This window comes from Hoplias malabaricus, chromosome 18, assembly GCF_029633855.1.
Source record: "Hoplias malabaricus isolate fHopMal1 chromosome 18, fHopMal1.hap1, whole genome shotgun sequence".
NCBI classification, from domain to species: Eukaryota; Metazoa; Chordata; class Actinopteri; order Characiformes; family Erythrinidae; genus Hoplias; species Hoplias malabaricus.
In genome coordinates this window covers 31,662,750-31,734,360 of record NC_089817.1, presented here as the reverse complement: position 1 = coordinate 31,734,360, position 71,611 = coordinate 31,662,750, and the positions used below count along the sequence as shown (strand labels likewise).

Here is a 71,611-nt window from a genome sequence, read left to right as displayed (position 1 = left end):
CGTGTTGACCTCCCGGTAACCATCCGCACAGGACGAACAACATGGACCAACAGCGACCCCAAGTGGACGTTTGCAAAATCACGTCTCGCCTGAGGTCACCTAGATACATAACGGAAATAATCAAATTCTAATAAATATGTGTATGCGATATGTATGAATGTCACTCTTTGTTGTCCTCAGATGAACGTCCACCAACTAATGAAGTGATGTGTATTACTGTTTCAATCATGAAAGAAAGTTTCCGTCTCTAATTAAGAAAACGAATTAATATCTTCTAACATAATATTGTAGTGGGACGTAATCATAAAGTACTCAAGATATACACGTGAGCCTCAGACCCAGGATTCAATCAAAGGAAGGATACCTCCCAGTTGGGCGTGACCGTGCCACCTCTGAAAAGAGTGTGCCCGGACCACGCCGCTCTCTTCCTCTTCCGCTCTTTCTCCGAACTCTACTTTGCGTGCTCTTACGCTCTCTTTCTTATGCTCTCTCTCTCATTTTCAACCTCTCCAAGCGAGACGTTTTTCTCTTCTTTACGCAGACAAAACAAAGACTCTAAAAGGACCTCACTCAGCTTCCCAGGAGACATCTTGCGCCAGCTAGAGTGTGAAAGAAAATTTACCAGTAACGTCCCGTAACTCCGAATAATCCTTTGTTCTTTTTATTGTGTTTATGTTTTATCGCCCAACCTAAGTTTAATCTCACGATTGATCAAAGCAGGTGAAACTTATTTGTGGCCAGAATAAGATATCACCTCTTTAGATTAGTTGATAGCGGATACATTAGCATTATAAGCCGACTTCTGAGGGCACAGCTCCTGGAGACTCGAGTGACGAGCTAACCACTCTGAGACGCCACCGCACTCAGGGGAAAGACCAGCCAGGCTTGCAGTCTTCCGAAAAGGGCAACCCCCGACTGACGTCACCAAGTCTAAGACCAAGAGTGTCTTACTCAACCTGGTAAGAATCCCCTTTCCAGCGAGCCTACCTTCAACGACGCTGGGAGGACAAGAAGCAAAACCTGGAGCACGGAGGTTAAAACGGGACCCAACGGCTTGGTGAAAACGGCAAAAAAGAGTAAGCAAGCAAACTTCATTCACTTTCCAGAAGCTGGTGCCTAATTAAGTCCCTTGATACATTTATACATTAATTAAACCTCAGTTAGCAACACATTAGTCACAAGTCCTAGCGCCTAGCTTATCGTTAAATTCGAATCGGCTTCACCTGCATTGATGCCGTGAGATTTTGAGATTATGCTATGTTAAGCAAATATTATTTTTCTTAATAAATATTTCCATTATTTGAAATCACAGTGTGTGGAGTCTGTTCATTAAAAGTCTGAAGATCCTGAAGAACTCACTTAGGTTGGCCATTATTCATTCTCAAACTAATTGTTAACGTTTTAATTACTTAAGCCAATTATAAAATTTTAATTATTATCATTAGTCAAATATCAGGAATCATAAGAGTTTGAATAAGGTCAACGCTACAAACACAATTTATATATATATCACGGTGTATACACAACATACACTACATGTGTGTGTGTTCACTGCCACAGGTGGGTTAAATGCTGAACACACATTTTGTTGTACATCTTAAAATGAGAAATAATTACACATATCTTTTTTTTTATTGGATGAACAAAAGAAAATACCTAGTTTCAAAGGAGTTTACTACAACATAGGTTCACGAACAAACATTTATAAGAGTCCTGATGTATTCAGACAGCCCATTTATTTATGCCAAAAAGCAACATGAAGATTAAGTTGTTGCCCTCATGAACAAAATGTCAAAGATTCAACATTATGTGCCACCCTCACATATACAATCCAATTGAACGTATTCGGTTTAGAACCATGGTTCTAATTTAATTGATGATTTGCTGGACTCTGAAGAAAACACCAGGGTTGTGCCCATCTATATTTATACACAGAAAACTTTAAAAAAAAATGTTATGTAAATGTACCAGATCATCTGATTGTTAACTGTACAGGTACAGGGAGACAAAAGCATGAACAAGGATACATAATGAGATGAGGTCCTGAAACTTGGTGAGTGGAGTGCAGCTGGGTACAACCTGGCACTGAATATCACTCATCCTGGACTTCCGGCGGAACAGGAATACCCCTGCCCCTTTACACATGAACGGTAAACGTGTGGAACAATCTTCACATCTCCGCAGACCTCTCTTGGACAGTCAACACCTCTGCACTGGTTAAGAATGCCCAGCAGTGGCTTCATTTCCGGAGAGTGCTCAGGAATGAGCAACTACACCCGCGCCTGCTGGTGATCTTCTACCGCTCCACCATAGAGAGCCTACTGACCTATGCTGTGTCAGTGTGGCACTCCAGCTGCACAGAGGCTGACCGAAAGAGCCTGCAGAGGGTCACCAATACTGCAGGAAAAATCATTGGCTGCTCTCTGCCTTCTTTCCCAAAAGCCATCACGTTGCTAAATGGGAATCTGCACTAACTGTCATTTTCAGCGTCTCATCTGTTTTGTCTGTCCTATTTGTCTATAGGGTACTTATATGTTGAATTCTTGTCTGTGCACAGTAGCGTTTTTTTTTTTTTTTTTTTTTTTTTCACAGTAGTTATTAGATAGTTCTAACTTTTCTATTTAAATATTGTACTGCGGGCACTTTTTTAAGGAGCAGATTCCAATTTTGTTGTACTATATATACTGTGTATGCTGTGAACAATAAAGGCTTTCTATTCTATTCTATTCTATAATGGGATGGGCACATTGCTGGTCTTCCAACATTTGGTAGTACAGACCACGTCCGTGGGGAGGTGAACTCAGAAGTCTTTGAGGAGGAGTTCCGGGTGGCTTATGAATGTGTATAAAGCCAGAACCCATTGGATAAACTAATACAAGAAAAGGGTGGAGGCAGGGTGGGTGTGGGAGCAAGATTGTCCGACGTGGAAATGACTTGAATTGGTGGGGTTTATATAGGCATGAGAGAAGGAGTTCAGGCGTGGTCCTACTCCCAAAATTATGTTATTACATAACTTCAATTAGAGTAAAACCAAATAAAATTATTCCAGTAAGTGTGATATTCTCTGTATCAATGTGCTGGTTTAACTTTTTTCAAATCTCTCCTCATGGCAGTCTATATTATTTGAGGCTATCATTCAGTACCTAGTTTTACCAGTTAATAAATGATCATTTCAAATAATGTGTGCTGCTGACTAATTTAACAAATACATGCAATCACGGAGAATCTTGACAAAACACTGTTCTTCAAACTCAATCACACCTACTAATTTATAGAAAAAAATGTGTATTTCTTACTACTACATCTCTACTTTTTTTGCTGATAATAACTGATGATAACTGATAATGCACATTAATAAACAATTCTATAAAAATAGATCAGTATAGCTTAGAACATAAAGTATGTCATTAATAAAAAATAAAATAAATTTGGTCCAATTTTAGGAATCCCAGAATTATGGTGAGGTTTTTTTTATTTTAATTACCTAACCAATAGTAGAATTCCTTTGTGCATTTAGGCAGAATAACGCATTTTCTCATCCTGGTTCTTGTGCTTTCAATTAAATGCAGTGAGGGGAAAAGTAGTCCAACTGGAGCAAAATCAAATACAAACAACTCTGAATATATTAATACAGCATAATGAGGTCCATGGTAATACAATAACAACATCTACTACTGCAAAGTATATTGTTATATGTCTATAGCATTAGTGAACATAATCAAAGTTTGATATGAAACAAATCAACTATTGTGAATATATTATTTTTCCACGTTTCATTTCTAATTCCTATCGTATTGATTTGTACTTTAAATGTAAAATTATTTACAATTTAATTTTCAGTGTTGTCACAATCTCCACTGACTGTAAAAGCTCATATATAAGTAAAAAATGAAATGTAATTCTTTTCCAATTTTATAAAAAATATTAAAGATAAAATATAAAAATAATTATATGCACTTCAGAGGAAAGAAACAAAATGAAATAAATTGAAAATTATGAAACATTTATAGAAAGATAATTTTTCTATTTTAAGAGCAGAATGCATAATAAAAATACCATAAAGCATGCTTCTGAATCTTGGCATCTTGGAGTTCCAATGCCCTATTTAAATGTGTGCATTTTTTTTCCTGCTGAGAAACATTCATATCAGGAATGTGTAGCTTAGTGCAGACTCCAGGACCATGGAACTGCTACAAATTATATATATATATATATATATAATGTGTGGAAATATGAGACATAAGAACAATAAATACTAATAATATAAGAAATTACATATCACCCAAAGATTTCTTTGTGACTGATGCATGCTGTGTGGTACTATATTTATGTGATATGGGAGTTTCCTGATATGAGCTCAGTTCTGTTAAGAATGTTCTCTGTACGAATTAAATCTTGAAGAAGATGACTCAAATATTCTGCAAGATACAATATACTTCATTGATGCTCTGAACCAGGAATAATAAACAGAGTAAAGAAGGGGGTTTACAAAGGAGTTGAAATAAAATAACCAGCTACATACAGTCCACAACACTGACAAGTTTCCAGTTTACAGTCAAGCTTTCCAGTGACAAAGAACATAAAGGGCATTCAAATTTTTTTTTTGTCCCCAGCTGTAGTACCTGGACAGGAACAGGAAATTAAAACATCACTGAATCGCACACAAACTGAGTAGAATGATACAGCAATATAAGGCCACCAATCATCTAAAGTAAAGCCCAATGCCTGTCTATAATTCTGCTGATTATCACAATGTCTCTTCACACCCTGTACATACATTTATAAATTTCTAAGTAGTAAAGGCAGTGGAGTGAAAAGGTGCTAGACACTGGACACACATGCGTAATAAGAGCAAATTATCAAAGTTTAATTCCACAAAATAGCAAAGACAATACCTATTACACTGCCACCGATACCGGTTTAAATGTTATAGCTACAAGCTTAAGCCAGCAAGTGTTGAATTGGTTTAAATTAAATGCAAATTATAATGAATCAAAATAATTTTTTGGATTGTATAAACTACTGGTGTTTTAGTGGTTAAATAATTTAGACTAAGTTCCTTTTTTATACCATAAAGTCCATTTTTTTCAGAATCTGGAAAAGTAACTACTATTATGAAATTCTGGAGATATCTGAGATGAAGGCAATGTTTATTAACAATACTTAACAGAAATTGTGACATGGTGAATGCCTGTATACAGGGCTGAGTATTACAATACATATGAATGAGAATTGCTCTGTTATGTTAAGAATGTTCACTATGCAAACTGAATCTTGAAGATGACAATTCAAATATTCTGCAGATAACAATATACTTCACTGATGCTCTGAACCATGAATAAAAAACAGAGTACAGAAGTGGGTTCACAAAAGAGTTAATATATAAAAGCCAGTTAAACACAGTCCACACTGTTGATGCAGTTGTTAAGCTTTCTTCTGACAGTGACCCTAAATTATATGGTATGAAACAAGCGAGATAAACGAAAATAACTGTGCCTAATTTTTTGGCTGCTTTAGTTTGAGAAGAACCTGAAATTTTGGCTCCATTTTTGTAGGAGGTACTATTGATTACAGCCCTTACAGCTTTAGCTTGATGTCTGGCCACTCTAAAAATCAAAGAATACAATACCAGTATAAGACAGCAGGGGGTTATGAAAGAAACCACAAAGTCAACAACTATGCAGGAATGTTTTACAATCAGAATACACTCACCATAGCATGAAGTGTATAGCTGTGCTGGAGTGAGACTGTCATTAAAATACAAAATCATTGAATTATACAAAAGACAAAATGACCAACTTAGAATTACACATATAGACATCTTACTCACAGTGACTCTAGTGTGATAAAGCAGGGGGTCAAACACAGCAATGTATCGATCTACAGCAATTAAAACCAGACTATAGACAGATGCCAGCATTGCAAGAAAACTGATCAATGGAATCACAGAGCATGCTATTTTACCAAGATACCAACAGGAATCCATCAGTTGCATTATATTCACAGGCATAACAATCAATCCCACTAGAAGATCAGCCACAGCCAGAGAGAGGATGAGCAGGTTGGTTGGAGTATGGAGCTGCTTGAAGTGAGAGATGGAGATGATCACCAGCAGGTTCAGAAACACAGTGCACACAGATATACATAAGATAATAATGAACAGAAATATATAAGCAGGGCCTGTTCGGACCTCCTTTCTGCAAGATGCATTGTTGTCAGGAAAGCAGTACTGCACTGTGATGTTTCGTTTGTATTCTGTGTTATCCATCCTAAAGTGACCTAGACCTTCCAGCTGTAACTTTGTTGCTTTCTTTATACCTAAACATGGACCCTCCCACTAACATCTGAATGGCCCATTTGTATCATCTGATAAGTACATTGCATCATAACTTAGAATGAAAGCCAAAACTAAGGAAAGGCTGTGATTGTGTGTTTACAGTAAGTCTTTGTAACTCTGTCATATAACTGATTTTGAACAGTTATGGGGATGTCCTAACCCATGTCTTGAATGGTGGAAACATCTGTGAAGCACCAAAACATGAACCCTCCCACTAACATGTGAATGGCTCATATGAATCATCTGATATTAAACATTACACGACAACTTACAGTGACAGCCAGACATTGGTAAAATGTGTGAATGTGTGTTTACTGTGAATATTTGTAGCTCTTGGGCTCTAACTAATTTTGCCCAAAGAATGCAACACATGTTTCATAGCAAATATAATAGTCCTCAGTAGTGGGATTTGACCAACATAGAGCTGGATACTTTTTGGGTATTTTGGAGTCAAATTTCAAATTTTTTGAGCTAGGAATTGTCTCATCACAGATATGGAGTAGAGACATTGTGATTCTCAATAGAACATTGCAGTTGCCTGATCTAAAGTCATGAGTCAATTAAAAGCAGTAAGGCACTGACTTTCTCACAATGGTAGAGTTGACTGATTTTTAGATACTTTGGTACCTGTAGACAGGACACTGACAGGGCCAGTCATAGGAAAACATATGGCCTGTGCCCAGTCACAGTAAACACTTACTTTATTTTTAAGTACATGAAAAGGCAGGACATAAATTAGTTTGTTATATAGACTTAAACCTTTATGTTTTTATCACACATGTGCTTTACATGAAAATTAAATGGAATCATATTAGTGTGAACATAAATTTGTTCACACTAGTTCAGTCTGTAAATCCCATCATTTTAATTTATTTATTAAATGTAATATGATTTTCACTTATATTTCTGTGTAATGACAGACCCAATAGATGTGAAAGTTGGTTTATTAGCAAAACTCTGCTATTCATTCATTGATTATTCATTCATTATCTGTAACCGATTATCCAATTCAGGGTCACGGTGGGTCCAGAGCCTACCTGGAATAATTGGGCGCAAGGCAGGAATACACCCTGGAGGGGGTGCCAGTCCTTCACAGGGCAACACAGACACACACACATTCACTCACGCACTCACACCTACGGACACTTTTGAGTCGCCAATCCACCTACCAACGTGTGCTTTTGGACTGTGGGAGGAAACTGTAGCACCCGGAAGAAACCCACGTGGACACGGGGAGAACACCCCAACTCCTCACAGCATTCATTGATTAATTTCATGCAAATTATGAGACACAATACCCAATGAGGTGGAATGGTGGCGCAGCAGGTAGTGTCGCAGTCACACAGCTCCAGGGACCTGGAGATTGTTGGTTCGATTCCCGCTCCAGGTGACTGTCTGTGAGGAGTTGGTGTGTTCTCCCCGTGTCCGCGTGGGTTTCCTCCGGGTGCTCCGGTTTCCTCCCACAGTCCAAAAACACACGTTGCAGGTGGATTGAAGACTCGAAAGTGTCCGTAGGTGTGAATGTGTGTGTGTGTGTCTGTGTTGCCTGTGAAGGACTGGCGTCCCCTCCAGGGTGTATTCCTGCCTTGCGCCCAATGATTCCAGGTAGGCTCTGGACCCCCCGCGACCCTAGATTGGAGAAGCGGTTACAGATAATGGATGGATGGATGGAATACCCAATGATTTTAAGAGGAAATTAATGCACAAAGATAGAAAAAATAATCTTTAAAATGACTTAAAGATGAAAAGGCCTACATTAAAATAAAAAGCTCAGGTTTTCAGGACCAGGGAATAGAACTGCCTCTATAATATTTTGAAGGAATATGAGAGGAGAAGAATATTAATTCACATTACACAGCATTAAATGACATCAGCTGATGATAAATTTTAGACTGAAGAAATAATGTTACACTGTAAAAACGGCCTGTCCTAAGTGGTGTACAGTATATTAAATGCTCTCTTATTATGAATGCTCACTATACAAAATTAATCTTGAAGATGAGGATTCAAATATTCTGCAAGTTACAATATACTTCACTGATGCTCTAAACCACACATAGAAAACAGCATACAGTAGTGGGTTTACAGAAGAGTTAATATATAATATCCAAGTAAACACTGGCCACACCATTGATGCAGTTGTCAAGCTTTCAGCTGAAAGAGAATTTATGCTATAAGGTATACAGCATGCAAGATAAACAAAAATGACGGTGCCTAATTTTGTGGCTGCTTTAGTGTGAGAAGTGTTTGCTTTTTTTATATGTGATGCACCATTGATCACAGCGCTAATAGCTTTGGCTTGATGTCTCGCCACATTAAAAATCAAACTATACAACACCAGTATAACAGAGCAAGGAATTACAAATGAAATCACAAAATCAACAACTACCCAAGAATGTTTTACAACAAGAACACATTCACCGTAGCATGTAGTGTGAAGCTGTGCTGGAGTGAGATGATCATTAAAATACAAAATAATAGTATTATATATTAGGCAGGAAAACCAGCCCAGAGTTAGGCATATAGACATTTTACTCACAGTGACTCTAGTGTGATAAAGCAAGGGGTCACACACAGCAATGTATCGATCTACTGCAATTAATACCAGACTAAATATAGATGCCACCATTGCAAGAAAACTGATCAGTGGAATTACAGAGCATGCCATTTTACCAAGATACCAACATGAGTCTATCAGCTGCATTATGTTCACAGGCATAACAAACAGACCCACCAGAAGATCAGCCACAGCCAGAGAGAGGATGAGCAGGTTGGTTGGAGTGTGGAGCTGCTTGAAGTGAGAGATGGAGATGATCACCAGCAGGTTCAGAAACACAGTACAGACAGATATACATGAGAGAATAATGAACAGAAATATATAAGCAGGGCCTGCTTGGACCTCCTTTCTGCAAGATGCATTATTGTCAGGAAAGCAGTACTGGACTGTGATGTTTCGTCTGTATTCTGTGTTTTCCATCCTAAAGTGACCTAGACCTTCCAGTTGGAATTTTGTTGCTGTTTTATACCTAAACATGGACCCTCCCACTAACATCTGAATGGCCCATTTGTATCATCTGATAAGTACATTGCATCATAATTTAGAATGTAAGCCAAAAATAGGGAAAGACTGTGATTGTGTTTACAGTAAGTCTATGTAACTCTGTCATATAACTGATTCTGAACAGTCCATGAAACATCAGATGACACCTGCTCTATACGCAGTTCTAAGAAGTTTTGGAGTTTGACCAAAACACAGCAGGTTACAAATGTAGTAACCCTAAAATTGCTCAGTTCACAGTTGTCTTGGATCAGGGATTATCTGAATGCTCCAAAACATGGGAATTCTCACAATTATTTCATTGTATCATTTTAATCGTTTGAATCATTTGAACCATGATTTCTTTTATTGAAAATATTTAAGCAAAGTTGAGCCAACAAAGGGTTAAATATGAAAATAAATTGGATTATCTTATTACTATTTTATTTGTTTAATAACTTTTAATCCCTACATTTTTCATTTGTTATTAAATATAAAATAATTTACATTCATTGTGTTACTGTGGTTACAGACTGACCCAATGCTAGGAGATTTTAAAAGCAAAATCTCTCTTTAATTTATATAATTGAAGTTATGTAATAACATAATTTTGGGAGTAGGACCACGCCCCCACTCCTCCTCTCAGCCCTATATATATACCCTACAAATTCACGTCATTTCCACATTGGACAAACTTGCTTCATTTAGTTCAGGAGATGGATCTCGACTCGACTGCTTCACTACGTCAGCTCGCTCCTCCGTGCTGAGTCATTCCTGCTGATCCCCATATTCAGAGCTGTGTTTGGCCATTATCAAGCCCACCAAGCCTCTTGTTTTAAACTTGCTCCCACCTCCACCCAGTCTCCACTTTTTTCTCATATTCATTCATCCAGTGGAGGGTCCGGCTTCATATGCATTCATAAGCCACCCTAAACTCCTCCACAAAGACTTGTCAGCCTCTACGGGCATGGTCCTGAAACTGTGGATACTGGAAGCTTGTGCTAGCATTTCTCCTGTGGGGTTGCTATCAGTGTGTGAAGAGTGGGAGAAGATGGTTGCATTGACAATTCAACACAATGAGCAGCACTTTGTACACATTTGATAAGTGGTCAGAAATTTGTTAATAACTCAAGAAAGAATGAAGTTACTTAAAGTTAAAACCAAGCACACCATTGTTTAACTTGTGAAATTCCCAATAGGTTTGATGTGTCACATGACCCACTTCCCATTGAAAAAACAAAAGTTGGATCCATATAAATGGCCCACCCTGTATAAGCAGGGCCTCCATGGACCTCCTTTCTGCAAGAAGCATTGTTGTCAGGAAAGCAGAACTGAACTATGATGTTTTGTCTGTAGTCTGTGTTATCCATTCAAAACTGACACAGATTTCACAGTTGAAAGTGATCCTGCTGGATCGTCCACTAAACCTGAGCTGGGTGATTTGTGTTTTTACCACGTCTGTTTACACCTAAATATGAACCCTCCCACTAACATGTGAATGGCTAGTTTGGATCATGTGATATTAAACTCTACCATGTGATATTTCTATACGAAGTCGTTATGCCAAAAGATGTCCCAAATAGGTTTAAACCTGGACAGAGTAATCAGATGCATAACTAGTTAAATGTGTAGAGAATATTTATTTACTAATCTGTAACTACAAATAGAGATTTTTTAAAATATTTCATAATAATTCTAAAATGATTTTATAGACAATCAAATTGCTATTCGTATGATTCCTTAAATCACAAGCTATGTGCAAGACAAGTTTATTTATACAGCAACCTTCTTAATCATTCAAAATGTTTTACAAATGGGAAAATACAAAAGTAAATGTCCAACTGTTCGATCAGACCATTTATAAACATAATACAAGTTATCAATTGAGAGAGATAATTAATGCAAAGACAGTAAGGTCAAAATACTACACTGAGAGTTATTATGTAGAATGAGATATTCACTACAGCAATGGAGAAGTGGACTTTCTCACACCAGTGTTGGCATTGACTGGCTGTTTTTGGGAAAAATATGGACATCATTGTTTTTGTGCCTAAGATAAATGCAGACCATAAAGACATTTACATGAGAATACCGGCATTTGTGACAGCATGGGGGCATCATTGCACATAGCATGTGTGATACATATATGTGAAAGTACTATTGATGCAGAGGCTTATACTGGTGTTTTGGACGGACATATGCTGCCATCAAAATGTTTTTTTTTTTTTTTCCCAGGAATTACATATATGTTGCAGGAGGACAAACCCAGGCCTGAATGTTCATGCAATACAACAGCATGGGATCATAAAGTTTGAATGCTTAACTGGCCTGCCTGCATGGTACATTATCTATGGTACATTATGTAGAGGAGATTCAGTAAACTCAGCTCAAGTCTTGTACAGAGCAAGACAAGACAAAATTTCTACCTACGTAATTACAAAATTAGGTATCTTCAAATCTCAAACGAATGAAATGAATGAAAATACAATTAAAAATATGTCACTCGGTGGTGAATGTGATGCTTTTGAGTGTGTTGCAGGTTCGTTCATTCATTCATTCATTCATTATCTGTAACCGCATTTCCAGTTCAGGGTCGCGGTGGGTCCAGAGCCTACCTGGAATCATTGGGTGCAAGGCAGGAATACACCCTGGAGGGGCACCAGTTCTTCACAGGGCAACACACACACACAATCACTCACACACTCACACTTTTGAGTCGCCAATCCACCTACCAACGTGTGTTTTTGGACCGTGGGAGGAAACCGGAGCACCAAGAGAAAACCCATGCAGACACGGGGAGAACACAGCAAACTCCTCACAGACTGTCACTGGAAAGGACACTGACCCCCTCCTGCGCCAGCTTCTGGGGAGTCTAGCTTTTTCGCGCTCCGGGAGTTGCGCGTCTTGGAGGGGGCGTCTGTCACATCCTGGCCCAATCTTGTTTGTTTTCCCCCGCCATGTGCTCAGCACATGGCTCTGTCTGTCTGTTATTGTTCATGTCTCCACCTTTGTTCCGCCTCCTTTACACTCGTTATCGGTGTCAGGTGTGTCTCGTCTGTTCGTGTATTTAAGTCCCCTTCCCTCACTTCCTGTTGACGTTCATTTGTTCTTTGTACTCTTTCGTGTATTTGTTCCCTTACTCGTTCGCCTACTCGTTCTCCTTTGGATTATGTCAAGTTGATCGTGTTATCTAGTCTGTCTGTCTGTCTCTGCAGTTTCCCCGTGTCTAGTTTAGCCTGCTTAACCCCCTGTTTGTTTGTTTTGTTAACTTCTCGTAAAATAAAGTCTGTGTTATTAGCGTGTGCGTCCGCCTCCGTTAGTCCGCCCTTCACGTCCCCCTGACACAGTCACTGGAAAGGACACTGACCGGGCCAGTCTTAGGACAACTTATTGGCTGTACCCAGTCACATTAACAATTTCTTTATTTTTAAGTAAATGAAACGGCAGGGCATGAATTATTTTGGTTTGTCTTCATAAAGCTCTTTCAAAGTTTTAGCTGCTTACTAAATTAGCAGATTCTCAAAAGAAGGTAACACCCAGAATATCACAAAATCTCTTTTCTCTTTTCAAAATCTCGCTTTCAGTTTATTTCTATTTAGGAAAAGCAGTGGCGGGGAAGAGGTGTACATGAGGCAAGCACAACTATGAATTAATTATCACAGATTTATTCATTCCTTATTAGAATAGGTTACTATTAAACTTCTAATGACTGTACAGATTGGTTACAGCTATAGGTTTAAACCATTATTATTATTATTATTTAATCATACATGTAGTTTACATCAAACTTAAATGGAATCATATTGGTGTGAACATAAATTTGTAACTTCAGTTTCTAAATCCCACCATTTGTATTTATTTATTAAATGTAATAGGATTTACAGTTATATTTCTGTGTAATGACAGACCCAGTAGATGTAAAAGTGGATTTATTAGCACAAATCTGCCAGGGATACATTGATTCATTTCATGCAAATTATGAGACACAGTACCCAACAATTTTCAAAGGAAAGCACTGCACAAAGATAGATTAAACTTTAAAAATTACTTAAAGAGGAAAAGGCCTACATTAAAATTCAAAGCTCAGGATTTTTTTAGGACCAGGGAACAGAACTGTCTCCATAATGTTTTGAAGGAATATGAGAGAAGAAGAATATTAATTCACATAACACAGCATTAAATGCTGATGATAAATTTTAGACTAATGAAATAATGTTACATTGTAGAAACGGCCTGTCCAAAGTGGTGTATAGTGTAGTTAATGCTCTCTTATTATGAATGCTCACTATACAAAGTGAATCTTGAAGATGAGGATTCAAATATTCTGCAAGTTACAATATACTTCACTGATGCTCTAAACCACACATAGAAAAGAGAATACAGTAGTGGGTTCACAGAGGAGTTAATATATAATATCCAGGTAAACAATGGCCACACCATTGATGCAGTTGTCAAGCTTTCAGTTGAGATAGAATTTAAGCTATATGGTATATAGCAAGCAAGATAAACCAAAATTATGGTGCCTAATTTTTTGGCTGCTTTAGTTTGATGAGAGCCTGAAATGTTTTTTATGTGTGAAGCACCATTGATCACAGCCCTGATAGCTTTGGCTTGATGTCTCGCCACATTGAAAATCAAACTATACAACACCAGTATAACAGAGCAAGGGATTACAAATGAAATCACAACATCAGCAACTAACCAAGGATGTTTTATGACAAGAACACATTCACCGTAGCATGTAGTGTGAAGCTGTGCTGGAGTGAGATGGTTATTAAAATACAAAAAAATAGTGTCATATATTAAGCAGGAAAACCAGCCCAGAGTTAGGCATATAGACATATTACTCACAGTGACTCTAGTGTGATAAAGCAAGGGGTCACACACAGCAATGTATCGATCTACTGCAATTAATACCAGACTAAATATAGATGCCACCATTGCAAGAAAACTGATCAATGGAATCACAGAGCATGCCATTTCACCAAGATACCAACATGAGTCTATCAGCTGCATTATATTCACAGGCATAACAAATAGACCCACCAGAAGATCAGCCGCAGCCAGAGAGCGGATGAGCAGGTTGGTTGGAGTGTGGAGCTGCTTGAAGTGAGAGATAGAGATTATCACCAGCAGATTCAGAAACACAGTGCACACTGATATACATGAGAGAATAATGAACAGAAATATATAAGCAGGGCCTGCTTGGACCTCCTTTCTGCATGATGCATTATTGTCAGGAAAGCAGTACTGGACTGTGATGTTTCGTCTGTATTCTGTGTTTTCCATCCTAAAGTGACCTAGACCTTCCAGTTGGAATTTTGTTGCTGTTTTATACCTAAACATGGACCCTCCCACTAACATCTGAATGGCCCATTTGTATCATCTGATATGTACATTGCATCATAATTTAGAATGTAAGCCAAAAATAGGGAAAGACTGTGATTGTGTTTACAGTAAGTCTTTGTAACTCTGTCATATAACTGATTCTGAACTGTCCATGAAACATCAGATGACACCTGCTCTATACGCAGTTCTAAGAAGTTTTGGAGTTTGACCAAAACACAGCAGGTTACAAATGTAGTAACCCTAAAATTGCTCAGTTCACAGTTGTCTTGGATCAGGGATTATCTGAATGTTCCAAAACAAATCCTCACAATTATTTCATTGTATCATTTTAATCGTTTGAATCATTTGAACCATGATTTCTTTTATTGCAAATATTTAAGCAAAGTTGAGCAAACAGAGGGTTAAATATGAAAATAAATTGGATTATCATATTAATATTTTATTTGTTAAATAACTACTAATCCCTATCTTTTTCATTTGTTATTAAATATAAAATAATTTACATTCATTGTGTTACTGTGGTTACAGACTGACCCAATGCTAAGAGATTTTAAAAGCAAAATCTCTCTTTAATTTATATAATTGAAGTTATGTAATAACATAATTTTGGGAGTAGGACCACGCCCCCACTCCTCCTCTCAGCCCTATATATATACCCTACAAATTCACGTCATTTCCACATTGGACAAACTTGCTTCATTTAGTTCAGGAGATGGATCTCGACTCGACTGCTTCACTACGTCAGCTCGCTCCTCCGTGCTGAGTCATTCCTGCTGATCCCCATATTCAGAGCTGTGTTTGGCCATTATCAAGCCCACCAAGCCTCTTGTTTTAAACTTGCTCCCACCTCCACCCAGTCTCCACTTTTTTCTCATATTCATTCATCCAGTGGAGGGTCCGGCTTCATATGCATTCGTAAGCCACCCTAAAACTCCTCCACAAATACTTCTGAGTGTCAGCCTCTACGGGTGTGGTCCTGAAACTGTGGATACTGGAAGCCTGTGCTAGCATTTCTCCTGTGGGGTTGCTATCAGTGTGTGAAGAGTGGGAGAAGATGGTTGCATTGACAATTCAACACAATGAGCAGCACTTTGAACACATTTGATAAGTGGTCAGAAATTTGTTAATAACTCAAGAAAGAATGAAGTTACTTAAAGTTAAAACCAAGCACACCATTGTTTAACTTGTGAAATTCCCAATAGGTTTGATGTGTCACATGACCCACTTCCCATTGAAAAAACAAAAGTTGGATCCATATAAATGGCCCACCCTGTATAAGCAGGGCCTCCATGGACCTCCTTTCTGCAAGAAGCATTGTTGTCAGGAAAGCAGTACTGAACTATGATGTTTTGTCTGTAGTCTGTGTTATCCATTTAAAACTGACACAGATTTCACAGTTGAAAGTGATCCTGCTGGATCGTCCACTAAACCTGAGCTGGGTGATTTGTGTTTTTACCACGTCTGTTTACACCTAAATATGAACCCTCCCACTAACATGTGAATGGCTAGTTTGGATCATGTGATATTAAACTCTACCATGTGATATTTCTATACGAAGTCGTTATGCCAAAAGATGTCCCAAATAGGTTTAAACCATGACAGAGTAATCAGATTCATAAATAGTTACATGGAGAGAATATTTATTTCCTAATCTGTAACTACAAATAGAGATTTTTAAAAATATTTCATAATAATTCTAAAATGATTTTATAGACAATCAAATTGCTATTCGTATGATTCCTTAAATCACAAGATATGTGCAAGACAAGTTTATTTATACAGCAACCTTCTTAATCATTCAAAATGTTTTACAAATGGGAAAATACAAAGGTAAATGTCCAACTGTCCGATCAGAGCGTTCATAAACATAATACAAGTTATCAATTGAGAGAGATAATTAATGCAAAGACAGTAAGGTCACAATACTACACTGAGAGTTATTTTGTAGAATGAGATATTCACTACAGCAATGGAGAAGTGGACTTTCTCACCTCAGTGTTGGAATTGACTGGCTGTTTTTGGGAAAAATATGGACATCATTGTTTTTGTGCCTAAAATAAAAACAGACCATCAAGACATTTACATGAGAATACCAGCATTTGTGACAGCATGGGGGCATCACTGCACATAGCATGTGTGATACATATATGTGAAAGTACTACTGTTGCAGAGGCTTATACTGGTGTTTTGGACAGACATATGCTGCCATCAAAATGTTTTTTTTTTTCCAGGAATTACATATATGTTGCAGGAGGACAAAGCCTGGCCTGACTGTTCATACAATACAACAGCATGGGATCATAAAGTTTGAATGCTTAACTGGCCTGCCTGCATGGTACATTATCTATGGTACATTATGTAAAGGAGACTCAGTAAACTCAGCTCACGTCTTGTACAGAGCAAGACAAGGCAAAATTTCTACCTACGAAATTGCAAAATTAGGTATCTTCAAATCTCAAAAGAATGAAATGAATGAAAATAAAATTAAAAAGATGTTACTCAGTGGTGAATGTGATGCTTTTGAGTGTGTTTCAGGTGTGTTTATTCATTCATTAATTCATTCATTCATTATCTGTAACTGCATTTCCAGTTCAGGGTCGTGGTGGGTCCAGAGCCTACCTGGAATCATTGGGCGCAAGGCAGGAATAAACTCTGGGGGAGGCGCCAGTTCTTCACAGGGCAACACACACACACACACAATCACTCACACACTCACACTTTTGAGTCGCCAATCCACCTAGCAACGTGTGTTTTTGGACCGTGGGAGGAAACTGGAGCACAGGAGAAAACCAATGCAGACACAGGGAGAACACAGCAAACTCCACACAGACTGTCACTGGAAAGGACACTGACCGGGCTAGTCTTAGGACAACTTATGGCCTGTACCCAGTCACATTAACAATTTCTTTATTTTGAAGTAAATGAAAAGGCAGGGCATGAATTACTTGGTTTGTCTTCATAAAGCTCTTTCAAAGTTTTAGCTGCTTACTAAATTAGCAGATTCTCAAAAAAGGTTACACCCAGAATATCACAAAATCTCTTTTCTCTTTTCAAAATCTCACTTTCAGTTTATTTCTATTTAGGAAAAGCAGTGGCGGAGAAGAGGTTTACATGAGGCAAGCACAATTATGAATGAATTATCAAAGATTTATTCATTCCTTATTAGAATAGGTTACTATTAAACTTCTAATGACTGTACAGATTGGTTACAGCTATAGGTTTAAACCATTATTATTATTATTATTTAATCATACATGTAGTTTACATGAAACTTAAATGGAATCATATTGGTGTGAACATAAATTTGTAACTTCAGTTTCTAAATCCCACCATTTGTATTTATTTATTAAATGTAATAGGATTTACAGCTATATTTCTGTGTAATGACAGACCCAGTAGAGGTAAAAGTGGATTTATTAGCAAAAATCTGTCACGGATTAATTGATTCATTTCATGCAAATTATAAGACACAGTACCCAACAATTTTCAAAGGAAAGCAATGTACAAAGATATATTACACTTTAAAAATTACTTAAAGAGGAAAAGGCCTACATTAAAATTCAAAGCTCAGTGTTTTTTTAGGACCAGGGAACAGAACTGCCTTCATAAAACTTTGAAGGAATATGAGAGGAGAAGAATATTAATTCACATTACACAGCATTAAATGACATCAGCTGATGATAATGTTAGACTGATGAAATAATGTTACATTGTAGAAACGGACTGTCCAAAGTGGTGTATAGTGTAGTTAATGCTCTCTTATTATGAATGCTCACTATACAGAATGAATCTTGAAGATGAGGATTCAAATATTCTGCAAGATACAATATACTTTACTGATGCTCTGAACCACACATAGAAAAGAGAATACAGTAGTGGGTTCACAGAGGAGTTAATATATAATATCCAGGTAAACACTGGCCACACCATTGATGCAGTTGTCAAGCTTTCAGTTGAGAGCAAATTTAAGCTATAAGGTATATAGCAAGCAAGATAAACCAAAATTATGGTGCCTAATTTTTTGGCTGCTTTAGTTTGATGAGAGCCTGAAATGTTTTTTATGTGTGAAGCACCATTGATCACAGCCCTGATAGCTTTGGCTTGATGTCTCGCCACATTGAAAATCAAACTATACAATGCCAGTATAACAGAGCAAGGGATTACAAATGAAATCACAACATCAGCAACTAACCAAGGATGTTTTATGACAAGAACACATTCACCGTAGCATGTAGTATGGAGCTGTGCTGGAGTGAGATGGTCATTAAAATACAAAATAATAGTATTATATATTAGGCAGGAAAACCAGCACAGAGTTAGGCATATAGACATTTTACTCACAGTGACTCTAGTGTGATAAAGCAAGGGGTCACACACAGCAATGTACCGATCTACTGCAATTAATACCAGACTAAGTATAGATGCCCCAATTGCAAGAAAACTGATCAGTGGAATCACAGAACATGCCATTTTACCAAGATACCAACAGGAATCCATCAGTTGCATTATATTTACAGGCATAACAAACATTCCCACTAGAAGATCAGCCACAGCCAGAGAGAGGATGAGCAGGTTGGTTGGAGTGTGGAGCTGCTTGAAGTGAGAGATGGAGATGATCACCAGCATGTTCAGAACCACAGTGCACACAGACATACAGGAGAGAAAAATGAAAATAAATATATAGGTATGGCCTGTCTGGACCTCCTTTCTGCAAGATGAGTTGTTGTCAGGAAAGCAGTACTGAGCTGTGATGTTCTTAATGATTGCGTTATCCATTTGATACAGACACGTCTTCCTAGTAGCAGTGATCTGACTGTTATTCTGGAATACCGGACTGAGAGCTCTGCCTTTTGACATGCCCCTTTATAGAACATAGGACCATCCTAGTGACCAATGAATGACTAGTTTGTATCACATACCTTGATATCTGATATTCAAGAGTAAATAGTTACTTACTGTGTGGGTGATATCAGAATAGTACAGGGTATATTGGATTAGCTTTTAACGGATAGCATACAGTGGATTTTTATGCAAATTTGCAAACATATAAATCTATCCATGGAATCATGGATCTTCATGGAGTTATGAAAATATAGTTATGGGGTTCTTAGTGAACCTAAGACTGTGATTATAAAGTCCCAGTTTGACACAAAGAAAGGGATGCAGGAAGCCGAAGCAACTCCTGACTACTGAATGTATTATTTAGAATCCCAAATTAAACAAGCCCTTCATGGTCCAGTTAGATGCATTAAAGTAAGATGAAGAAGCTGTAATAACTAAAGACCTGAGTGGGAGGGCTGGCTAGTACTTTACATAAGCCACAAACACATTCCTGCAGAATTATGCTAAGCCACTCTCAAAAGAGAAGTGATTATGCATGTTTTATTTCTATTGATTCTTTTGGGCAGCCTTGGCCTAATGTTTAGAGGACCAGGCTTGGTGCTGGAAGTTTGCCGGTTTGATCCCCAGGACCAATAGGAACATCCTTGGCTGAAGTACCATTGAGCAAGGCACTGAACCCCCAAAACGCTCGCTGATCTGGGTGTGTTCACAGTCCCTAGTGCACTAGTGTGTGTGTTTGTGTGTGTGTGTTCACTGCCACAGGTGGGCTAAATGCTGAACACACATTTTGTTTTACATCATAAAATGAGAAATAATTACACATTTATTTTTTTTTATTGGATGAACAAAAGAAAATACCTAGTTTCAAAGGGGTTTACTACAACATAGGTTCACGAACAAACATTTATAAGAGTCCTGATGTATTCAAACAGATCATTTAGTATTTGTGCCAAAAAGCAACATGAAGATTAAGTTGTTGCCCTCATGAACAAAATGTCAAAGATTCAAAATTATGTGCAACCCTCACATATACAAACTAAATGAATGTATTCGGTTTAGAGCCATGGTTCTAATTTAATTGATGATTTGCTGGAAAACTTCAGGGTATTGCCCATCTATTTTTATACACAGAAAACTTTTTTTTTTTTAAATGTTGTGTAAATGTACCAGATCATCTGATTGTTAACTGTACTGGTAAAGGGAGACAAAAGCATGAACAAGGATACATAATGGGATGGGCACATTGCTGGTGTTCCTTCAGCCAACAGGGGGAGTCAACGCATACCGCCCAAGGATGATCAAGCACAATGAACTACACCTGGGCAGAAGGGATATATAATAGCTCAGATGGAAACACACTTTGCTGTGACTTTGTCTTAAGTGGGAGTCAATAGAAATAGCTGGTCATACTGGTAAAAGGTCTGAGAGTTTTTGCACCCCCCTTAATATTGCATTTTCCAGTCTGTGAAGATCTCCCCAGAAGGACTTCTTTATTTTATCAATGACATTTACTGGACATGAGCCTGGCATTCCACTGTCTTGTCTACCTCACATCTCACTCCTAGAACAGCCACTGCAGCACAGAAACCCAGTGAAGCCACTCCACTGATGGCTACAAGTGAAACATCCCAATCACCTCTTTCTACAAGCTTACCCAAGATCAGAACCCGGTTAAAACCAAACAAGCGCATCTAGCATCAGCTCCTCAAGCAACACCTTCATTATGTCCCATCCCAGTTTCAAGCTCTTGGAGTCTTGGAGCTGATTCACAAGCTGACATATTTCTGACACTATTTTCTTTTATTGAGTTGTTTGAGAATCAATGTATCCAAGCCCTGGATCCAAATTCCATTTCATGAGAGAATATATATATATATATATATATATATATATATATATATATATATATATATCTCAGTGGCGGATGCTGGTCTTTCAAGGAGGGGAAGCTCAATTTCAGCCTACATCATAAAATGTGTCGGTTTTTTTATACGTAAATTCTACCCTCCATTCCTTTTCAAGAAAATGATCTGTGGAGCAGCACCTGCTGGACAGAAACTGCGATAGAAGTCAGAAAGAGTGATAGAAGTCAGTCTCCAAACACAAGCAGCTACAAAAAAACCCACTAGAAATAGAAGCTCGATTTGTCACTAGTCGTTTTTAACAAAGAAAATGCCGCTAAGAGGTTCATCTCCGGTTCAACTCAGAACAGAATGAAACTGTAATGCTCGCACGGATCTTTACACCAAAGGATCACTGATTCGCTCAGTACGCTGTCAATCAAAAAGAGATTCAGCCTCAGACAGATCATCCAATCATCATGCAGAAGCTGGGCGTCCGGTCCAGCCGAGGCCAGCTCACTGCCCCATAAACCCCCAGAGACGCTGAGCATCCGATGGGCGGGACAAAGCCCAGCATTTATCCAATGACTCGTCTCGCTTCGCTGCACTTCGCTGCTTCGCTATTGAATTCTGTGGACGCAGCTGATTCTGAACAGAAGTTGATATGATATTTGTCAAAATAGTCATTCAGAAGTAGTGAATTTACATTACTGCTGACGCTACACCGACCCGCCTGTCAATCTCCCACTCCATCTTTCCCTCACTCATGAACAGGACCCCGAGGTATTTGAACTCCTCCACTTGAGGCAGGATCTCACTTCCAACCTGGAGAGAGCACTCCACACTTTTCCGACTGAGTACCATGGACTCAGATTTGGAGGTGCTTATTCTCATCCCTGCCACTTCACACTCGGCTCCAAACTGGTCCAACAAGACCTGGAAGTCCTGGCCTAATGAAGCCAACAAGACCACATCATCCGCAAAAAGCACACATGGAATCCTGAGACCAACACACCAGACACCTTCCGCCACTTGACTACAGTGAGAAATTCTGTGATCCAACTCACCACTAGGTGGTGATCAGTTGACAGCTCAGCACCTCTCTTCACTCAAGTGTCCAGAACATATGGCCAAAGTATAAAGTCTATCATCGAAATATGACCTAGGGTATCCTGATGCCAGGTGTACTTGTGGACACCTTTTGCTCAAACATGGCATTCGTAATGGATAGACGGGCAGAGAAATCCAATAACTGAACACCACTCGGGTTCAGATCAGTGGGGCCGTTCCTCCCAATCATGCCCTCCAGGTCTCACTGTCACGGGAGCATTGAAGTCCCCCAGCAGAACAATGGAGTCCCCAGAATGAGTACTCTCCTACAGCCCCTCTAGGCTCTAGACCAGAAGGCCATGTACTCTGAACTGCTGTTCAGTGCATAAGCACAAAAAACCGTCAGCGACCTTTCCCCAGCCTGAAGGGCCAAGTGAAATTACCCTCTCGTCCACTGGGGTAAATCCCAATGTACAGGCGCTAAGCAGGGGGTCTATGAGTAAGCACACTCCTGCCTTACATCTCTCACCCTGGGCAACTCCAGAGTGAAAGAGCATCCAGCCCCTCTCAAGGAGATTGGTTCCAGAGACTGTACTGTATGTCGAGGTGAGCCCAATTATATCTAGCCGATACCTCTCAAACTCGCGCACCAGCTCAGGCTCCTTTCCCACCAGAGAGGTTACATTCCATATTGAAAGAGCCAGTTTCAGTAACCGAGGATCAGAACACCAGGGTTCCCACCCTCGGCTGCCACCCGATCCACAATGCACCAGACTTGGATTACAATCTCTTCCACAGGTGGTGGACCCATGTTGCTCCAGGGTCTCGCTGAGGAGCCCCTCCCCCAGGCCTGGCTCCAGGGTGGGGCCCCAGTAACCCTACTCTGGGCTATTGTCCCTGACAACATAGCTCCTAGGCTCACGCAGGCATACAAATGCATCCACCATGTTAAGGTGGTGATCCAGGGAGGGGATACAGTTACATAACACAACATTCTAACAGGTGTCCATAGATTGAGATTTTGCATAATATTATTCCTGTCTTAAATATAGAAAGCCTACATTACAATATACAAAATGTCACAATAGACACATCAGTCAAAAGTTGTTTAGTTGATAGTCTTAATGCTGTTTGTTCACAAAGGGTAGAATTTTAATTTTCTGCAGCTACATTAATAGAATATAATTTTACACTTTTAAGAAAACAGAGACTATATATATATAATACACTATGGTGAAAATGCAATGCAAATCTATTTATCAGGTCATTATTTTTTTAAGTAAAAGTAGCTCTGCTAATAAATGTCTCTGCATCTTTATATCATTCAAGCTAAATATCTGAAAATTCTGAGTACTTTTAGGATGACCATCTTTTACAATGTAGACAGGGAATTTTTTTTAATGTTTTTCCTTTGTAATGTATCACATTACGTTGGACATATGTTTAACAATATATGAATTTAATATTGTGTATATATATATATATATAGACAAGCTATGTAGAATTCTTATAGATAGTTCCTATTGAATTTATATGATTGAGATAAACATAAAACTTTAATGGTTTTAGAAATGTTACTCTGTTTACCATCACAACACTGTGGGAAAAGGAGGCAGGAGAAGTTTAGCACTTTATTAACACTCACCATCTTAAACAACAAATACATCTGGTTCTTATTCTTCTCTCTCTCTTCAACTTTCACTCAGACATTTATTTAATAGACAAGTGTTTTTCATTGAGCTTGTGCTATATTTGGGAATAGAACCACTTAAGGAGGTTGTGGCCTTAGTTTATGCTCAGGATAGGGTACTGAGCTGTGTCTCGTGAGTTAAATCCCTGGCATCTTCCATTTTCTTCAACCTTGCTGGGTAAGCGGTGTATTGTCAGCATGTGGGCCACAGTTTAATTATTACAGTTGATCAAATGAAATTGCTTAGTATTTTATAAAATATATCTATTTTACTAAAAAATGCTTAAAGTTTAAGTTATGATGCATCTGTGAAAGGTTTTTCTTTTAACTTGATTTAGGATTTGTGCAAAAATGTATATAAAAAAAATACAAGACCCGTACAATAAGTACTGCTCGGTCAGATGGAATCAGTCAGAGGTTAATGTTTAGGAAACAAATTCAGCCTTGAAGATGATGGTTTAAATATTCTACATGTTACAATATTCTTTGCAGATTCACTGAACCATGAATAGAAAATAGCATATATCAGTGGGTTCACAAAGGAGTTCATATTTAATATCCAGATCAAAACAGTCCACACAGTCAAAGATGTGTGAATTGACACTGAGCTTATATAAAGTGGTATCCAGCAAGCAAGATAAACAAAAACCACAGTGCCTAATTTCTTGACTGCTTTGATTTCAGAAGCCTTTGACATTTTAGCTCCAAGGCTGTTTGAGGGACAGTTATTCACAGCTCTGATAGCTTTGGCTTGATGTATTGCCACTTTAAAAATAACTGAATACAAAACAAATATAAGACAGCAAGGTGCTAGAAAAGCAATTACAAGGTCAAAGATGGCCCAAGAATGATTTACGTACATTACACACTGTCCATAACAGTGGGTGGAGATCTGAGGTTGTAAAAAAATGACATTAAAGTATACATACATTATGGCATAATACAGACAAAAACACCAGGCAACAATTATGGACAGCAAGGTTTTATGAAGTGTGATTTTACTGGAATACTGCAGAGGGGCAGTAATAGCAACGTACCTATCAACTGCTATAAGTATCACACTGTACAGTGAGCCATACTTTGAGAACAAAGCAATTATTTGACGAATGTCACATGAAATTGTTCCAAGATACCAACAGGAATCCATCAGGTCAAATAGATCCAGAGGCATATTAAACAGTCCCACAAGGAAATCAGCCACAGCCAGAGAGAGGATGAGCAGGTTGGTTGGAGTGTGGAGCTGCTTGAAGTGAGAGATGGAGATGATCACCAGCAGGTTCAGAAACACAGTGCACACAGATATACATGAGAGAATGAAGCACATAAGAAAATATCCAGGGTCTTTTATGACCTCTTTTACACAAGACCTATTATTGTCAGGAAAGCAATATTGAATTGTGATGTTTTGCCTGTAGTCTTGTTCGTCCATCTGAAATAGAGACAGGGTTAAGTATCCAGAAATGATTCAGAATGTTAATGTCTCTGTTGTTTTAAACATGAGCATGAACCCTCCTACTAGTGTAACCCTAACATCATCATGACGTACAGCGTAATGACAGTCTAAAGCTAATGCCATACATACACATTTCACACAGTGAACAAAAAACTAGGGGAGGCCAGTATTAATCCTGTACGTTAGAGACTGCCATGGGGTCATAGGTCATGGTGATATAACTGACTTTTTATGTCTTGGATCATACTCAGTAAAGGCCAGAAAGTTTGTGTTGTATATTCTCAGAATGGATGATGTTCTTTAGTCAGTCCAGAAGCAATCTTTACAGCCGTTTTAATAGATTGTTTAAAATGATCTATAGACAAAAAACAAGTGAAAATTAATATAAAAAGCAGGAATGGTTTTGGGCTTTTGTAAATAATATAATTACTACATATAATTGAAAATACTATAAATATAATATTGAAATATATAGATTTATTATTATTATTATCATCATCATCATCATCATCATCATCATCATCATTATTATTATTATTATTATTATGTCCATATGCAATTAAATGCCAGAAAACATTACAACAAATGTGAGACAGGATAACAGAAAAGCTATATTCTAACTAAAATATATAATGCTACAAATTCAATTAACTTCAATAGCAGAGAAAGAACAGAAAAAGAACATCTCAGAGAGCCTTTCAGAAGTAAAAATAGGGAGTTTCACATGGTTACATTGGCATATAACACATTAATTCATTCATTGTCTGTAACCACTTATCCAGTTCGTGGTGGGGCCAGAGCCTACACGGAATCACTGGGCACAAGGCCCTGGAGGGGATGCCAGTCCTTCACAGGGTGACACAGGCTCACATATTCACACACACACTCACACATATGGAAACTTTTGAGTCGCTTATCCACCTACCAGCATGTGGTTTTGGACTGTGGGAGGAAACCAGAGCACCCGAAGGAAACCCACCCGGACACGGGGAGAACACACCAAACTCCTCACAGACAGTCACCCGGAGCAGGACATGAACCCACAACCTTCAGGACCCTGCAGCTGTGTGACGGCAACACTGTCTGCTGCATCACAGTGCTGCCCACATATAATACAACAATTCAAATGTAAAGTCCTTTAACCTAAACAATAATATATAATTCATTCATTCATTATCTGTATAATCCTGGCAGCAAGACAGGAACTCACCCTAAGCTGAGACTAGTTCAGTGTCATAGCAATGTTAAGAAACAGCGAATGACATAGTTACGTATTTTATGCAGTGAGTCAATAGGGGAGGCCAGCATTTATTTTGTACAGTAGAGGCGGCCAATGGGTTATGGTGATATAACTGGCTTTTTATGCCATGGATTATACTCAATAAGATTCTCTTTTACAATCTTATGAGACCCAGGTGCATGCTTTTTTTGCAGGGATTACAAGCCTGTCCCCCTCCCTCCACCGGCCATGCCACCATTTCCCAAGCCCTGCTCTCCAGCTCATTCTTGGGCCATAAGTACAGAGCGGGATTTTGCTGTGAGTAGGCTGATCGCTCTGGTTCCTGCTTTCAGGGGAAATGAGGTGGACGCTTATTTTTTGATTTTTGAACAGACCGCTACCACTCTTATTTAGCCTAAAGGCTTGTGGTCTCTGCTGCTTCAGTGTAAGTTAGTAGGCAATGTTCAGGATGTTTGTCCACTGGAACAGTTGGAGGGCGGCACGGTGGCGCAGCAGGTAGTGGGTTTGATTCCCGCTCCGGGTGACTGTCTGTGAGGAGTTGGTGTGTTCTCCCCGTGTCCGCGTGGGTTTCCTCCGGGTGCTCTGGTTTCCTCCCACAGTCCAAAAAACACACGTTGGTAGGTGGATTGGTGACTCAAAAGTGTTCGTAGGTGTGAATGTGTATCTGTGTGTCTGTGTTGCCCTGTGAAGGACTGGCGCCCCCTCCAGGGTATATTCCTGCCTTGCGGCAAATGATTCCAGGTAGGCTCTGGACCCACCGCAACCCTGAACTGGATAAGCGGTTACAGATAATGAATGAATGAATCAATGAATGGAACAGTTGGAATAAGCCCATTCCAAGGTTGGACTGTGGAACAGCTGTGAGGCACAACAAACTGATCGTGACATTGCACCAGTGCGGAAGTGGTTAAGGGAGAAACAGGAGCAATCATCTTGGAGAGACGTGTCCCCCTGTAGACCGGCCACTAAAGCATACTGGAGTCAGTGGGACAGATTGTACTGCAAGGACAATGTTCTGCTAAGACGTTTCTACTGCATGGAGAATGCTATGTTCTACCCACAAGTCCTGCTGCCATGCATGTATAAGACTGAAGTGAAGAGGCAGATGCATGAAGGGCCCGTTGAGGGCCATTTTGGTGTTAAAAGGACTCTAGCACGTCTTCAGAGTCGATACTATTGGCATGGTATGAGAGAGGATGTCACACTTTGGTGCCGCATTTGCACCAACTGTGCTGCCAAGACCCAACCCTCAAAGACCCAACGAGCACCAATGAGTACAATTCGTGTTGGACTGCCTATAGAGAGAATAGAAATTGACCTCATTGGCCCAATGCATGAGACTGAGAGGTACAACTGCTATATTTGGTTGTTTAAGAATATATTTTCAAAATGGGTAGAGGTGTAGCTGAGATTAAATTGGTTTATTTATTTATTTATTTATTTATTTATAATTATTTTGTTTGTTGTGTTAAATTAATTATGGCTATTGTGAACTTCACCAAAACTTTATTTCTTTTTTTTTGTGTGTCACTATATATGCTTGAAGTGTAATAAGTTCAATTTTCCTAACTGTTTTGGGTTCCCCCTGAACCTGTTCTAACTGGGGTCTTAATTAATGTAACACTCAAAGTAAGCACATGCAGCGGTTTTCCCCCGGATTCGTTAGAAGCATAGTGGATGCTGTATGGGTAAGACCTGCTGCGCTCTTTCATTGAAAAATGTAGTATTAAGCCACTAAATAATGGAATTGTGATTACGTGTAATATAATATCTCAGGAGAAAATGTTTGGAACGTCAGGTTTGTGTCAAATATGAACGATATTTGGCGATGTATAACAAGGTCACATTTCTTTGGCTTTACCAGTGTAGGGTGAGAGAGGGTGTTGATTTGCTGCATGAGCTTATTGTGCCCCATGCTGTTTTATTCAGGTATGTTCATTGTTGTGTGATTGTAATAAGAGTTTATGTGAAATATTGAGATCTGTCGGGCACTAATGTAGTATTTAAACACTATACGATCAAAATATTACATTTTATTCATGTAATTATTTCATTTATATTTTTTTATTATTTTTCTCTTTTCCTCACATGGGTTTTTGAGTTCTGTGTAGAAAGCTCAGCATTATACAGTTCTGTATGGAACTTGTTTGACACTGTTAATGAGTAGATGAGGTGAATTAATGTAATACCGTCATGCATCACAAAATTCCTCATATCTGTGGTCAGATACAAAATAACCCTTATCAATGTATATCATTCTCTTCATATGAAACTGTTTTATATGGTTAGGGATTTTGTTAGAAGCATAGTGGATGCTGTATGGTGTAGGGTGAGAGAGGGTGCTGATTTGCTGCATGAGCTTACTGTGCCCCATGCTGTTTTATTCAGAATAAATCTCCAGATCTCCACTCCCTGGCGTGTGTGTGCCTGCTTCTGTGACCAGCGCCGTTTCAAGTCTGCTACAGAGGCATATCCCTTACCAAATGACCAGGCAGTGACAGTGGCTGATGTGCTTTGTGCTGAGTGGATGTGCCGCTATGGTGTTCTTTATACCTTGCACAGCGACCAAAGCTCTAACTTTGAGTCAGAAGTAACTGATGCTGGGCGATAAAATGATATTGATATGTTTACGTGATTAATTTTCACTCGATAATGATGATAAGCTTTGGGTTGCAGAGCGCAATAAACCTTCATTTCTATTCCTGGTTATCACATGCTATATAGCTCATATACTCATGCTATTACAGTAAATAAACAGGTGTCCGCATGAATGCGAGAAGGTAAACAAGACGATAATAGGTTTAATTCAAGTGCTTGTGTGTATGTATTAAATATTCATTCATTCATTATCTGTAACCGCTTATCCAATTCAGGGTCGTGGTGGGTCCAGAGCCCTGGAGGGGGCGCCAGTCCTTCACAGGGCAACACAGACACACATTCACTCACACCTACGGACACTTTTGAGTCGCCAATCCACCTGCAACATGTGTTTTTGGACCGTGGGAGGAAACTGGAGCACCCGGAGGAAACCCACGCGGACATGGGGAGAACAAACCAACTCCTCACAGACAGTCACCCGGAGCGGGAATCGAACCCTCAACCTCCAGGTCTCTGGAGCTACCTGCTGCGCCACCGTGCCGCCCCTGTATTAAATACATACATTTTTATTAAGTATATTATAATCTCCTGTTTGCTATGGGTTTTGGGGTGAATTTTGTTTGATGTGGTGACACCCTGTCAGAACACAAGCGCAGAAACTTTCCCTGGCGCAAAGGGAGAATCCAGTGGGTTTTTCTTCACTCAAAGTGTACTTTTGGGAAATGTTTTCTGGTTTGCAAGAGCACTGTTTGGTTTTCCTCAAACAAAATTATTTTCTCTGCTCGCGAATTTTAATTAGCTGATGCCATAGATCAGTCTGCTCCTCTTAAATAAAAAAACTCCCGCCTGGGTATGCTCTGGACCCACCGCGTCCCTGAGTTGGATAAGCAATAAAAGGCAGTGAATGAATGAACATGCGAAACTGAAACCATTCTAGCTTTCCCACTGTTACAAAGCACTGTTCTAAGCATTCTAATGGGTTATATTATATTTTATATTTTAATATTTTAGTTGGGAGTGTTTATTTATTTATTATTTTAAGCTCTTCTTAATCTATCTTTTTACTCTTTCTGCTTCTTTAAATGCTTGAGGTGGTAATACCCTACCTTGACCTACCTTGTCATAACACAAGACAAACATATCATTACTTTTATGTAGTAAGGAAATATTATTGTTCTAGTGAAATATTTCCTTGTGAATTTGAGTAATGTGCATACTATATGTGCATATATGTTGTATAGTAATGAACTTTTGCTGTATTCAGTCTATATTTTTTATAAGGATATCCTTTGTTACAGTGTGACAAAATGTTAATATTGTGATAAATATCGAGGTCACTATATAAAACCTTATCGTGAAACACAAATAATGTGTGATCTGCTAGAGATTGAAAAGACGCATACCACACCTTTTAGACCACAGTCAGATGGGCAGGTTGAACATTTCAATGCCACCCTGGAGAAAATATTGCCCACTACAGCCGAACGCTGTCATTGGGAATGGGATATCGTGATTCCATATGCATGGCTTACAGAGCAACAAAACACAGTTCAACTGGCTTTACGCCTAATACGATTCTCTTTGAATGAGAATTTACTGAGCCCATTGACATTGTGGTTGGTCTGCCCTCTGGATATGGGGATGCCAAATAGCTTCCTCAGTATGTCACTGAACTATATAAACTGGGACTGGCTCACCAAATCGCCCGAGATACACTTGAGTTTTCAGTGGAACGTGCTAAGAGGCAATATGACAAAATCATCTGCAAAACTTAATACAAGGTTAGTGATGCTGTGTGGCACCTAATTAAAGGCACCAAGCGGGTGAAGAACAAGGTAAAGAAATTTCTACTAAGGTCCCTATTTTGTCCTTGGCCAGCTTGATGATCTAGTATACCACATTCAAAAGAACCCAAAGACAAAGTGTAAAATAGTCCACCATGATAAACTGAAGACTTACCACTCCTGCACACCACTGGACAATAGATGGGTGTTCAAGCAAGCCCATACTTGGAAACCAGTAGAAGTTTCAACACCCATGCTTGAAGCAGACGCTGATTATGACCTTTCTCCTCTCAGTGCTGAGGAACCAGTGGATCAAGGAAAGGTAGATCCTCCCTCCAACATGTTTCAGTGGTCAATTTTTTCAGCTTCCTGAAAAAAGAAAAGAAGAAAAAAACTTCAGAAACATAAGTGGCATTGCAAATTTATGTTTCGCATTCAATTCAAAACTTAAAATATGATGCTTTTATTTGTGGAGAGCCATTATGTAGTTAGGAAATTACTAAGGGTTCTAAGTGTTGTACCTAGCATATGTTGTATGCTCTTCTAGATTTTGAAGGAGTCATGTTTCTCAAGTTTATCAGGAAACTAAGGGAATTTGAGGACTGTTATGTAGCTACATGGACTTATAAGCTATCCTTGCTGGGAGGATCAATCAAAGAAAGAAAACCCTCACATCCAACATTGCACTACCCACACCTCCTCCTCTTAAAAAAAAAAGTGCATTCTCTAAAACGGAACACAGCGCTGAATACTGTAAGGGAGGAATGTACATGAAGCTGGACCCCTCATGAGGCCTTTTATTCATTTAAATCGTGTAAGACACTAGGACTGAAAGGATGTATGTGATATAGCTGCTGGAGTTCTGGTACATGTTATATACACAACCCAGAGTGGGGGTAGTATTAGGAACAATGGGTTAAGGTTCCTTTAAGAGAGACTGTTGGAAAGGGGCGCTGTGGGTGTGGTTCTTCTTTTGTTTGGTTGTGAAAAGTAGTTAATCAAGGGTGAAGAGGGAATAAGGTGTATAGACAGGTGTTACTGAGGTTTTGTTTGTGACCTGCCTCAACTTAGCATAAGCCTAGTCAACTCACGGCTCTCCACCCATGGCTGTTATATGTTGAGCTGTTTCAGAAACGTAAATAAAACGCTGCAGTGCTTGGAAGTGAACTGGCTGCTCTGTGTTTTGCTGCCGTATGGAATACGCGAGCTTGTGAAGGTGGGTGTTAACCTTGGGCAGTCAGCCCTAGCCCAGAGAACCAAGAAAGAATAAAAAGAGTAACATGTTTCTGTACTGACTTTAGAAAGGTTAATGAAGTCACTAAGCCTGATTCTTTTGCTCTGCCCCACATGGAAGATTGTGTTGATCAAGTTGGTTCTGCAAAATTTGTAACTGATGGGAAAATGCAGATTAACACCAATGAGTAATGGTTAATGATAACTATTGATTTATATTATATACACAATATATTCAGTGAGTAATTGTATTAATTAATCTTGATTAAATCTTACTAGATTATGTAGGCCTTAGTGTGCTTGTGAGTGTCAGACAGCTTTTGAGTCTGTGAAACTGCTGCTTAGTAAAGTCCCTGTGCTTGCAGCACCTGACTTTAATAAGCCTTTTAAATTAGAGGTAGATGCAAGTGATACTGGAGCGGGTGCTGTCCTTTTACAATAAGATGAAGCTCACATTGTCCTTCCAGTTTTCTTCTTTTCTAAGAAGTTTTAAAAACATCAGCTAATGTATAGTACCATAGAGAAAGAGACACTCGCCCTATTATTAGCACTCCAACACTTTGAAGTATACATTGGTAGTAAATCTGTTCCAATCACAGTTTATGCTGACCATAATCCTCTAACTTTCTTTAGCTGTATGTGTAACTTGAACCAGTGATTAATGCGCTGGACTCATACTTCAGGGTTTCTGTTTGTCTATCTGTCACAAGCCGGGTGTAAATAATGTTGTTGCAGATGCCCTGTCTAGGTGTTAATGTCTGTTCCCACTATGGGTTTCTATTTGTGGGAGGGGGTGCTGCGCTGTGTATGTTTTCTGTGTATGTTTTGGTGCTCTGTGCTTTTGTGATTTCGTTGTGAATATTTAATGATTAAATATTTTAATTTTGATTACTGTCGTTAGATTTGTTTTTTGTAAAGGTTTTGTAACACTGTGTGTATGTTTTTCACCAGAGTTGGGTTGGCTGCTGTTTGTTTTGGGAGTGGGTTTTGTGTGTGTTTTTGTGTATACCTAGGGAGTGAGGTAAGGCATTGTCTTTTGTTTCCTTTTTTTTTCCACTTGGGTAAGTTAGAGTTGTCTGTGGCTCAGTTAGGTGCGGCGTTTGTTTGTTATTTTTGCATAAGACCATCCTGAAGTCCACTGCTGTTTGTCTCTTTGTACATATCACATCTACAACATATATATATATATATATATATATTCTATTCATTATCCATTCTGTGTTTCCATTTCTGTCCCTTTTGTCTGCATACTTTTGTCCACATTCTCATCTCTGTTACAGTTAATCATTTTCCCACACATCAATCACAACACACATCTCATTCTGTTACGGCTCAACCCTAGACTGGGTCGTAACAAATGGCATCTGAAATAGCTGGATTTAATTATTACAATGATTCTTCATGATCAGTCATAAATGTTTGCTGTGTATGGACAGGGCCTTTGTATAGACAAAGGTGACTTGATAAATGGTTTATTTATTTGTAATATTGTTGACTGTCAACTCTCAAATATGGACAAAGTGGACCACATTTTGATCACATAACACATTATTATAGATGTTACTCTGTCATCCACAGAAAGTGGGAACTGGAGGCAAGAGCATTGTTTCTGAGCTTGGTTTTACTGCACTATATTAGCACTCACCATCACAATCTTAAACACCAAGCACCTCCAGAATGTTTTTCTTCTCACTCGCCTCAGCCCCTCCTCAGACTAAATATTTGCCAATATTTTTCATTGAGCTTGTAACAGCTGGTACTCAGGGAGGGAACGACGTAATAAGATTCATGTGGCCTTAGTCTATAATGCTCAGGACTTGGTTCTGAGCTGTGCCTCCTGGGTCAAAGCTCTGGCTTATTCCATTTCTCTCAACATTGGTAGAAAATCCGTGCATGGTCAACACTGAGTGTTAACGTCCTTCCATCTAGTTTCTGTTAACTCTAGCCACAGTTTAATAATTACAATTGTTTATATGAAATTGCTTAGATCTTATAATAATAGATTATTAAAATATATTTTTTAGTAGAATATGTAAGTTATGATATCTGTGGGAAAAATTCTAAAAACTGGGTTTAGAGATTTGTGCAAAAATGTATATATAAATAATATATTAGAGAATTAATATATGAAGTGGCCTGTGACAAAAGAAATCAGTCTGAGGTTAATGTTCAGGAAACAAATTCAGCATTCATGATGATGATTCAAATATTCTACATGATACAATATTCTTTGCAGATGCTTTGAACCATGAATAGATAATGGCATATATCAGTGTGTTCACAAAGGAGTTAATGTCTATTAGCCAGGCAAAAGTGGTCCACACAGTCAAAGATGTTGGAACTGTCACAGAGCATATATAATGTGGTATCCAGCAAGCAAGGTACACAAAAACCACTGTGCCCAATGTTTTAGCAGCTTTGATTTCAGAAGACCTTGATATTTTAGCTCCATGGTTTGTTGAGGGCCCATTTTTCACAGCTCCGATAACTGTGGCTTGATGTATTGCCACTTTAAAAATAACTGAATACAAGACAAATATAAAGGAGCAAGGGGCTAGAAATGCAACTACAAGGACAATGATGACCCAAGAGTACAAACCGGATTCCAAAAAAAGTTGGGACACTAAACAAATTGTGAATAAAAACTGAATGCAATGATGTGGAGGTGCCAACATCTAATATTATATTCAGAATAGAACACAAATCACAGATCAAAAGTTTAAACTGAGAGAATGTATCATTTTAAGGGAAAAATATGTTTCAAAATTTCATGGCGTCAACAAATCCCCAAAAAATTGGGACAAAGCCATTTTTTACCACTGTGTGGCATCCCTCCTTCTTACAACACTTCACAGACACCTGGGGACAGAGGAGACCAGTTTCTCAAGTTTAGAAATAGGAATGCTCTCCCATTCATGTCTAATACAGGCCTCTAACTGTTCAATCGTCTTGGGCCTTCTTTATCACACCTTCCTCTATGATGCTCCAAATGTTCTCTATAGGTGAAAGATCTGGACTGCAGGCTGCCATTTCAGTCCCCGGATCCTTCTCCTACGTAGCCATGATGTTGTGATTGCTGCAGAATGTGGTCTGGCATTATCTTGTTGAAAAATGCAGGGTCTTCCCTAAAGGGGTGACTTCTAGATGGGAGCATATGTTGTTCTAGAAACTGAACATAGTTCTCTGCATTAATGGTGCCTTTCCAGACATGCAAGCTGCCCATGCCACAGGTACTCATGCAACCCCATACCATCAGTGATGCAGGCTTCTGAACGGAGCATTGATAACTACTTGGGTTATCTTTGTCCTCTCTGGTCCAGATGACATGGCGTCCCATTGTTCCATAAATAACTTCCAATCGTGACACATCTGACCACAGAACAGTCTTCCATTTTGCCACACTCCATTTTAAAAGACTCCTGGCCCAGTGCAAACATCTGAGCTTGTGGAGCTTGCTTAGAAATGGCTTCCTCTTTGCACTGTAGATTTTCAGCTGGCAACGGCGGATGGCACGGTGGATTGTGTTCACTGACAATGCTTTCTGGAAGTATTCCTCAGCCCATTCTGTTATTTCCTTGACAGTGGCATTCCTGTTTGAGGTGCAGTGATTTTTAAGGGCCCGGAGATCACGAGCATCCAGAAGAGTTTTACGGCCTTGACCCATAAGCACAGCAATTGTTCCAGATTCTCTGAATCTTTTGATGATGTTATGCACGGTTGATGATGATAACTTAAAATTCTTTGCTATTTTACTATTTTAGGGTAACACCAATCTTTCTGCGCAACAATGGTGGAATTGGTGATCCTCTTACCATCTTGACTTCAGAGAGACACTGACACTCTGAGAAGCTCTTTTTATACCTAATCATGTTGTCAATTGACCTAATCAGTGTTAATTGGTCTTCCAGCTGTTCGTTATATGCTCCATTTCCTTTTTCCAGCCACTTATTGCTACTTGTCCCAAGCTTTTGGGGATTTGTTGACACTGTTATTTAGAATCAACATATTTTTCCTTTGAAATGTTACAATTACTCAGATTAAACTTTTGATCTGTCATCTATGTTCTATTACGAATAAAATATTGACATTTGCCATCTCCACATCATTGCATTCAGTTTTTATTCACAATTTGTTTGGTGTCCCAACATTTTTGGAATCCGGTTTGTATTTTACAAACACAACACAGTCTCCATAACAGTGGGTGGAGGGCTGAATTAGTAAAAAAGTGTCATTGAAGTATAAATACATGATGGCATAAAACAGACAAAAAACACCAGCCAAGAATTATGGCCAGCAACAGCTTTATTCATTCCGTAATTAGAATAGGTTACTATTAAACTTCTAATGATTATACAGGGTGGTTAAAACTATAGGCTTAAACCATTATTATTTTTTTTAATCACACATGTAGTTTACATGAAACTTGATGAAACTTACATGAAAATGGAATTATATTGGTGTGAACACAAATTTGTAATTTCAGTTTCTAAATCCCAGCATTTGTATTTATTTATTAAATGTAATAGGATTTACAGTTATATTTCTGTGTAATGACAGACCCAATAGATGTAAAAGTGGCTTTATTAGCAAAAATCTGCCTTGCATTCATTGATTAATTTCAGGCAAATTATGAGACACAGTACACAACAATTTTCAGAGGAAAGCACTGCACAAAGATAGATTAAACTTTAAAAATGACTTAAAGAGGAAAAGGCCTACATTAAAATTCAAAGCTCAGGTTTTTTTAGGACCAGAGAATAGAACTGCCTCTATAATATTTTGAAGGCATATGAGACAAGAAGAATATAAATTCACATTACACAGCATTAAATGACATCAGCTGATAAAGCAAGGGGTCACACACAGCAATGTACCGATCTACTGCAATGAATACCAGACTAAATATAGATGTCACCATTGCAAAAAAACTGATCAGTGGAATCACAGAACATGCCATTTTACCAAGATACCAACATGAGTCTATCAGCTGCATTATATTCACAGGCATAACAATCAGTCCCACTAGAAAATCAGCCACAGCCAGAGAGAGGATGAGCAGGTTGGTTGGAGTGTGGAGCTGCTTGAAGTGACAGATGGAGATGATCACCAGGAGGTTCAGAAACAGGGTGCACACAGATATGCATGAGAGGAAAATTTACAGAAATATGTAAGATGAGTTGTTGTCAGGAAAGCAGTACTTACTGATTAGGACATAGTTGCTGCACACTTATCTGCCTAGGAATTTGAAGTAAAGCCTCCAGTAGGTCACCCATCCTGTCAGAGTGCATAGCCCGTTTCCTGTAAGGCCACCCAGCCTGTATCCATCTCTGCCATTGAGTCTGCTCATGAATTGTATTTTATGAACCCATTTTGAACTACTTTTGAGTATGAATTAAGTTTAAAATGTTTGAATGCAATGAGAAGGATATAACACTCAATATACATTCATCCAATACTTTTGTCTTTTATTATTTAGTTATGAAATAATTTACAATGGCTCCTTTCTAAGCAAAAAGTATTGATTATTTAATGTGAATTGTAAGTCACTTTGCGCAACCATCTTCAGAGAAAAGAAACAATACAGCATATTATAAAACTTGTAGAGTAGTTGTTATATCATTTTCTAGACAAGAATACCTAGATTATACAATACAGGAAGGATTACATTTCAAAGAATTGAATTATATAAATACAAGCTAAAACAGGCAAATGTGGCATGATAGCACTACAGATCACTTAACATTACAAGGTGGGACAAAATAAAAATCAGACAAAGCTTTCAAACAGATCTGTGAGATGAATTTTAGTGAATGCCCGTCTATAGTGTTGTGTAAAGTATACTATATTACATTAAATGTGAATGTACATATGGGAAATGCCTCAAATAGATTCAGGACTATTATGAAAGCTCTCGATACAAATTGAATCTTGAAGATGAGGATTCAAATATTCTACAAGTTACAATATATTTCACTGATACTCTGAACCATGAATAAAATACGGAATACAATAGTGGGTTCACAGAGGAGTTAATATATAAAAGCCAGGTACATACAGTCCATACCATTGACAAAGATGTCAAGCTTTCAACTGACAGAGACATTAAATTATAAGGTATCCATAAAGCAAGATAAACAAAAATGATTGTGCCTACTTTTTTGGCTGCTTTAGTTTGAGAAGAGCTTGAAACATTTGCCCCTTGTTTGTTTGAAGAACCATTTTTCACAGCACTAACAGCTTTAGCCTGATGCCTTGCCACCTTAAAAATCAAACCATACAGGACCACTATAACAGAGCATGAGGTAAGAAATGAAAACACAAGGTCGACAATCACCCAGGAATGTTTCATGACCAAAATACACTCTCCATAACATGCAGCATAGAGCTGTGTTGTAATAAGATGGTCATTAAAATCCATTAATAAAATATCATATATTAGGCAGAAACACCAGCTTATAACTATGCATACACACATTTTACACACAGTGATTATACTTGGATATAGCAGGGGGTCACACACAGCAATGTACTGATCTACAGCAATTAAAACCAGGCTAAATGCAGATGCTAACACTGAAAGAGAACTGACAAAAGGAAAAATAGAACATGCCAATTTTCCAGCAAGAATCAACAATTTGCATTATATTCACAGGCATAACAATCAGTCCCACGAGAAGGTCAGCCACAGCCAGAGAGAGGATGAGCAGGTTGGTTGGAGTGTGGAGCTGCTTGAAGTGAGAGATGGAGATGATCACCAGCAGGTTCAGAAACACAGTACACACAGATATACATGAGAGAACAATGAACAGTAATATATAAGCAGGGCCTGTTCGGACCTCCTTTCTGCAGGATGAATTGTTGTCAGGAAAGCAATACTGGACTGTAATGTTTTCATAAACTATGTTATCCATGTGAAACAGAGAAAAGATCCGCTTGCTGGAAAATATCCAACTTACACATTCAGGAACAGTGAACTGAGAGATCTGTCTATTTGACATGACTTATTAAACATGTGTAAACCCATGTCCAACATGTGTTATTGTCCATGTCTCTGCCCATGTCCCACCTTTCTTCCTCCTCCTCCTCGTCAGTGTCCTTGTCAGTATCATTTGTAATCCCCCTCATTATCTGTTCCAGGTGTGTCTTGTCTTATGTATTTAAGTCCCCTTGTCTCACTTCTTATGGTCGGTCATTTGTTTCGCTTCCATTGTTGCCATGTCATGTTGCTCAGTCCGGTCTGTCTGTCTCTGTCGTTTCCTGTTGTCGTTTGCTCAGTCTAGTATTTCTGCCTCCGCTGTTGCTTCCACTGTTGTTGTTTTGCTCCCTCCAGTTTGTCTGTCGCTCATTCTTTTTCCTCATTCCGTTTTGTTTCATTTCCTCTGTTGTCAAGTCTGTTTCCGTTGTTTCCACATTCAGTTTGCTGTTCCTCCTTTGGTTTGTTAGTTCCAGTCTGTCTGTCTTGTCTGTTTCTCCTGCCCTCCAAGTCGGTCTTTGTATCTTTCTTGTCTCATGTCTGTTCGTGTCTTTTCTCTGTTTAACCCTGTTTCCAAGTTTAGTCTCTTTAGCTCTCCGTGTCCAAGATTTAGTCTGTTTAGCTTCCTTTGTCTAAGTGTCTGCTAGCTCCCTGCATATTGTCTTTCTGTCAAAGTCTTTCTGTACATACCTCTGTTTGCTATCTTTTGTTTCTATAAATAAACTCTGTGTTTTAGCAAGTGCGTCCAGCTCCGTCAGTCCGCCCCGTGATCCTGACATCAACAAACACATCTGTTTCTTATTCTTCTCTCTCTTCAACTCTCACTCTGACTTTTATTAAATACACAAGTATTTTTCATTGAGTTTGTGCTATATTTGAGAATACAACCACTTAAGGGGATTGTGTTATTAGTTTATGCTCAGGATATGGCACTGAGCTATTCCTTTTGAGTTAAACCCCTGGCATCTTCCAATTTCTTCAACCTTGCTGGGTAAGCAGTGCATTGTCAGCATGTGGGCCACAGTTTAATTATTACAGTTGATCACATGAAATAACTTAGTATTTACAAGTATAGCTTATTAAACTATATATTTTACTAAAAATGTCTAAAGTTTAAGCTAGCTGTGAAAGTTCACCAGGTTTTTCTTTGAACTTGATTTAGGTTTTGTGCAAAAATATATATAAAAAATATACAAGAGCAGTACAATATGTACTAGCCTCTGCTCTGTCAGATTGAATCAGTCACAGGATAATGTTTAGGAAACAAATTCAGCCTTGAAGATGATGGTTTAAATATACTACATGTTACAATACTCTTTGCAAATTCCCTGAACCATGAATAGAACATAGCATATATCAGTGGGTTCACAAAGGAGTTCATATCTAATATCCAGATCAAAACAGTCCACACAGTCAAAGATTTTTGAATTTACACAGAGCTTAAATAAAATGGTATCCAACATACAAGGTAAGCAAAAACCACAATGCCTAATTTCTTGGCTGCTTTGATTTCAGAAGCCCTTGACATTTTAGCTCCATGGTTTTTTGAGGCACCATTTTTCACAGCTCTGATGGCTTTGGCTTGATGTATTGCCACTGTAAAAATAACTGAATACAAAACAAATATAAGACAGCATGGTGCTAGAAAAGCAATTACATGGTCAAAGATGGCCCAAGAATGATTTATGTGCATTACACACTCCCCATAACAGTGGGTGGAGATCTGAGGTTGTAAAAAAATGTCATTAAAGTATACATACATCATGGCATAACACAGACAAAAACACCAGGAAACAATTATGGACATCAAGGTTATATGAAGCGTGATTTTATTGAAATACTGCAGAGGGGCAGTGATAGCAATGTACCTATCAACTGCTATAAGTATCACACTGTACAGAGAGCCATACTTTGAGAACAAAGTGATTATTTGATGAATGTCACATGAAATTGATCCAAGATACCAGCAGGAATCAATCAGGTCAAATAGATCCAAAGGCATATTAAACAGTCCCACAACGAAATCAGCCACAGCCACAGAGAGGATGGTCAGGTTGGTTGGAGTGTGGAGCTGCTTGAAGTGAGAGATGGGGATGATCACCAGCAGGTTCAGAAACACAGTGCACACAGATATACATGAGAGAACGAAGCACAGAAGAAAATATCCAGGGACTTGTAAGGTCTTTTACACAAGACCTATTATTGTCAGGAAAAAAATATTGAATTGTGATGTTTTGCCTGTAGTCTTGTTCGTCAATCTGAAATAGAGATAGAGCTAAGTAACATGAAATGATTCAGAAGGTTAATGTCTCTGTTGTTTTATACATGAGCATGAATCCTCCCACCAGTGGATAGTCTAACTAACATCATCATGATGTACAGTGTTGGGTCAACTGAGACTAGTTCAGAGTGATAGAAATGTAGAAATGGCAGTCTAAAGCTAATGCCATACTTACACATTTTACACAGTGAGCAAATCAGTAGGGGAGGCCATTATTAATTCTGTACATTAAAGACTGCCATGGGGTCATAGGTCATGGTGATATAACTGACTTGTTATGCCTTGGATCATACTCAGTAAAGGCCAGAAGGTTTGTGTTGAATATTCTCAGAATAGATGTTGTTTTTCAGTCAGTCCAGAAGCAATTTTTACAGCCTTCTTAATATATTGTTTAAAATGATGTATGGATAAAAAACAAGAAGTGCCAATGAATATGAAAACCCTGAATAGTTGTGTGCTTTTGTAAATGATAAAAAATGCTGTGCTATACAATTACATTAAACACTGTATTTGATTGAAAATACTACAAATATAATGTTTATATGTAGGCTATTATTATTATTATTATTATTATTATTATTATTATTATTATTATTATTATCACTATTATTATTAACAACAAATTTGAGCCAGGATAACAGAAATCTTGTAAATATATATAATGCTACAAAATCAATTAACTTCAATAGCAGAGAAAGAACAGGAAAAGGACATCTTTCAGAAGTAAAAATAGGGTGGGTTTCAGGCCTGCTGCACCACAGTGCTGCCCACATATAATACAACAGTTCAATAATAAAGTTTCTTTAACTTAAACACTAATATATAATTCATTCATCATTATCTGTAGCTGCCTGACCAGTTCAATGTCATAATGGGTCCATAGCCTACCCAGAATCCGGGCAGCAAGGCAGGAACACACACTAAATGGGGTGTCAGTCCATCACAGGGCACCATGCATTTACCTAACAACTGCCATAAGAATTAGGCTGTAGAAATGACCATACATTGAGACAAAACTGATTGGAGAAGTGCAGCATTCTATTGTTCCAATATACCAACATGTGTCCATCAGTTGCATTATATCCACAAGCATATCAAACTGTCCCATGATAAAATCAGCCACAGCCAAAAAGAAGACAAGCAGGTTGCTTGGAATGTGGAGCTGTTTGATGTGAGATCTAGAGATGATCATTAGCAGGATCAGAAACACCTCTCATTAGCAGGTTGAGAAAAGGTCCAGATCTCCCTTGTCATTAGAACCCGTGCACAAGTTACTGGAGGCCACTCCTCCATTAAAGAACTTATTGACAGGGTGCTCCTTCTATGAGCTATATCTCTGTGCTTTGGTTCAAAACAACCTTTTCCAGACACTACAAACTAGACAAGTGCCTGAAACCTGCCTGGTTGTGGTTGTGGTGGGGGAGGATATGAGGGGCCTAGAGACAAGGGGCCTCCTCCAAATCAAACACATAAAACCCCTTGTTTACCACCCACAGACTGATGAACTGGTAGAATTGTTCAGTCAGAACCTGAAGCCAGAACTGGGATCTATTTCTCCCCTACAAATATTTTGTGGTTTGAGAGACCCTACAACCTCTTTCAGGTTCATGCCACATGAATTCAGCAGCAACCATGTGTTTCTATTGGTAGTGTTCAAAGACACGCTGGAAATCCAGACACCTACCTTCAAAACCACCCAAGGAGTCTTTGCAACTTAAAGGCCCTACTGGATCCATGATGCCTACAAGAAAGCTGTAGAGGAGATATGGTACAGTAGAAGACACTCATGTGGAACACTGGACTATCTGACAGCACATGGTCTAGCCCCATTATTGCTCATGCTCAAGCCACAGGGCAGCTGGCACTATTGCAACAACTTCAGGCATTTATACCAATCATCCTGCTTGTTCTGCATCTTACACCCTGCATCAATGACCTGACTGACATGTTAGGAAAGTCCTGGTTTATGCACATTCTGGACATAATCAAAGGCTCTTGGCAAATACCTGTAGCTGAGTTATTATATAGGACAGGGGTTGATTAAACCACAGGAAAAGAAAAGTGGAGCCCATCAGGGACTCTGACAATCCTGCAAGACCCAGGTGCATGCCTTTTTTAGGGTTCTTCAGGGTTTTTACACAGGGGTTTTGGCTCCATTATCTGACTTAACCAAATTTTGCTAGGTGGAAACATTTCAGTGGTAAGTCACAGCAGAGTCTGAATTCTGCAAGCTGAAGGAAGCCCTCACCATTGCCAGCAGCCTCAGGGACACTTATTCCAGCAACCCTTTCTCATGCAAACCGAGGCCTCAAATATTGCACTTGGAGCAGTACTGTCACAGGTGTTTGAGAATTAGAAACATTAAGTTCTATACATTTGCAGGAAATTGTAGCCAGAAGAGCAACCATATGCTACCATTGGAGGGATAAACCCTCGTTGTGAAGTGAGCCCTCAACAAACTAAGTTTCTACTTAACAGGAATGCCCTTCATCCTGGTGACCAATATTTCACTCTTCAGTAGATTACACACAAAAAAAATTTTGATTAAATGGTAATGGTAAATGGTTGGATTAAATGGTAAAAATGGTAAATGTCTTTGCAGTACTTAGGTTTCTGGCTAGTGGGCTGCTTTAGTTTACCTCATGTTAATGCAGATGCCTCAACACCAACAACTAGGCCAACTCAGCATTTTGTACAGATTTGGTGGCATTCACCAACATAACACTACTGAGGTGTTGATTTCCTCATGTTGGATTATTAATTCAGCAGAGAAAACCTTATTCCAACTCATACTACAGGTATTGTGGCTTTCTGACTGTTTATTTACTGTAGATTTTGAGTATGTGATTAGCTACAAAAAACAAAACTATGAAAATGGACCAGATACAAATCACATGACACATATTACTAAGCATGTTACATGGGAAATGGTGCATGATCAGCACTGAGGCTTAAGCATCCCTCCATCTAGTATCTGTTAACTTGGGCCACAGTTTAAAAAATTACAACTTACCACATGAAATTGCTTAGGTTTTTACTAGTATAACGTATTTAAAATATCACTTTTGCTAGAAAATGTATAAAGTTTGTGCTTCAATGTATATGTCAAAAGCTTGTGCACAAATTTATATAAACATTATATTAGAGCAATAACATATGAAGTGGCCTATTCTTGGTCAGATTAAATCAGTCTGAGGTTAATGTTCAGGAAACAAATTCAGCCTTGAAGATGATGATTCAAATATTCTAAATGTTACAATATACTTTGCAGATTCACTGAACCATGAATAGAAAATGGCATACATCAGTGGGTTTACAAAGGAGTTCATATCTATGAGCCAGGTTAAAACTGTCGCCACAGTCAAAGATGTTTGAATGAACATAGAGTTTAAATAATATGGTATCCAGCAAGCAAGGTAAACAAAAACTACTGTGCCTAATTTCTTGGCTGCTTTGATTTCAGAAGAAGTTGACTTTTAGCTCCATGTTTGTTGGTGGCATCATTTTTCACAGCTCTGACAGCTTTGGCTTGATGTATTGCCACTTTAAAAATAACTGAATACAAGATTAAAATAAAACAGCAAGGTGCTAGAAATGCAACTACATGGCCCAGGAATGTTTTACATACACATAACACACTCCATGACAGTCAGTGGAGCTCTTAGATTGTATGAAACTGTCATTAATGTATAAAAAAATGATGACATAACACAGACAAAAAGACCAACAAAGAACTATGGACAGCAAGGTTTTACGAAATGTGATTTGACTGGAATACTGCAGAGGGTTAGTGATAGCAATGAACCTATCAACTGCTATGAGTATCACACTGTACAGAGAGCCATACCATGAGACAAAACAGATTATTTGAGAAATGCAGCATGCTAGTGTTCCAAGATACCAACATGAGTCAATCAGGTCTCTTAGATCCAGAGGCATATTAACCAGTCCCACAAGGAAATCTGCTACAGACAGAGAGAGGAGGATCAGGTTGGTTGGAGTGTGGAGCTGCTTGAAGTGAGAGATGGAGATGATCACCAGCAGGTTCAGAAACACAGTGCACACAGATATACATGACAGAATTAAGAATAGTGTAGTATATCCAGGGCCTTTTTTCACATCTTTTATACAAGACTCATTATTGTCAGGAAAGCAGTATTGGACTGTGATGTTTTCCCTGTAGTCTTGGTCGTCCATCTGAAATAGAGACAGAGCTGAAGAATGTGAAATGATTCACAAGGGTGAATGTATCTGTTGTTTTATAGATGAGCATAAATCCTCTCATTAGTTGATGGTGTAACCCTAACATCATCATGATGTACAGCACTGGGTCAGCTGAGATTAGTTCAGAATGGTAGTAATGTAAAGAAACAGCCAATGACATAGTTACATATTTTATGCAGTGAGTCAAACACTAGGGGAGGCCAGCGTTTGTTGTGTACATTAGAGATGGCCATTGGGTTATGGTGATATAACTGGCTTTTTATGCCATAGATTATACATAATAAGGCCAGAAGAGGCCTTATAGTCCAATAAGGCCAAATGTGTGTGTGTGTGTGTGTGTGTGTGTGTGTATAAACAAAATGCCATAATGTGCAATTCACTTAAAACATATAGTTAATCGAAAACATTACAAAGACAATATTTCAAATGTTGATATTGAGAACTGTTTTTTTTTTAATCAAATTAATCCCCCTATTAATTAGATGCCAGAAACATATCCCAACAGGCTTGTGATGGGACAATAAAAAACTGATAAATTTGTGTTGTGCTACAATAAATAATTAACAGCTGTTCCATTACATACCTGAGTTTGAGCCATATAGAAGTAAAACACTTGAACAGGCATTCAATAATAACATTTCTCAACCTAAAAATTGATATTTAATATATTTAGATATTTCAAAGATCTATGTAGATATCTATAAATGCAAGAGACAAGGCCCAAACCAATATTGTCTAGTAGTGTCCTCTGGTGGCACTGAACCTGAGTTCTCCCTGGTCCTCATCAAGTATGCCATGCACTAACCTAAAGGCTTGATCCTAAGGTAAACCAACACAAAATATATAATGAGAGATCATGTTCCCTTTTGGTGGTCATTCGGAAACATAAATAGAAATCCTAACTGATCAAGGCACTCCATATGTTTCTCAGCTGATGAGAGATGTAAGTAGCCTCTTCTAAATCAAACACTTAAATACCCCTGTTTACCATCCACATCCAAGGGCTGTTAGAGATTTTCAGTGAAAACCTGAAGCAGACAATGTGCTACCTGGTCAGTGAAGATTGTCAAAACTAGGATCTGCTTCTCCCCTAAATATATTGTGTGGCTTAAGAGACCACACAACCTCCATCAGGTTCATGACATACCAGTTCAGTAGCAACCGTGTGTTTCACTTGATAGTGACCAGTACTGAAATCCAGACCTCTCATTTAAAAAAATTCACTGTGTATGAGAAACACAAGCAGGGAACACAGGATGAAATCATGTGTTGAAACACATTAAAACAACCCTGGAGTCTCCATAACTTATAGGCCCTACTGGCTCCATGATATCTACAAGAAAGCTAAATAGGAGAAGGTACAGCATAAGACAATCATGGAGTACTGAACCATCCAACAGCACAACATCTCGCCCCATGGTGACTTTCAGCAGACAATCACATTCTCCACATTTGTTTGTATCCTACACCCTGTATCAATTACCTGATTGACAGGTTAGGAAAGTTCTTGTTTATCTTCACCATGGACCCATTAAAGGCTATTGGAAACACCCTTAAATATGGTTCCTTCTTTACATTTGGGAGTTTTAAATTGCATTTGTGGATGCAGTGGAGAAATGTGTTAACAGACAATGCATTTCCAAAACAAAACCCAGCTTAATTTTAATTCAGTGCCACCCAAGGTCCTAAAGGTCACTACTAGACGATATTGGTTTGGGCCTTGTCTTGCATTTAGGGATTTCTCCATAATTATCTAAAATATCTAAATATATTAAATATCAATTTTTAGGTTGAGCAATATTATTGTTGAATAGTTGCCTTACATGACTGTTCAAGTTGGGAACTCCTGCATATGTTTACTTCTGTATGGTTTTCTGAGATGCTCTTTTCAAACCCAGTCATGTAACGGAACAGCTGCTAATGATTTAAATTAGATTATTGTAGCACTAATACAGCACAGTAGTGACACAGCAGGTAGTGTCACAGTCACACAGCTCCAGGGACCTGGAGATCATGGGTTAAAGTCCCACTCTGGGTAAGTGTCTGTGAGGGGTTTGGTGTGTGCTCCCCGTGTCCATGTGGGTTTCCTCCAAGTACTCCAGTTTCCTCCCATAGTCCAAAAACATACCTTGGTAGGTGCCCTGGTGACTCAAAAAAGTGTCCATAGGTGTGAGTGTATGTGTCGCCCTGTGAAGGGCTGGTGCCCCCTCCAGGGTGTGTTCCTGCTTTGCGCCCAGTGATTCCAGCTTGTCTGTATCTGAAGCTCTGATTTGCTCACAAGTAGAACATTTTAGAAATAAGTTCAGTTTTGATTTTAAGATTGTTTATTGTTATTCTCTAAAGTAAAATTTGGAGGTTAAGTGAGCTGTGGTTGCAAATCTGAATGTTGTATAATTGCATCTGAAATAGCTGGATTTAATCATCACAATGGTCATTCAGTGAAGTGTATGACACTTTTTTTTTAATTCTTCATGATCAGTCATAAATGTTTGTTGTGTATGGGCAGGCCTTTGTATAGACAAAGGGCACTTGATGAATGGTTTATTTATTTGTAATATTGTGGACTGACAACTCTCTAATATGGACCAAGTGGACCAAATTCTGAACACATAACACACATTGTTATAGATGTTACTTTGTCATCCACAGAAAGTGGGAACTGGAGACAAGAGCATTGTATCTGAGCTTGGTTTGCTGCACTATATTAGCACTCACCATCACAATCTTAAACACCAAGCACCTCCAGAATGTTTTTCTTCTCACTCGCCTCAGCCCCTCCTCAGACTAAATATTTGCCAATAATTTTCATTGAGCTTGTAACAGCTGGTACTCAGGGAGGGAACAACGTAATAAGATTCATGTGGCCTTAGTCTATAATGCTCAGGACTTGGTTCTGAGCTGTGCCTCCTGGGTCAAAGCTCTGGCTTATTCCATTTCTCTCCATCCCTCCATCTAGTTTCTGTTAACTCTAGCCACAGTTTAATAATTACAATTGTTTACATGAAATGGCTTAGATCTTACAATTATAGATTATTAAAATATATTTTTTATAAGTATGATGCATAATTGTGGGAAAAATTCTAAAAACTGGGTTTAGAGATTTGTGCAAAAATGTATAATTAATTATTATATTAGAGAATTAATATATGAACTGGCCTGTGACAGAAGAAATCAGTCTGAGGTTAATGCTCAGCAAACAAATTTAACCTTGAAGATGATGATTCAAATATTCTACATGTTACAATATTCTTTGCAGATGCTTTGAACCATGAATAGATAATGGCATATATCAGTGGGTTCACAAAGGAGTTCATGTCTATTAGCCAGGCAAAAGCGGTCCACACAGTCAATGATGTTTGAACTGTCACAGAGCATATATAATTTGGTATCCAGCAAGCAAGGTACACAAAAACCACTGTGCCCAATTTTTTAGCAGCTTTGATTTCAGAAGACCTTGATGTTTTAGCTCCATGGTTTTTTGAGGGCCCATTTTTCACAGCTCTGATAGCTTTGGCTTGATGTATTGCCACTTTAAAAATAACTGCATACAAGACAAATATAAAAGAGCAAGGGGCTAGAAATGCAACTACAAGGTCAATGATGACCCAAGAGTATTTTACAAACACAACACAGTCTCCATAACAGTGGGTGGCAGGCTGAATTAGTAAAAAAGTGTCATTAAAGTATAAATACATGATGGCATAAAACAGACAAAAACACCAACCAAGAATTATGGCCAGCAAGGTTTTATGAAGCGTGATTTGACTAGAATACTGCAGAGGGTTTGTGATAGCAATGTACCTGTCAAGTGCTATTAGTACCACACTGTACAGAGAGCCATATTTTGAGACCAAACCGATTATTTGAGAAATGTAGCATGACAGTGTTCCAAGATGCCAACAGGAATCCATCAGGCCACTTAGATCCACAGGCATATTAACCAGTCCCACGAGAAGATCAGCCACAGACAGAGAGAGGATGAGCAGGTTGGTTGAAGTGTGGAGCTGCTTGAAGTGAGAGATGGAGATGATCACCAGCAGGTTCAGAAACACAGTGCACACAGATATACATGCGAGAAAGCAGCAGAGAAGTAAATATCCAGGGCCATCTATGGCCTCTCTTATACAAGACACATTATTGTCAGGAAAGCAATATTGAATTGTGATGTTTTCTCTGTGGTCATCCATCTGAAATAGAAACAGAACTGAAGAATCTGAAATGATTCAGAAGGTTAACTTCTCTGTTGTTTTATACATGAGCATGAATCCTCCCACTAGTGGATAGTGTAACCCTAACATCATCATGACGTACAGTGTTGGGTCAGCTGTGTTAATGTACCAGTGGGTTTAGAGTCCAGTTGTGTTCCCTAAAGTTACAATAATGTTTACCATTGGTGAATATTTGTAAGATTTTATTATAGAACTGTGTATGATAAAAGAGCAGTCTAAGCCCTGGAGATGAAACTGGGCATGTGAAATCAACACACCTTAAAAATCTGCAAATATAATAGAAAATGTTACAATTATGTTCCCCTTTTTGCTGTCACTGTGGTTGTACCCCAAGGGTAAATATTCAGTACATTTTAATTAAGGAACATAATTGTACCTTATTCTAATATATTTGTAGATTGTAGAGTGTACCATTCATCTACACTCATTGTCCATTTTACCAATTGCACTGACCATACAGAAGCCCTTTGCTGTTCTTACAGAATTACAGAATGTAGCCCATATGTTTCCCTGCGTACATACTCATCCTAATTTCACCTTGTTCTTCTATGGTCAGCACCCTGTAAAGGACCACAACAGAGCATGTATGACTTGGGTAGTGGAACATTCTTAGTGCTGCAGTCACATGTGGCAGTGATGTGACTTTGTGTTGCACTGATATGAGTGGATCAGACACAGCACTGCTAGAGTCTTAAAAACCAGTTGTCCACTCACTGACCACTCTGTTAGACACACATATCTCATTGCTTCTCTTTGTCAGAGAGAGTAGCTCATCTGTTTCAGCACACTTTGTGTTGATTGTGCTCTGGTCCTTCATCAGTGGATAAAAGACACTGAACACTGGATGCTGTTGGATGTATATATTTGGTTGGGCTATTCGTAGTTGAGCAGTGACAGTGAGACCTTTAAAAACTGTTGCTGTGTCTGATCCACTGGTACCAGCACAACACACATTAACACATCCCCAAACCATCAGCAGCGCTGAGAATGATCTACAACCCAAGTAATACCTGCTCTGTCATGACCATTGAAGGGCAAGGTGGTCTTTAATTATAGAACAGTTGAAGTGCTCTTGTGTGGTCAGTAGAGCTGACAAAATGGACAATGTGTGTAGATATGAGGCAGGTTCTCCTAATCCAGTGATTGTTCAGTGCAGATGCCTGAAAAACTTTCAAATGAAGTGGGGACAGGACAATAAAAGACTGGAAAATTTGCCTAATGTTACACAAATATATTTAACTTCATGCAACTAATGTCTTTATGTCTTTCCTCACCCTCAAAGACTGGCTTGACTGGACATACCTATATGACACCCTCATGCCTTTGCTGCAGTTAAAAGTTGTGCTCTTCTGGGTAGGCTACATTGTTGACTTTTAAGTATTTTTAAAAAGGTGGGTTTCTCTAACATAACCACTACTGAGGTCTATTCTTGATATTAGATTTTTAGTTCTGGAGAGCAAACCCTACTCCAACTCATCCTGCTTGTGTTATATGAAGTTACTTTACAGCAAGGAACACAGTTACACTTCTCTGTAGCCCAAAGTCAGGAGGCATTATTCATTTCCAGGCCTTTCTTGGTACTGGATAGGGTGACATTTGGGCCATGTAAAGCATTTGCAGATCAAGTCATTTAATTAAATTTTATGCTTTAATATGGGGGTTAAGCGAGCTGAGGTTGCAAACATGAATGTTGAATAATGGCATCATTAAGTGAAGTGTATGACTTTGTTTTTTAATTCTTCATGATCAATCATAAATGTTGTGTATGGACAGTCCCTCTGTATAGACAGAGGTCACTTGATACCTGGTTTATTTATTTGTAATGTTGTGGACTGTCAACTCTTTGTTAGTGTAAACCTTGAGCAAATATGTACCAAGTAGACCAAATACTGATCACATGTCACACATTATTATTGATGTTACTTTGTGAGCCATCCACAGAAAGTGGGAACTGGAGGCAGGAGCATTGTTTCTGAGCTTGGTTTTGCTGCACTATATTAGCACTCACCATCACAATCTTAAACACCAAGCATCTCCAGAATGTTTTTCTTCTCACTCGCCTCAGCCCATACTCAGACTAAATATTTGCCAATAATTTTCATTGAGCTTGTAACAGCTGGTACTCAGGGAGGGAACGGCGTAATAAGATTCATGTGTCCTTAGTCTATAATGCTCAGGACTTGGTTCTGAGCTGTGCCTCCTGGGTCAAAGCTCTGACTTATTCCATTTTTCTCCATCCGTCCATCTAGTTTCTGTTAACTCTGGCCTCAGTTTAATAATTATAGTTGATTACATGAAATTGATTAGATTTTACAAGTATAGATTATTAAAATATATATTTTTACTAGAAAACTTAAGTTTTCGTTATGGTGCACCTGTGAAAAAAAAAATTCCTTATAACTGAATTTAGATATTTGTGCACAGTTTTATATAAAATATTATATTAGCGCATTAAAATATGAAGTGGCCTGTGACTGATAAAATCATCATCATCATCATCATTTTGTTCTCCGCTTCTCCATTTCAGGGTCGCGGTGGCAACAGGGCGAGCAAAGAAGCCCAGACGTCTCTGTCCCTTGCAACATCCACCAATTCCTCCTGGGGGATCCCAAGGCATTCCCAGGACAGCCGGGAGATATAATCCCTCCAGCGTGTCCTGGGTCTACCCCGGGGCCTCCCTCCAGTTGGACATGCCTGGTATACCTCCAGTGGGAGGCGTCCAGGAGGCATCCTGATCAAATGCCCAAACCACCTCAACTGACTTCTCTCAATGCGAAGGAGCAGCGACTCTACTCCGAGCTCCTCCCTAGTCACTGAGCTCCTCACCCGATCACAGAGAATACGCCCAGCGACCCGTCGGAGAAAGCTCATTTCGGCCGCTTGTATCCGCGATCTTGTTCTTTCGGTCATTACCCAGAGCTCATGACCATAGGTGAGAGTGGGAACGTAGACTGACCGGTAAATTGAGAGCTTTGCTTTATGGCTCAGCTCTCTCTTCACCACAACGGTGTGGTAAAGTGACCGCATTACTGCAGATGCTGCACCTATCCTACGGTCAATCTCACCATCCCTCTTCCCATCACTTGTGAACAAGAACCCGAGATACTTGAACTTCTTCACTTGGGGCAGGTTCTCACCCCTTACCTGAAGGGAGCATGCCATCTGTTTCCGGGAGATAACCATGGCCTCAGACTTGGAGGTGCTGATCCGCATACCGACCGCTTCACACTCGGCTGCAAACTGCTCAAGTGAACGCTGGAGGCCTCCATGCAAAGAAGCCAGAAGAACAACATCGTCCGCAAAAAGCAGAGATGCCACCTCCTGAGCTCCTCGACGGAAGCCCTCCTGCCCCAGGCTACGCCGCACAACCCTGTCCATGAATATCAGGAACAGGAGTGGAGATAAGGCACAGCCCTGACGGAGTCCAATGCCCACACTGAACAAGCCTGACTTACTAACAAGGATGCGAACACAACTCAAACTCTGAGAGTACAAGGACCGTACGGCTCGCCAGAGCGACCCTGGCACCCCATACTCCTGGAGCACCTCCCACAGAATCTCTCGGGGAACACGGTCATATGCCTTCTCCAAATCCACAAAGCATGTGTAGAGTGGAGTAGCAAATTCCCACACCCCCTCAATCATCTGTGCAAAAGTAAAGAGTTGGTCCATAGTTCCACGGCCAGGACGAAATCCGCATTGTTCCTCCAAAATCCTAGGTTCGACTATCGGACGGATTCTCCTTTCTAGCACCTTGGCATAGACTTTCCCCGGGAGGCTGAGAAGTGTAATGCCACGATAATTGGCACACTTTCTCCGGTCCCCTTTTTTGAAAATAGGAACCACCACCCCGGTTTGCCAATCCAAAGGCACCGTTCCCAAGGTCCATGCGATATTGTATAGGCGTGTCATCCAAGACAGCCCAACAATACGCTCAGTCGAGTTCAGAGTTTCACCATCCTTGCTGAGCACAGCTTGGACAGTGTCCCCCATCCCCCTCCTGAGCTGTCGGAGTGTTTTCCAGAACCTCTTTGAGGCCGCCCGGAAGTCATTCTCCATGGCCTCTCCAAATTCCTCCCATGCTCTGGATTTTGCTTCAGCAACTGCCACAGCTGCAGCCTTTTTCGCCTGCCGGTACCCATCCGCAGAATCGGAAGTTCCCCGAGCTAGCCAATTTCAAAAAGCCTCCTTCTTCCGCTTGACAGCTTCCCTCACCCCTGGTGTCCACCAACGGGTTCTTGGGTTGCCGCCATAACAGGCACCGACAATCTTTTGACCACAGCTACATGCAGCCGCTTCCACGATGGAGGTCCGGAACAGTGTCCATTCAGACTCCATTCCCCCTACCTCCTCCGGAACACGTGAGAAGTTCTCTCGGAGGTGAGAGTTGAAATCCATCCGGACAGAGTCATCTGCCAGCTTTTCCCAGCACACCCTCACAATATGTTTGGGTTTACCAGGTCTGTCCAGCAGCTTTCCCCGCCATAGGATCCAACTCACCACCAGATGGTGATCGGGTTGACAGCTCAGCCCCTCTCTTTACCCGAGTGTCCAAAACATACGGCCTCAGGTCAGAAGACACAACCACAAAGTCGATCATTGACCTTTGGCTCAGAGTGCTCTGGTACCAAGTACACTTATGAGCAATCTTATGTTCAAAAATGGTGCTTGTTATGGACAAACCATGGCTAGCACAGAAGTCCAACAACATCACACCACTTGGGTTTAGATCAGGCAGTCCGTTCCTCCCAATTACTCCTCTCCATGTTTCCCAGTCATTGCCAACGTGAGCATTAAAGTCCCCCAGTAAAACAACAGAGTCAGTGCATGGAATCCCCTCTAGAAATCCAGTCACTGCCTCCAAGAAGGCCGAATACTCTGAGCTGCTGTTCGGTGCATACGCACACACAACAGTCAACGTTTTCCTCTCTGCAAGCCGGAGCCGCATTGAGGCGACCCTCTCGTTTACTGGGACAAACTCCAGCTGTACAGGCGCCAGCCGGGGACTTGTGAGTATCCCCACACCCGCCCGGCGCCTCTCACCCTGTGCAACTCCTGAGTAAGAGAGAGACCAACCCCTATCGAGGAGTTTGGTTCCAGAGCCTACACTGTGTGTAGAGGTGAACCCAACTATATCTAGCTGGTATCTCTCAACCTCACGCACCAGCTCTGGCTCTTTCCTCCCCAGTGAAGTTATGTTCCACGTACCAAGAACCAGTTTCCGCTGACAAGTTCCACGACGCCAGGGGCCCCCTTGCCCCCGCTCTGTGCCCGATGGGCATTGCACCGCACCCCTACTCTGGATCTTGCGGGTGGTGAGCCTACATGATCCTCCCACGTTGCCATTTCGGGCTGAGCCTGGCCGGGTTACGTGGGCTGCCCAGCCACCAGACGCTCGCCGTCGGACACTACCCCCAGGCCTGGCTCTAGGGGTAGGTCCCGGTAACCCTTTCCCAGGCAGGGTACACTGAATTTTAATGTGTGTACTCATAGGAATGCTTTTGGATCATGTTTGTCTGGATCTTCACTTCAGACCTGTTCGCCATGGGAGACCCTACTGAGAGCTAACAGCTCCCGACGACATAGCCCTGGAGGTCATGAGACCACACAAGCCCTTCCGCCATGACAAGGCCCTGATCCAGGAAGGGCTGATAAAATCAGTCTGAGGTTAATGTTCAGGAAACAAATTCATCCTTGAAGATGATGATTCAAATATTCTACATGTTACAATAAACTTTGCAGATGCTTTGAACCATGTACACATAATGGCATATATCAGTGGGTTCACAAAGGAGTTCATGTCTATTAGCCAGGCAAAAGCGGTCCACACAGTCAAAGATGTTTGAACTGTCACAGAGCATATATAATTTGGTATCCAGCAAGCAAGGTACACAAAAACAACTGTGCCCAATTTTTTAGCAGCTTTGATTTCAGATGACCTTGATATTTTAGCTCCATGGTTTGTTGAAGGCCCATTTTTCTCAGCTCTGATTGCTTTGGCTTGATGTATTGCCACTTTAAAAATAACTGAATACAAGAATAATATAAAACAGAAAGGGGCTAGAAATGCAACTACAAGATCAATAATGACCCAAGAGTATTTTACAAACACAACACACTCTCCATAACAGTGGGTGGAGGGCTGAAGTAGTAAAAAAATGTCATTAAAGTATAAATACATGATGGAATATAACAGACAAAAACACCAGCCAAGAATTATGGACAACAAGGTTTTATGAAGTGTGATTTGACTGGAATACTACAGAGGATTTGTGATAGCAATGTACCTGTCAAGTGCTATGAGTATCACACTGTACAGAGAGCCATACTTTGAGACCAAACCAAATATTTGAGAAATGTAGCATGACAGTGTTTCAAGATGCCAACAAGGGTCCATCAGGCCACTTAGATCCACAGGCATATCAACCAGTCCCACAAGAAGGTCAGCCATAGCTAGAGAGACGATGAACAGGTTGGTTGGAGTGTGGAGCTGCTTGAAGTGAGAGATGGAGATGATCACCAGAAGGTTCAGAAACACAGTGCACACAGATATACATGAGAGAAAGCAGCACAGAAAAAAAAAATATCCAGGGCCTTCTATGACCTCTTTTATACAAGACACATTCTTATCAGGAAAACAATACTGGATTGTGATGCTTTCCCTGTAGTGTTGGTCATCCATCTGAAATAGAGACAGTGCTGAAGAATCTAAAATGATTCAGAGGGCTAACTTCTCTGTTGTTTTATACATGAGTTTGAATCCTCCGACTAGTGGACAGGGTAGCCCTAACATCATCACGATGTACAATGTTGGGTCAGCTGAGACTAGGTCAGAGTGGTAGAAGAGTTAAGAAAACATCTAAAGCTAATGTCAGTGTTACATAGTGAGCAAAACACTAGTGAAGGCCACCATTTATACTCTACACTACAGACTGCTGTTACGACCCAGTCTAGGGTTGAGTCGTAACAGAATGAGGTGTGTTGAAATTAATGTATGAGAAGGGAATAACTGTAACAGAGATGTAAATGGTGAAACAAAAGGACACAAACAGAAAAACAGAATGTATAATGAATAGAATATATATATTGTAGATGTGATATTTACAATGAGCCAACGTCAGGATGGCCTTAAGCTGACAGAAATAACAAACAAACACCCCTCCTAACTGACCCACAAACAACTCTAACTTACCTATGTGAAACAAAAGGAAACAAAAGACAATATCTTACCTTACTCCCTGTCTACACACAAAAACACACACAAAACCCACTCCCAAAACAAACGGCAGCCAACCCTACTCTGGTGAAATATATACACAGTGTTTACAATACTTTACCACAGATCTAACGTCAGTATTCAAAAAAGGGCAAAAACAAACTCATAGTCGAAGTAGGAATGTAACAAAGTCAAAACCAAGCAAACAGAATTCAATATACACAACACAAGTCACAGAGCACAAAACAAGGCTACGTAACAAGATTACGTAGACAAAGCGGTGACAGACAACACATGGACTGGATGATGGACTGGACTCAGGACGACGAGTAAATACACGAACTGGAATCAGGAATGAACTCTAGTGACACTGCTAAGAGGTCATTGTGATATAACTGACATTTAATGATTTGGATCAAACTCAGTAAAGCACTCTGAGAATAAAGCATACAATTGAAAGAAAATGTGTGGTATAGGTGTATTATTGTTACACACAGTGTAAATATAACTTTAAAAGTAAGTAACAAAGAAAAACTTAGTAATTACTGTAAACTTAAATAATGAAATATAAAAAGTTATTTAAAAATAAGAAATATCCCTAAAATCAGGACCATCGCCCCCTCTTGGGTGTATTCCTGCCTTGCGGTCAATAATTCTGAGTAGGCCCTGGACCCACCGCGGCCCTGAACTGGATAAGCAGTTACAGATAATGAATGAATGAACATGAATATTGTACATGGTACATTGCACACTGGTAGATAGACTGAAATATCGCACATCATATTGTATAAAATCTAAAAGTACTCTATTAAATATAGCACATTATATATCATCCAAATACATTTGAATTCTGTATTCATAGTGTAGTGTAAAATGTCATTGTTGTGTTGTCAGATGTTAGTGTTTTACTGGGAACAGTGATGGTTGTAAAGTGGTTTACTGGGAGCAGTGCTGGTTGTAAAGTCTAACAGCGGCAGGACCTGCGATAATGTTCCTTCCCACACTTGGGGTGAAGCAGCCGGTCACTGAAGGAACTGCCCAGTGCTGTCAGTCTCATTCTCCAGCATGGATGTTAACTTGGCTTTAGAGTTTTCCTTCCTCCCACCACTGGCACTGGCTTTAGGGGGCTTCCCATGACAGAGTGGGCCCTCCGAATGAGTTTGTGTGTCTCTCCACAAAAGATGGCTGATGCCACAACTTTGTTTAGTCTGCTAGTCCTCTGTGTAGCCATCTTTTTTTATTTTTCTGTTACGGTTCCTCTCTGTTTGTTTCCTTATTTCACTTTGTCAATAAATCTTCGGCACTTACCTCCTTCCCTTCTCCACTCCTGGATCCTCAACCTAACCCCAACATGACAGAATGACCCACCTTCTCACGGAGGTAGTGGGAGATTTAGGACTTTCAATAGGACTTACTGAACTGACTACTGCTTGGGATCAATGTGGGGCTTCCCATGTCAAGTTGAATCCTGAGTTTAATGTCAGTTCCAGTTCTCTGTGAAAAAAACAAAAAAGTAGAGTCCTGCACCTGCTTTGAAACAAGCCATGAGTTTTGGCCCCTTAAACATTTCCTTAGTGCAGAAATATGCTTATGTTCTAAGGACTAATTTAACAGAACAGGCTACTATATAATGTAAAAATGTTTGTAGATTATTTTGACGAGGAACATATTTCATCAATATTTAAACCTGAATATTGATGATGGCACATTAAATAGCTAGAATTTCTCATTACAATGGTCATAGTGTTGTGTACAAATACATTTTGTTTAATACTTAATGACAAATGGGGAATGTTTTTTGCTTATTGACTTAAGCGCTATGTATAGACACAGGTATCTTCATACCTGGCTTATTTATTTCTAATTATTCCAATGTGGATTTTCAAGTATTTGTTAGTGTACACTTTGAGCAAATAATAAAAATGAGATTAGCTATACAAGACAATTAAATGAAAATGGATGAAATCCTGATCACATGAGACATATTAGTATGTGTGTTACTCTGTTTTCCATCCCCAGAAAAGGAGAACAAGGGGCAGCAACAGATTGGCTTTCTGGCATTTTATTAACATTCACCATCACCATCTTAAATACCAAACACCTCAGTCTTTTATTCTGGACACTCTCCTCAGCAAGTAAAATGTGTAAAGTTTTAGTTATGAGACATTTGTAAAAATAACCAGGTTTTCCCCATAAATTAAAATTATATTAGAGCAGTACAATATGAAGTGAGCTCTGCTGTGTTTAGATAAAATCAGTCTGAGGTTAATGTTCAGGAATTAATTTCAGCCTTGAAGATGATGACTGGCATATTCTACATGTTATGATATACTTTGCAGATGTTCTGAACCACAAATAGAAAATGGCATACATGAGTGGGTTCAGAAAGGAATTCAAATCAATTAGAAATGTAAAAATAGCCCGCACAGTCACAGATGGTCGAACTGATATAGAGCTAATATTATATGGTATCCAACAAGCTAGGAAAACAAAAATCACTGTGCCTAATTTCTTGGCTGCTTTGATTTCAGAAGATCTTGTTACTTTAGCTCCATGACTATTTGAGGTACCATTTTTCACAGCTCTGACAGCTTTGGCTTGATGCATTGCCACTTTAAAAATAAATGAATATAAGATTAAAATAAAACAGAAAGGGGCTAGGAATGCAAATACAAATTCAGCGATACTCCAAGAATCGTTTACATCCAGAATACACTCTCCAAAACATGAGGTCTGAGACTGAAAGAAATATTCATTAAAGTATAAGTACACCATGACATAACACAGGCAAAAAGACCAGCCAAGAATAATGGACAACAGGGTTTTATGAAGTGTGATATGACCGGAATACTGCAGAGGGTTAGTGATAGCAATGTACCTATCAACTGCTACAAGTATCACACTGTACAGAGAGCCATACATTGAAACAAAACTGATAATTTGAGAAATGTGGCATACTAATGTCCCAAAATACCAACAGGAATCCATCAGGGTGCTTAGATCCATAGGCATATTAACCAGTCCCACAAGAAAATCAGCCACAGCCAGAGATAGGAGGATCAGGTTGGTTGGAGTGTGGAGCTGTTTAAAGTGAATGATCGAGACGATCACCAGCAGGTTCAGAACCACAGTGCACACAGATACACATGATAAAAAGAAGCACAGAAGAAAATATCCAGGGCCTTCATTAACCTCTTTTATACATGATGCATTATTGTCAGGAAAGCAATATTGAATTGTGATATTTTCCCTGTAGCCTTGATCAGCCATCTGCAATAAAGACAGGGCTGAAAAATCTGAAATTATTCTGAAGGTTAAATCCACTGTTTTATACATGAGCTTGAATCCTCCCACTAGTGGATAGTGTAACCTAACATCATCATGACGTGCAGTGTTGAGTCAGCTGAGACTAGTTCAGAATGGTTGAAATGGTAGAACATAGTTTAAAGCTAATGCCATAGTTACATATTTTACACAGTGAGCAAAACACCAGAAGAGGCTAGCATTCATTGTCTCTATTAGAGCCATGGGGTCAAGGTTGTACAAATAGCCTTGGATCATGTTCCGTAAGGCCATAAGGTTTGTGATAAAGAGAGAGAGAATGGAATGTAAATTACAAATAAATTGGTTCACAAGCACAAATAAGTTGATGCAGCTCTCTTCATAGCTAATGTAGTAACATAATTTTGGGAGTAAGACCATGCCTGAACTCCTTCCTCAACCCTATATATACACAGTGATCTCACATAATTTCTGTGTCCCACAATTTTTCTCCACTTGGCTCATGAGGTGGACCGCGACTCGACCGCTTTGCAATCTGAGCTAGCTCCTCCATTCTGGGTTAATTTCTGCTGATCCTCTACCTCACATTGGAGCTGTTTTTGGCCGCCATCATGTCCACCAGCTCTTGCGCAGCCTCGGCTTCTCCTGCTTCCTACAGAGTATACTCCCATCTCTGCCCCATTTGTTGGCGTGCGGCCCTGAGCCTTTCATTTACCCCCTCTCGGGTTAATCAACAACGAAACTGCGTTTGGCCATTGTCATGTCTGCTTCCCACTCTGACTGCACTAAACACTTAGGAGTGTTGTGGTCTTTACCACTCCGGATCCAAATGGCCTCTGTTTTCTCATCCTCCCACTGCAAGCGGCCTCCATCGCTGGTGCGCAGCTTCAAGCCTCCACTTACATCCATGTATATATTTGGTTGGGCTATTCTTAGTCGAGCAGTGACAGTGAGACCTTTAAAAACTGTTGCTGTGTCTGATCCACTGGTACCAGCACAACACACATTAACACATTCCCAAACCATCAGCAGCGCTGAGAATGATCTACAACCCAAGTAATACCTGCTCTGTCATGACCATTGAAGGGCAAGGTGGTCTTTAATTATAGAACAGTTGAAGTATTCTTGTGTGGTCAGTAGAGCTGACAAAATGGACAATGTGTGTAGATATGAGGTAGGTGCTCCTAATCCAGTGATTGTTCAGTGCAGATGCCTGAAAAACTTTCAAATGAAGTGGGGACAGGACAATAAAAGACTGGAAAATTTGCGCAATGTTACACAAATATATTTAACTTCATGCAACTAATGTCTTTATGTCTTTCCTCACCCTCAAAGACTGGCTTGACTGGACATACCTATATGATAACCTCATGCCTTTGCTGCAGTTAAAAGATGTGCTCTTCTGGGTAGGCTACATTGTTCACTTTTAAGTGTTTTTAAAAAGGTGGGTTTCTCTAACATAACCACTACTGAGGTCTATTCTTGATATTAGATTATTAGTTCTGGAGAGCAAACCCTACTCCAACTCATCCTGCTTGTGTTGTATGAAGTTACTTTACAGCAAGGAACATAGTTACACTTCTCTGTAGCCCAAAGTCAGGAGGCATTATTCATTTCCAGACCTTTCTTGGTACTGGATAGGGTGACATTTGGGCCATGTAAAGCATTTGCAGATCAAGTCATTTAATTAAATTTTATGCTTTAATATGGGGGTTAAGCGAGCTGAGGTTGCAAACATGAATGTTGAATAATGGCATCATTAAGTGAAGTGTATGACTTTGTTTTTTAATTCTTCATGATCAATCATAAATGTTGTGTATGGACAGTCCCTCTGTATAGACAGAGGTCACTTGATACCTGGTTTATTTATTTGTAATGTTGTGGACTGTCAACTCTTTGTTAGTGTAAACCTTGAGCAAATATGTACCAAGTGGACCAAATACTGATCACATGTCACACATTATTATTGATGTTACTTTGTGTGCCATCCACAGAAAGTGGGAACTGGAGGCAAGAGCATTGTTTCTGAGCTTGGTTTTGCTGCACTATATTAGCACTCACCATCACAATCTTAAACACCAAGCACCTCCAGAATGTTTTTCTTCTCACTCGCCTCAGTCCATACTCAGACTAAATATTTGCCAATAATTTTCATTGAGCTTGTAACAGCTGGTACTCAGGGAGGGAACGGCGTAATAAGATTCATGTGGCCTTAGTCTATAATGCTCAGGACTTGGTTCTGAGCTGTGCCTCCTGGGTCAAAGCTCTGACTTATTCCATTTTTCTCCATCCCTCCATCTAGTTTCTGTTAACTCTGGCCTCAGTTTAATAATTATAGTTGATTACATGAAATTGATTAGATTTTACAAGTATAGATTATTAAAATATATATTTTTACTAGAAAGTTTTCGTTATGGTGCACCTGTGAAAAAAAAATTCCTTATAACTGAATTTAGATATTTGGGCACAGTTTTATATAAAATATTATATTAGCGCATTAAAATATGAAGTGGCCTGTGACTGAAAAAATCAGTCTGAGGTTAATGTTCAGGAAACAAATTCATCCTTGAAGATGATGATTCAAATATTCTACATGTTACAATAAACTTTGCAGATGCTTTGAACCATGTACACATAATGGCATATATCAGTGGGTTCACAAAGGAGTTCATGTCTATTAGCCAGGCAAAAGCGGTCCACACAGTCAAAGATGTTTGAACTGTCACAGAGCATATATAATATGGTATCCAGCAAGCAAGGTAAACAAAAAACACTGTGCCCAATTTTTTAGCAGCTTTGATTTCAGAAGACCTTCATATTTTAGCTCCATGGTTTGTTGAGGGCCCATTTTTCACAGCTCTAATAGCTTTGGCTTGATGTATTGTCACTTTAAAAATAACTGAATACAAGAATAATATAAAACAGAAAGGGGCTATAAATGCAACTACAAGATCAATAATGACTCAAGAGTATTTTACAAACACAACACACTCTCCATAACAGTGGGTGGAGGGCTGAATTAGTAAAAAAGTGTCAATAAAGTATAAATACATGATGGAATATAACAGACAAAAACACCAGCCAAGAATTATGGACAACAAGGTTTTATGAAGTGTGATTTGACTGGAATACTGCAGAGGATTTGTGATAGCAATGTACCTGTTCAGTGCTATGAATATCATGCTGTACAGAGAGCCATACTTTGAGACCAAACCAAATATTTGAGAAATGTAGCATGACAGTGTTCCAAGATGCCAACAAGTGTCCATCAGGCCACTTAGATCCACAGGCATACTAACCAGTCCCATAAGAAAGTCAGCCATAGCTAGAGAGACGATGAGCAGGTTGGTTGGAGTGTGCAGCTGCTTGAAGTGAGAGATGGAGATGATCACCAGAAGGTTCAGAAACACAGTGCACACAGATATACATGAGAGAAAGCAGCACAGAAAAAAAAAAATATCCAGGGCCTTCTATGACCTCTTTTATACAAGAAGCATTCTTATCAGGAAAACAATACTGGATTGTGATGCTTTCCCTGTAGTGTTGGTCATCCATCTGAAATTGAGACAGTGCTGAAGAATCTAAAATGATTCAGAAGGCTAACTTCTCTGTTGTTTTATACATGAGTTTGAATCCTCCAACTAGTGGACAGGGTAGTCCTAACATCATCACGACGTACAATGTTGGGTCAGCTAAGACTAGGTCAGAGTGGTAGAAGAGTTAAGAAAACATCTAAAGCTAATGTCAGTGTTACATAGTGAGCAAAACACTAGTGAAGGCCACCATTTATACTCTACACTACAGACTGCTGTTACGACCCAGTCTAGACAGTTCTAGACAGAACTGGGTAACATCACACTTAACAGTGGGCCAAAAGAAATACCTAAGAAAATGCTGATACGTTTTACAAATGCCAAGATGTCCAGAACAGGGATGGTCATGAGCTAGGGACAAAACTTGAGATCTAAAGGGCTGGGGAACAACTATTTGACACACATCAGCACAACCATCCAACGAAGAAGGGGGAGACCATTTTCTTATTAAGACATCATTGTCAACATAATAAGAACTAAAGGGATTATCAGGACAAATATCAAGTGCAGAATCAAAACAGCGTTTTATTGTGGGATCTGACTTCTGAGGAGCAGCGAACTCTGTACAAGTAATTCGCGTATCTGTGTAATTAATGTTACAAATATCTGTCCCTTTATCATCACTTGTAGGAACAGAAGCATCACAAAATGGGTCATCTTTACTGAAAAAGGAGTCTGATAACCCCACTACATCCTCAAACATTCTTTTTTGAGCCCAAGTGAGAACACAGGATGGAAAAATAGATGAGTTCTCTACAGAAAAGAAGGGTTCAGAAACCACCTGAGGTAGTGTAAACAATTTAACACCAGCCAGGTCATTACCTAAAATAAACGATACTCCATTTACTGGAAGTTGTGAATGAACTGCAACACCCGAAAACTCAGGCGTTACCAAATAAACTCCTAACTCAATCTCTTGGATTAAAACGTCAATACCACAATAGCTAGAGCCAGAAAAAGGTAAAACGCTGTCTAAAATAAGAGACTGTGCAGCACCAGTGTCTCTTAAAATCTGAATAGACTGTTTATCTCCCGTATCACTAAGATAAACAAACCCGGAAATTGTAAACGGTTTAAACAGAGTTTCTACCGAGGGCTGTTCAAACGAACCGTCACTATCAGGGGTCTAATGTAACGAACCAACAGCGTTAACTTTCTTTGGGGCTAAATTTCGGGCTTCTTCGCATTTTAAAACGGGACAAGCAGCAATTAAATGACCAACAGCATAGCAATAGAAACATTCTCTATTTTCAGAGACATTAGACTGAGAGGAACTAACAGCAGGTTGTGAAGTGGGGGTGCGGCGAGACATGTCACACTGAGAACTTGGGACAAAGTTTGTTTTATGTGTGAGAACGAATTCATCAGATAAAGTAGCTGCAACAGACAGATTGGTGACTTTTTGTTCATTGAGGTATACCACCTCAATGAAGTCCGGAAGATTGTTTTTAAAATCCTCCAGGAGCACCAACTCCTTAAACTGCTCGAATGTCGTGACATTACTAGCTGCACACCATCTATCAAATGAGAGAGACTTTTGTCTGGCAAATTCTACTTATACGTCTGGCTGAGGGTTTTTGTAAGATGTCTGAAATTCTTTCTGTAGGCTTCTGGAACTAACTCATACGCCCTCAGAATAGTATATGGACAAATCCGTCCTGCGTGTTCGTTGATGCAAATAATTGGAACAGAAGAGGTTAACACAGAGTTTGAGTAAACAATCAAAACAGTTTTTATTATACGGAATTCTGGGGAGAACAGTACATTCAATACATTTAGCCTTTTACCTCCTGTTCTCCGAAGACCTCGCTCTCTGACTCCTCTTCTTATACTATGTTCTGTCTGACCCTTAAGCAAGGTGTCTGTTTCTGATTGGACCTCAGTTTATGCGCATCAGCATTGCTAGGCGGTTGCTATGTGTGTATAACTGTTTTTCTGTCTGGATATGTAAGTCTTATTGAACATTCTGTTCTGCCTCAGCTGATTAGCAGTGGGTACCCGCCAGTCTCTACTTCCTGTGTCACTGCTTCTCTGCACTTCGTCAGCCTGTCTCTACTTCCTGTGTCACTGCTTCTTTACAGTTCGTCAGCCTAAGCTTTGCAAGATGGCTCAAGATTAACTGTCTGCATATTGCTTGCTGTGAACCCCTGACCTTCCTGTTTTGAATACTGTCCTGCATGTACTTATGTTGCCTAAACCTTGCAGGGTTACTTTAATGTCAACTAAAACCAAACCATACAATTTATTATTAATACATTATTAATAATATTTTCCACAAGTACTTTTCACGATGTCATAATCCAAGCTCTGCTCCAGCGACAGAGACGAACAAACCTCCTGAGCCTTGCCCACTAACTTACACTGAAGCAGCAGAGACCACAAGCCTTTAGGCCAACTAAGAGTGATAGCGATCCGCTCAAAAATCGGAAAATAAGCGTCCGCCTCATTTTCCCTGAAGGCAGGAACCAGACCGATCTGCCGATTCACATCAAAATCCCGCGCTGTACTTACGGCCGATGAGCGAGCTGGAGAGCGGGGCTTAGGAACCGGTGGCGTGGCCGGTGCCTGAACGCTGTCATGAGCAGGAGAGTGCGCTGTGAGAGAGGCCACACTGCAAGGGAGAGGGACAGGCTTCAAATCCCCCAAACTCATTATTTTTAATGCAAGCTCCTTCTCAGCTTCAACTTGCACTGCCTTAAACCAGAGTAACTCTGCCTCACGCTCCTGAATCTTTATTTCCCGCTCTAGCTCCTTAAGCCGAATGCCCAAGCATGGATCCAACCCAGGAGACAGGGAAACACCGGGATCTATGCGCGGCAGAAACTCTGAGTCGTCCACACGTCCGTACTCCGAGCTGGACTCAAAGCAACACCCGGAGAACCCCTCCTCTCAGGCAAAATTCCCCTACTAACTAACTGGGTCTCCAAGGCCTCCTTAATCTCCCGTTTTGGAGCAGAGCGAGGGACACTAACAGAAAAGAAATCCGCTATCAAAAGCAGATCGACAACACGACACGAATCAAACACCTCCAAAGTGGGGCAAAGAGCAAACGCGGACAAATCAAAACTAGTCATCCTCACCCCCCCCCACAAAAAGAAAACCACCAGCCAGAAAAAACAAACAAACAAACAAACAAACAAAAAAACAACAACAACCAGACAATGGAAAACAGGACGAGCCCCCAAATTCTGATACGACCCAGTCTAGGGTTGAGCCGTAACAGAATGAGGTGTGTGTTGGAATTAATGTATGAGAAGGGAATAACTGTAACAGAGATGTAAATGGTGAAACAAAAGGACATTCAAAGTAGGAATGTAACAAAGTCAAAAACCAGGCAAACAGACAGAATTCAATACACACAAGTCACAGAGCACAAAACAAGGCTGACTAGCACACAGACGTTTTTATGATTCCCGCTGAGATGACGTAGACGAAACAGTGACAGACAACACATGGACTGGATGATGGACCGGACTCAGGACGACGAACAAATACACGAACTGGAATCAGGAATGAACTCTAGTAACACTGCTAAGAGGTCATTGTGATATAACTGACATTTAATGACTTGGATCAAACTCAGTAAGGTACTCTGAGAATAAAGAATACAATTGAAAGAAAATGTGTGGTACAGATGTATTAATGTTACACACAGTGTAAATATAACTTTAAAGATAAAAACAGTGGGTGTAGAATTTAGTTTTGTTTCCTAAAGGTGCATTACATTCTCTTCTCCAGAAGAAGAGGTGAATATTTGTAAGAATTCATCATAGAACTGTGTTAAACAAAATATGTACTGGTGATGAAATTGGGCATATGAAATCAACACTGCACAGCGACCCTGAAATGGTCTTCTGCTTCTTAATTATGTTGACTAACTAAGATAAGATAAGATAATCTTTTGAATTTCCCCACTTTGGCACTAATAGTGTTACAGCAGCAAAAGGATAGTAATGTACTCAGTAATAAAAGTAGGTAACAAAGGAAAACTTAGTAATTACTGTAAACTTAAATAATAGAATATAAAAATATATTTTAAAATAAGAAATATCCCTAAAATCTCTGAAGAATATTTATAATTAAATGAATATGTGAAGGACCATCGCCCCCTCTTGGGTGTATTCCTGCCTTGCGGTCAATAATTCTGGGTAGGCCCTGGACCCACCGCGGCCCTGAACTGGATAAGCAGTTACAGATAATGAATGAACATGAATATTGTACATGGTACATTGCACACTGGTAGATAGACTGAAATATCGCACATCATATTGTATAAAATCTAAAAGTACTCTATTAAATATAGCACATTATATATCATCCAAATACATTTGAATTCTGTATTCATAGTGTAGTGTAAAATGTCATTGTTGTGTTGTCAGATGTTAGTGTTTTACTGGGAACAGTGATGGTTGTAAAGTGGTTTACTGGGAGCAGTGCTGGTTGTAAAGTCTAACAGCGGCAGGACCTGCGATAATGTTCCTTCCCACACTTGGGGTGAAGCAACCGGTCACTGAAGGAACTGCCCAGTGCTGTCAGTCTCATTCTCCAGCATGGATGTTAACTTGGTTTTAGAGTTTTCCTTCCTCCCACCACTGGCACTGGCTTTAGGGGGCTTCCCATGACAGAGTGGGCCCTCCGAATGAGTTTGTTTGTCTCTCCACAAAAGATGGCTGATGCCACAACTTTGTTTAGTCTCCTAGTCCTCTGTGTAGCCATCTTTTTTTATTTTTCTGTTACGGTTCCTCTCTGTTTGTTTCCTTATTTCACTTTGTCAATAAATCTTCGGATCTTACCTCCTTCCCTTCTCCATTCCTGGATCCTGGATACTGACTACTGCTTGGGATCAATGTGGAGCTTCCCATGTCAAGTTGATTCCTGAGTTTAATGTCAGTTCCAGTTCTCTGTGAAAAAAACAAAAAGTCGAGTCCTGCACCTGCTTTGAAACAAGTCTTGAGTTTTGTCCCCTTAAACATTTCCTTAGTGCAGAAATATGCTTATGTTCTAAAGACTAATTTAACAGAACAGAACAGGCTACTATATAATATAAAAATGTTTGTAGATTATTTTGATGAGGAACATATTTTATCAATATTTAAACCTGAATATTGATAATGGCACATTAAATAGCTAGAATTACTCATTACAATGGTCATAGTATTGTGTACAAATACATTTTGTTTAATACTTAATGACAAATGGGGAATGTTTTTTGCTTATTGACTTAAGCGCTATGTATAGACACAGGTATCTTGATACCTGGCTTATTTATTTCTAATTATTCCAATGTGGATTTTCAAGTATTTGTTAGTGTACACTTTGAGCAAATAATAAAAATGAGATTAGCTATACAAGACAATTAAATGAAAATGGACGAAATCCTGATCACATGAGACATATCAGTATGTGTGTTACTCTGTTTTCCATCCCCAGAAAAGGAGAACAAGGGGCAGCAACAGATTGGCTTTCTGGCATTTATTATCATTCACCATCACCATCTTAAATACCAAACACCTCAGTCTTTTATTCTGGACACTCTCCTTAGCAAGTAAAATGTGTAAAGTTTTAGTTATGAGACATTTGTAAAAATAACCAGGTTTTCCTCATAAATTAAAATTATATTAGAGCAGTACAATATGAATGCTTTGCTGTGTTTAGATAAAATCAGTCTGAGGTTAATGTTCAGGAATTAATTTCAGCCTTGAAGATGATGACTGGCATATTCTACATGTTATGATATACTTTGCAGATGTTCTGAACCACAAATAGAAAATGGCATACATGAGTGGGTTCAGAAAGGAATTCAAATCAATTAGAAATGTAAAAATAGCCCACACAGTCACAGATGTTTGAACTGATATAGAGCTAATATTATATGGTATCCAACAAGCTAGGAAAACAAAAATCACTGTGCCTAATTTCTTGGCTGCTTTGATTTCAGAAGATCTTGTTACTTTAGCTCCATGACTATTTGAGGCACCATTTTTCACAGCTCTGACAGCTTTGGCTTGATGCATTGCCACTTTAAAAATAAATGAATATAAGATTAAAATAAAACAGAAAGGGGCTAGGAATGCAAATACAAATTCAGCGATACTCCAAGAACTGTTTACATCCAGAATACACTCTCCATAACATAAAGTCTGAGACTGAAAGAAATATTCATTAAAGTATAAGTACACCATGACATAACACAGGCAAAAAGACCAGCCAAGAATAATGGACAACAAGGTTTTATGAAGTGTGATATGACCGGAATACTGCAGAGGGTTAGTGATAGCAATGTACCTATCAACTGCTACAAGTATCACACTGTACAGAGAGCCATACATTGAAACAAAACTGATAATTTGAGAAATGTGGCATACTAATGTCCCAAAATACCAACAGGAATCCATCAGGGTGCTTAGATCCATAGGCATATTAACCAGTCCCACAAGAAAATCAGCCACAGCCAGAGAGAGGAGGATCAGGTTGGTTGGAGTGTGGAGCTCTTTAAAGTGAGTGATTGAGACAATCACCAGCAGGTTCAGAACCACAGTGCACACAGATACACATGATAAAAAGAAGCACAGAAGAAAATATCCAGGGCCTTCATTAACCTCTTTTATACATGATGCATTATTGTCAGGAAAGCAATATTGAATTGTGATATTTTCCCTGTAGCCTTGGTCATCCATCTGAAATAAAGACAGGGCTGAAAAATCTGAAATTATTCTGAAGGTTAAATCCACTGTTTTATACATGAGCATGAATCCTCCCACTAGTGGATAGTGTAACCCTAACATCATCATGACGTGCAGTGTTGAGTCAGCTGAGACTAGTTCAGAATGGTTGAAATGGTAGAGCACACTTTAAAGCTAATGCCATAGTTACATATTTTACACAGTGAGCAAAACACTAGAAGAGGCTAGCATTCATTGTCTCTATTAGAGCCATGGGGTCAAGGTTGTACAAGTAGCCTTGGATCATGTTCCGTAAGGCCATAAGGTTTGTGATAAAGAGAGAGAGAATGTAATGTAAATTACATATAAATTGGTTCACAAGCACAAATAATTTCATGCAGCTCTCTTCATAGCTAATGTAGTAACATATATTATATATATATATATATATATATATATATATATATATATAATATAGTAACATTATATATATTATATATATAATATGTATTCCCCTGAGTGGAAGGCAGCATCCTGGGCTGACTGATTACAGCAGCATTCATCCATGGCTTATTTTTGGGGATTGTCTGTATTACTGATTGTCTGTATTGTTGTGAGTGGCCACAGTGGCACACAGTGAGTGGACAAAGTTCTCAAACACTGTCCTCAAAGCAGTCCTGAAGTCTGTCTATAGCTC

The 71,611-nt window shown here is 39.3% G+C and overlaps 4 protein-coding genes and 1 pseudogene across 4 annotated transcripts; all 5 read right to left on the bottom strand.

Annotated features, from left to right (window-relative positions):
• Positions 1–5,245: 5,245 nt before the first annotated feature.
• LOC136674338 (trace amine-associated receptor 6-like) lies at positions 5,246–6,268 on the bottom strand. The gene has a single exon (XM_066650298.1). The coding sequence runs from the start codon at positions 6,266–6,268 to the stop codon at positions 5,246–5,248; it is 1,023 nt and encodes a 340-aa protein (XP_066506395.1).
• Positions 6,269–8,300: 2,032 nt separating this feature from the next.
• LOC136674254 (trace amine-associated receptor 6-like) lies at positions 8,301–9,314 on the bottom strand. Its single transcript, XM_066650158.1, has one exon. It carries the CDS (start codon positions 9,312–9,314, stop codon positions 8,301–8,303), a length of 1,014 nt encoding a protein of 337 aa, XP_066506255.1.
• A 4,332-nt stretch (positions 9,315–13,646) lies between these two features.
• LOC136674380 (trace amine-associated receptor 6-like) lies at positions 13,647–14,663 on the bottom strand. The gene has a single exon (XM_066650382.1). The coding sequence runs from the start codon at positions 14,661–14,663 to the stop codon at positions 13,647–13,649; it is 1,017 nt and encodes a 338-aa protein (XP_066506479.1).
• A 3,893-nt stretch (positions 14,664–18,556) lies between these two features.
• On the bottom strand, positions 18,557–19,580 carry LOC136674451 (trace amine-associated receptor 6-like). The gene is made up of 2 exons (XM_066650456.1): positions 18,947–19,580; positions 18,557–18,567 (listed from the first exon to the last, which is right to left on the bottom strand). The coding sequence occupies exons 1-2, from the start codon at positions 19,578–19,580 to the stop codon at positions 18,557–18,559; spliced, it is 645 nt and encodes a 214-aa protein (XP_066506553.1).
• Positions 19,581–38,353: 18,773 nt separating this feature from the next.
• On the bottom strand, positions 38,354–39,365 carry LOC136674450 (trace amine-associated receptor 6-like; annotated as a pseudogene).
• Between the last annotated feature and the right edge of the window lie 32,246 nt (positions 39,366–71,611).

Excerpts from the sequence above, each read along its gene's own strand:
- LOC136674338 (XM_066650298.1), bottom strand. The coding sequence starts at position 6,268 with ATGGATAACACAGAATACAAACGAAACATCACAGTGCAGTACTGCTTT.
- LOC136674254 (XM_066650158.1), bottom strand. The coding sequence starts at position 9,314 with ATGGAAAACACAGAATACAGACGAAACATCACAGTCCAGTACTGCTTT.
- LOC136674380 (XM_066650382.1), bottom strand. The coding sequence starts at position 14,663 with ATGGAAAACACAGAATACAGACGAAACATCACAGTCCAGTACTGCTTT.
- LOC136674451 (XM_066650456.1), bottom strand. The coding sequence starts at position 19,580 with ATGTCAAAAGGCAGAGCTCTCAGTCCGGTATTCCAGAATAACAGTCAG.